The sequence below is a fragment of the Cibotium barometz genome, chromosome 35 (assembly GCF_041138505.1).
Source record: "Cibotium barometz isolate CiBa-2024 chromosome 35, ASM4113850v1, whole genome shotgun sequence".
NCBI lineage: Eukaryota > Viridiplantae > Streptophyta > Polypodiopsida > Cyatheales > Cibotiaceae > Cibotium > Cibotium barometz.
In genome coordinates this window covers 27,217,390-27,289,478 of record NC_141080.1, presented here as the reverse complement: position 1 = coordinate 27,289,478, position 72,089 = coordinate 27,217,390, and the positions used below count along the sequence as shown (strand labels likewise).

Sequence of the window (72,089 nt, the reverse complement as noted above, 5' to 3'; positions counted from 1 at the left end):
ATGCACGGTAGATGCCAATTGCACTTTCTTGTCCTACCTTTGGTAGTTTCAACCATGGTAGTTAAATACCATAAGTTCTTGGGTCAACCTTTAGAGGATGCTGACGCCCATATTATGCTATTTGATAGTGCTTTATTATCATGCTTATGTGGGTGGCTTAGGCACTGAAGAATTTCTTTCTCAGGTTCTAAGAAGATAAAACTTTAGTTTATGTCCTTGACAAGGTGTCTTGTATTAAATAGAAGAAGTTGAATGTAGAGTATTATGTGGCTAAATTTCAAAAGTTGATTGAGGCTGAATGCTGACAAATCGGCCTGCATAGTGGAGCGATGGAGGTGCTCAATTCTCATTTTGTCAAAGTGCTGAATTTGGAAATCAAGAGGTCTTTCTTGTAGCACGAACTTGGCTGCTACTCCAATGGAATAGCTACTTGCATAAGAGTCTTCCATTCATCTAATCCTTTAGGTCCTTCCATAGAATTGCGCATTGGTACTTGTAGAAAATCTTGGTGAACTGCTTCTTTCGGGTTCTTCATCATCAGACTCATATGAGGGGTCTTAAGGTGATTGTTCTTCAACGCCTGCTCCGAGTCTTGCATCCGCCCAATCCTTTAGGTCCTTCCAGATAATTGGGCTTCCTAATTTGCTATTGCTCTATAAGAGTAAGGAGCCAACAAAAAATATGGACTTGAGATGAGAGGAAGGCGGTGAGTCCTACTATGTCTCTCATGTGGTGTATCCAGCATTATCACTCACATAGCTATCAAGACCATTAATGGTATATGGAATGTGTACATGCCCACTTGAGTTTGGAACTCTTTTATCATCTCCCAGGATTTTGGAGGCAATGAATTCAACACTTTTGTCCACTTTGCCTAAGCCATGTTCCAAGTCTCCTTGTGTTGTGAAATCTTTCTTCAATCTTCTCTTGAGTAAAGTGAAATTGGCATTTGTGTCGTTGAGGTTTACCATCCAATTGTGCTTGGCATGCTCTTACCAATTCCTGAGCTACTTCTAGCCTGCTTTTCTCCTCAATTTAGTTTAGATATTTTGCCAACCTTTTAGGAAGGGTGCTAGGGTCTATGACTAGTTCTTCTTGGTTCATGGCGGGCCGAGGATTCAATACCTCCTCGGAAGAGGATGAAAAGATGTTGGAAGTAGTATCCTTGTTTGAACCCTCTTGAACTGTCACATAGTCTTCCACTTTTCCTACTTCTTGGACCTATGTCTCTTGATTCTATGGGTGACTAGCATGTTTTGAGACTTCATCGATTGGTAGAACTTGGACTCTATGCCCTTTGAGTACATGGAGTTAAAGATTTCCTAGCTTTCATCGAGCCCGAGCTAGTCTCTATACCCTTTGAGTAAGACCTAGACATTGTGGCCTTTGACCTAGGTTTTGTGCCCTTCGAGTAGTACGGAGGGTTGAAGATTTCCTAGCTTTCATTGGTTTGTAGAACCCAAGCTTAGTCCCTATGCCCTTTGAGTATGGGGAGTTAAAGATTTTCCAGCTTTGTATCCACCACACTTCTCCTACTTTGTATCTATGGCTCTCCTCCTACTTTGCATTCTTATCATAGCATTGAGAGGATAACCCAGGCTACTCTATGTGCCCTTTAAGTATGGGGAGCTGAAGGTTTTCTAGCTTCATGAGCAGCTCTCCTCCTACTTTGTATTCTTGTCATAGCATTGAGAGGAACCATATGTACCAGCCCATCTCTAATGCTTAGCAAGTTGATGCTCATAGCTCATGTACCCCGGGTGAGGTGCATTAGCAAGCATGGGCCTTGCTGGTGTAGGTAAAGCCAAGTGATGAAAGGGTGGAGCTGGTGTGTGACTAGTGGTTTCTATGGGTTGATTCTTGTAGCAATGATGTTATCATGGTTTTCTACCCTCATGTAGTATGAGAGCAATGATAGTATCATGGTTTTCTACGCTCATGCACTATGTGCACCAGATTCCTCCTTGTCTGGGTCTTAGGTGGGGGCATTCTGTGCTTGAGTGGTTAGCACGACATATTGGACACCAGTCCAACTCATGTTTAGGGTATAGATGTGGTTGTCTCGTGTTGTCTTTTCTCCATTGCTCAGTCATTTGTTTGGTGCGTGAGTGTGGCTACTCGATCTTTTACTACTAGTGCAGCCTATGGTTCTTTCCCTTTACCACCCACTGACCTTTGGAGGCACTGTACCAAACGATGCTTCATATGGAGTTCATTTAGGGACATTCCTTGAAGTAATTCTCATGAAGTTATCACATTTAAATCTATGGCACTCCTACAACATGGCTTAAAGTTCTTATGTTTTTCAGAGTACAAGGCATTATGAAAAGTTGGGTCAAGGAATCCTTCTAGCAATCTTCTAGTTAGCTGCTCATCACATAATTTTTCTATGTCAACACATTGAGAGTGGAGGTATCTCACTTTATTGATGTAGTCTCTAATTGGTTTTTTTCTCTAGTCTCGCTTGACATGGCAGAGTTGGTCAATTGGGTTCCATCGGGTTCCTTGTCGGAAATACCCGATTTTGAATGCGGTCTTTAAGGTATCAAAATCAACCTTGTCTTCTAGTTTTAATGATCAAATTACTGTCGTGCCTTCCTTTCCATGGTGAGGTTGAAGGAACTCACCCTTAACAGGTCATTGGGTTGACCACATGTATCACACATTTGCTCAAACACTTCCAAGTGTGTAATGGGATCTCCCGTCCCATTGAATTTTGGCATTAACTTTGCAATTTGCATTTAGTTTGATCCTATCTAGCTGTCTAGGGTTTGGTACCATTGGTGGTGGAGTTGCTATGAGACGAGTCATGTTGCTACCCCCTCCCTATTTGTGTGCCTATTTGTGCTGCTATCCTAAGAATATCTTTTGTGGTTAGTGCAGTTGGTGATGTTGTAGGTGGAGGTTGAGGTAATGGTTGTGAGGGATAGTATAGGTTCTGGTAGGTTGGTGGCGGTATAGCATATCGGGAATATTATGCTTGCCCTTGGGGTACTGTGGAGGGTAGTCACGTAAGGTTGGGTCATACGGATGGAGGCTCCTACTCCCTAATGTAACTACTGTAGTGTAACCAACAACTTGGGTTGTTCCTTCGTCCCTAGTAGCTTGGGTTGTTTGTTGAAGCTCCGGTGGGCAAAATTGAACCTGAAACCCCCCACGTTATTGTATAATAATGCTATAAAGCCCAAAGATGCGGTAGGCCTCTAGGCGGTTCTGAATAATCCTAGGTTCATATTTTGAGAGCTAATTGAGCCAAAAGCTGTTGATGTAGCCGCTATCACTGTGGCTATGCTAGTTGTGGTTCTAGGAAGGATTAGTCCCTCCCGTACGGGTTGGCACTTATAGTTCTTGAACTAGACTACTTAGGGTCCATATTGGGAATGGAAGGCTCTATGGTTGGTCTTTCTAGCTACCAACAGTTTTGTATTTACTGGTTGGTTTTGTGATTCTCTGACTCCCGGGAACAATAAATGGAATAAATGCTGGAGATGAACATAGAGTCCAACACTACCTCTCAGCTCCAGCACGGTGGAGCAACTCCCATATGGGTCAAGAGCTAATCAATAGAATCTCAAGGAAGAGGTTTAGTGAAGAGGTCAACTAGGTTGTCCTAAGAGAGGGACAATACTCCAGGGAAATGATGCCGTCAGCTCACAAACAAAGTGAAAATGGACCTCAATGTGTTTGGTCCTACCATGAAAAAAAGAGAGGAGTCTGAAAGAACATCAAGATTACTCAGCATGTGCATCAACCATAATAGCTCACAACAAGTATCCAAATAGGCCCATACTCAACCTTAGTAGAAGAAATTGAGACTGTATCCTACTTCTTGGATCGCCAAGAAATGAGGCCCGAACTTCAAGTGACGCAATAACCAGAAGTGGACCGCATGGTATCTTGGTCACCTGCCCAATCAGCATCAGAATATCCAACAAGCTCCGTGCCTCCTCTAAAAAAGAGACCATAGTCCAAGGTACCAAATAAGGATCGAAGAACCCTGAGAGTGCCCTGCCAATGAGAATGTTGAGGAGTGGAAGAGAATTTATTGAGAACACTGACACTGTAAGAAATGTCGAGTCTGGTATAAGTCAAGTGAATAAGTTGGGCTTGGTATAAGTCAAGTGAATAAGTTGGGCTTGGTATAAGTCAAGTAAGAAAACCCACAAGCCTCTGTACTGTGTATTGCCCCTCAGAGATGTGAGTAGAATCTTCTCAAGAAAGCCTGGAGTTAGAATCTGTCAGCAGACAGGAAAGAGGACGGCACTTTGTTGGCCCAAATGTCTCTAGGAGCTGCTATAGATATTTGTACTGGCTAAGGAAAACTCCATCAGGATTTTGATAGACATCCATACCAAGAAAGCACTAAAGAATTCCTGAATCAGCCATCTCAAAAGTGAGATAAATCTGACCATAGCTGTTCATCAATCTTGGCAAGATGAGAGCCAATAATCAACAAATCATCCCCGTATATAAGACGATCAAACAAAGCAAAGCACCTTGAGTATAGACATAGAGATTACTATCTTCAAAGCATCTCTGCAAGCTAAGGGAAAGAAAGAATGCCTTGGGTGCCTATTTCAAAATATAAAGGGCTTTGTGCAATATGTACACGTTACACTCGTGTCTAGGAACCTGAAAACTTGGAGGCTGTTCAACATAGACCTCATGCAAGTTGCCATTGAGAAAGGAAAACTTGACATCCATATGATAAATCGGCCAATGAGGTTGAGCGGAGAGAGCAAGAACTATCTGGACAGTGGCGATCTAGCTATAGGGGCAAAAGTTTCCCCATAGTCAATACCCTTAATCTGAGAATACACCTTTGCAACCAATTTGGCTTTGTGTTTTTCTAAAGAATCATCTGCATGAAAATTGTTCTTAAAGACCCACTTGACCCCAATGACCTGCCTATGCGCAAAGGCCGGCGGTCCACAAGGCTCCCATTCCTTTCAATGAAATCAATCTTCACCTCCATGGCTTTGTGCCACTTAGGAAGAGCAAGAGCCTCTTTAGCTATTGTAGATTCATATGACCACACCACTTTACTCATCAAGGCTAGGTTACAAGAATGACGAAGCTGATGTAATCTCTGTGCTTGTGTCACCAAAGTGTTAACAAGATGATGAAGATCAACATCTAAGATGAGAGGCACGAATAATGGCTTCCAGCCAATCTTGGGGGCAATCCACAGGAGCAAGAGGAGTAGGAGAACTTGTGGGTGGAGAAACTTGGGGTGGAGAAGTTGAGGGGGTGGGGGTGTCGGGGAAGAAGCAGAAGGATGAGGGACCTCTATGATAAGCTCGAGGTGAGATCGAGAATCATCGCACAAGGGTTCAACAAAGTGAACATGGCACGAAATCACTAAGGACTTCCTCTCCAAATCCCATACATGAGCATAGTCATCAGAATCCAAACCCTGGGCATGAGCATAGTCATCAGAATCCAAACCCTGGGATGTGAAACTGAAGGTTTCTGATGTGTTGTTAAGTGTTGAAGACTTCTATGATACCGCGGGGTCGGCCACCACATATTTTGGCCTAAGCACACTAGAGAATTAATATTTTTGGCCTGAGCGCACTAGAGAATTCATATCTCTCTTGTAAAGGATTTAAGTCTTAAGTCGACCAGGCATTGCTACTAGAACACTAGCCAGTATTGACACTAGCCCAAACACCACCCCGACCAAAAACTTATGCCTGGTGGGGCCGGACCAAAGAGGAATTTGAAAGAGTAGCAGCCATGTGGCGAGCTATTAATGCAATGAAAGAAGAAATTGGGATTCGTGCTAAAAAAAGGCTAGCAGTTCAACCCTCCCAAGCGGACCCCATAGCTCCCACATCACCAACACAAACTCAACCAAAGGCTAACCCTTCAACCATGTCAACCAATGCTGGCCCAACTCCTAGAGGATCCTTAAGCACCTAGACAAATAGATTGTACAAGACCCAAGACTAGAAATACAACATTAAGAAACAAGTCCTAGAGGATCCTTAAGCACCTAGACAAATAGATTGTGCAAGACCCAAGACTAGCAATACAACATTAAGAAACAAGTCCTTATGGATTTGGCTTCCCAACAACTATATAGTATTAACTGGCAAGAAATCTTATTATTTATTGGGGTCTTCGAAAAAGGTGCTGAGAACTTGCCAAAGGTTGCCAATTACCTCATGAGCATAGTACAAAGTGCACGGCAAATATTGACATGTTTTATGTCTGCTCAAGAAACTACACCAACCAACTCTACCCTATCCCTAGTGGATCTGACACCCCAATTAGTTGAACCAAGCCAAATACCATTAAACTTTACAAATAAAAAATCATAGTACACCCAATCCACACAACCCTCAAAAGTAGCACTTGAAAAACAAATGCATGTCATAATGCCAAACTCTATAATGAATCTAGAACCTCAAGAGGTACATAATGACCAAACAGAGTCGTTAGTGCCCCTTATCAACAAGTAGTTCCGATACAACCTGCCTCAGAGGATCCAAAGAACTCGACAAATGTTGCTCCATCTTCTAGAGGATATCTGAGCACATAAACGAATGGGATACTCAAAAGTGTAGATTGGGAATACAACATTGAGGCCCAACTACTCAGGGACTTGTCCATGCACCAAATCTATGAAGTCCTTTGGCAAGAAATTGTGCAAGCTATATCTGGTACCATGAAACAAGATGAGCATCTTCAAGAGGTTACCAATTGCATTGCTAAGGTAATTCAAAATGAGTGACGCTTGCTTGCAAACGCCCTACCTACAATTGTGCCCAAGCAACAAGCTCAAGAAAATAAGGGAGAAACTAGGATGCCGGAATTGGTGAGAAGATCACCTCAAAGCTCATCATGTGCTACTTCTATCATGCCACTACCAGGATTTCCAAAAAAACACACTCCAAATATGCCTCCATATGAGGGGGATGGCAACAAGATTCTCACTACCAATGTGGCTATGGAAGCCAAGAAAAGTGAATTTTCTAACTCAAGCTCACAAGATATGAAAATGAATAATATGCCTAGCTTAACTGAGAACTCCACCATGGACCCACAAGGAGGACATATTACTAGTGCTAAGTGCTCAAATCCTAGTTCTATTGGCTCTTTAAACTCTTTAGTGGACATAACAATAGCTTTCCCTAAAGATAAGCCAAATCCTCCTCAATCACCTACTTCAAGCTCTACGGTTATTCAAAAAGATACCATTGGTACCATAGAAATGAACCTTGAGAAGACATCTCAAAGACCCTTGAGCACATGGACAGAAGGAATTCTAAAGGGATGATATTGGGAGTAAAACATAGCAACAAACATACTTATGGATCTTGTCACCGAGGAACGCTATCCTTTGGTTTGGTGAGCACTTATGAAAGTAGCCATTGAGGACCGTGGAGTCGAACCGAGTCTTCATTTGATGATACTGGGACTAGATCAATTTGTGAGTGAAAGAAATGAGAGAAGAGAGAAACATTGTTACTCATACCAAGAACTCTCAAGAGTTAATAAAAGCAGATGCACCTATAGTTTCTCAAGCCTCTAAGCAAGAGGACAAGCCATTAGCCAACTCATGAATTGCCTCTAGCATGACATCCCTGGGATTTTTGAGAAAGCCATCAACCTCTCCACAAAAGTAAGAAAAGGTCGAAGAACCATATAACACAAACATGAATAGAACTCTAGATGACATACTAGTTAGTGACCCATATGTTCCTTTAGCTAGTGAAACCATGACCATGACCACATCTTTGGTGGAAAACTATTGCAATGTTGCCACATCTTGGAATTCTAATCACACGAATGAGATTATTCCAAAAGTTGCTACTTCATGTGTTGAAGCAAGTGTGGTTTCAGCTACAACAGCTCTGAAACCAAAAAGAAAATGCATTGAATCGGCTAGTCCCTATGGGAAAGTGCTATTTAGTGCTTTGATTGATGAGGAAGTCATATACAACTTGATCTCTTTTGCTGCTTGGTGCTAACTAGGATAACTCAAGCTTGAACTAGGATGACTCAAGCTTGAACCAAGTGAGGCTAGAGTGAGAAATACTTGGTTTGTTAAAATTGACACCTATTGTGATAATGAGAAGCTTTTTGGTGACTTCCTAGTCTTGTGATATAACGAGAAATACTTGGTTTGTTAAAATTGACACCTATTGTGATAATGAGAACCTTTTTGGTGACTTCCTAGTCTTGCCTAAAGGTAACTTCAAAGGGCCAATCGCCCTTGGTTACAATTGGTTGACAAGTGCAAAAGGTAAAAGTGACTCTGCAAAAAAGATTGAACATATGGTAGAACATCCTAACTGGAAAACTCTGGTCTTTATGCAACCTTCAGTGAAGTTGCCAGCTCTCAAGGATGATCATAAAGAGGGATCTTTGCCATCAAATGGATTTCAAGCTAGTTCGTTAACACCCTCTACACCATTGTCAATGGAAGATTCTTCGACCTCAACTTCTCCATCAACTACTCCAAAAAAGAACAATCGAAGAGCTCATAAACGAAAACCAAAATGTGCAGTAGAGTCCATATATGAATCTACTAGGGAGAAGACTTCCTAAGAAGTTATAATGGTTTGTCCAACCATTGACCCCTCTCCACTAAGATCAAAGCTTACAAGAAGTAGGAGAAAAAACAGCAACAAATGGATGAGGGCAAGGCTACAAACTACTCCTCGAATCGGTGGATCCAAAAAGAGTTTTTACAAGCACAAGGCTTTTATAAAGGAAATTCTTGGATTTGGGTCCCTCAACAAAAACAAATTACCATCTTACCCCAACCCAAGTACATCAAGGTTTCTTCATCAAATGACCATAACCAATGTGCCCCAATGTCCAAATCACACTTGGAAGAGGAGACCTATCCGAACAGAGACTATGACAACTCCACCACCATTAGTAATTGCTTCACTGAGAGTAGACAAGGGCAAGGCACTTATGGATGTGTCTACAACATCCCCACCTGTCCGAACTTGGCTACCTAAAAAGATTTTGAGGGTACAACATAGCTCAAGAAGGGGGGAGTCAAACCATGCTTCAACATCAAGAATCCATAGACCCCCTTGCCAAGAGGCTTCTTCACCCATCAAAGCATTGACTCATGCTACTGAAATCCAACTCTTTAGTGCAACACCCCCTCACGAGGAAATAAACATGCCAGTACATCATCAAGAGTACCTAAGCAAAATTCAGTCTTATGAAAGCACATTGCCACCTCTTCAGTTAGATGTAAGCGCTTCTCAAGCATCACATGTGTACCATCACCTAGGCCTTCTCAACATAGCATTTGGAAAGGATGGTTTCATCAAGATTACACTAAAGTGAGTAAAGAAAAAACTTGAGGTGGTGACCCAAGGAGGTAGTCTCATCTTTCTTCAAACCCTCTAATACACCTTACTCCCAGACATTTCACCTCACATCGAGAGGGAGCTTGTTGGAAAATTTAATACCATAAAATTTGGTATTAACCCATGTATAGCATTAATACTTTGTACACAGCTTCAACATTATTTCTTTCTTTCATAATCACAAAAATACAAAAAAAGTAAAAAAACAAAAAAAATAGTAAGAGAAGAGAACACTAATCAATGACAAGCAGGCATGTACTTCATATCCTTGGCTAATTAGCATCTGTAGAGATTTTCTTAAGGATTTTTACAGGTATATCATGATGCAATAACAAAGTCTTCTACAACAGCAGACACCTACACAAAACTCTTCATTCTCGATAACAAGTAGTTACACAGTCTTTCACCAAGATCAAGAGCAAAAGGAGGATAAGCAGTGACTTCACGAGCTTCAAATTAAATAAGTGTATTCGAAACTAGCTCTTCATACATCTCTCTTTTATAATTCTATACTTCAATTGTTTCCTTGGAGAGCATAATTGTATTAAACTTGAGTAGTTTTCCTTTCTCTTAGTAGCTTCCAAGATGAATATTAATGCTAGCATCTTTTCTTTTAAATTATCCTAGTCTTACGATTCTGTATCTAAAAATAAAGTATGCCAAGTACTCCATTTTACATTTATTAAACCATCTCTAGCTGTATTTTAGCTCTCTAGGTAATGTGTGAGTGAAAAAGATTTTTGTTACAATATAAAAAAAAGCACCAAAAAAAGTAAATAAAAAAACACACAAAAAACCAAAAAACATGACCAAGAAGATAGCCATCGCCATGTGGAATCCTGGTAGGTCTTTGGAAAACTAGCAATGGTACCATAAGACTGATGCCTTGATTTCTCATAGAGTGGAACCTTATGTCCTTGCTTCACTAAAAAACTATCGGCGTCGGAGGCTCTTAGCAATTCTTGATATCCTTGGCAGGAGTCCCTCGGCCATTGCTTTGGTCTCCCACACGAGGTGGTAGTTTATCACTCTTCACTTCACAAAAGAAGCAAAAAAAAGACACACACTTTTATTATGTAAGTAATCGTCTAATCACATGCAAATTTACTTCCAGAGCTAACATATAGCTCTAAATGGCTTGTATGTGTGACATTGGGTTTAAAACTATGGTCATAACCATAGGCATATTTTTTGAACTCAGTTCATGAATCGTACACTTGTACCTATTTCTAAGTTAGATCCACATTAATCTTCGTCTTTGTAGCATCTTTGGAAAGTTTAACCAGTCTTATCTCGGATTTCATAACTGCTTGTTCAGCTATTTCCTTGTTTGCTAACTTCTGCTTATTGCTCAAAGAACATCTTACGTATTATTATTGTTGCCATGCAAATCATCCCAATGATTTCCTCATGTGACCTCAAATCTTCCTCAACCACATCTTTTGAGGACGGAATCTGCTTCAGAAAGGGAGGCATGTTAAGTGCTGTCGAAGACTTCTATGACACCACAAGCCACCACATATTTTGACATTCATTGGCCTAAGCACTACAGAATTCATATTTCTCTTGTAATGGATTATTTTACTTGTGTGATCGCTTCTTCTTGTAATGGATTATTTTACTTGTGTGATCGCTTCTTGTATATGAAATGCGTGCCATGGGTTAATAAGGTTAGAGTTACTAGCTAGGATAAGGTGTTTTCAATAGTGTAGGCAGTCTTGAATGCACTAGGATCTCATTTTTAACATTGGCCGACCAAGTGTGAACACTATGAGCCAATATTAACCACTCCAGTTAACATCATTTTTCAAGTGTGGTCACACTTCTTGTAACCTATCATTTTGTAACTTTGCAAAGCACTTATTGATAAAAGATAAATGGGATGATCGAGCTTACGGACTATATAATACCAGTCGTCGTAGGAATGAGCTAGATGTACATAGAGCTAGAAAGCCAGTTTTGGGCCACCAATTGTAAATGGGTGGCGATCTATTGTAAAAAGTGAGCTGTATATAAGTCATTTTATGGGATATGAAAAGGGACAATCCCATTTGTCTCAATTGAGTCTTTCTCTCTCTCTCTCTCTCTCTCTCTCTCTCTCTCTCTCTCTCTCTCTCTCTCTCTCTCTCTCTCTCTCTCTCACGTTTATGGTTGTATACTTGTGTTGTGAATGCTTGCTTACTTGATTGTGGTGTATGCACGGAGTGGATGGTGCTAACCCAGCTTCTCTTCTCCCCTCCCTTCTTTGGTCTTTCTCTCAAGATCCCTCTTACATGCACATTGGCATTGAGTGGAGGTAGAGCTCTCCACAGCTACCTTCTTCCTTTCTCATTACCTAGCTTATGGATCTCCACTTGGATGACACAAGTGGTGGTGGAGTGAACCCCTAGCGGCCTCACATAGGGGAGTTAACCCTCATTAGGGTTGACTAAACGCTAGTCTCCGAATCGACCCTTGCATGTCTTCATTCTCTTCTTCTCTCCCTCTCTTGTGCAAGGTAGTATGTTTTGATTAACATCTTTGGTACTACTACCAGGGATAAGCATTTATCTTATGGTCTCCCATACATTTCATTTGCTAGAGCCTTCACATTGCCCGGTTGGAGTGAAAATCCACCGGTTGTTGCATGTTGTATGTGTTTGTTGCTTGTTTGTTGATTTTGTTTACTCTTACCACAAAGAAATAGAGATCAATGGAGCATTGGAGCATTGAAGTCTTCATTGGATGTGGGAGACACAAGTAGGTGCTTGATTTTGCTCTTGAGATTCATGCAAATTTTTATTTATGTTCAACATTTGTTAGGTTTGCATAATAGCTTAATCTTCTAATTAATCTTAATTAATTAGGTTTTCTTAGGCATTCTAGGCATCATTAGGTAGCTAGGGACTAGCTCCTACAAGAATAAAAACTCAAAAAAACATTCGGGAAGCACTTGCATCAGCAAAAATTTGAGGAGGAGAGTAGGCGGAATTTTCACTCTGGAAGGGTTTCTGAGAAGCGTACAGTCGTACCCTTCTTAGTGCCATGGTCGTGTGGAAACTTTGCCATGCCCGTTCTATTTTCTCTAGAGAAAATCTTTTGATATCTCTAGTATTAAATTTGGCAAAGGGCATTTAAAAAGGAATAATCTGCATTAATTGAGCATAAAGAGCATCAAACAAGGCGTACAACTACACTATCAGGGAATCTCAGTAGGTGGCTGTCAGCACCTACACCATTAAAAATCTCTATAAATTGTTCCTTTTGAAGTGTACACCCGTGTCCTCAACAAACCGTACACCTGTACCATCTTGAAAGCGTAAGGTCGTACGTTTAAAAAAACAGAAAAATAGACTATCCACACTGCTATTCCACACATTCATGCACCTATGCTCGGGAAAATTGGTGCGAAACAACCCCTTATTTGACGATATAAAATCTCATGATGCTCCCTCGCTCATAAGGTCAGACCCATCGGTTAACACAACTTGGAGTCAAACGGTGCTAGTCTTTGACATCACTAGTGAGACTGAAGATCATCCCAACATAGGACGAGTTACTCCTGACCTAGAGACATGAGGACTAGAGACTCAGTGCATGGGCAGACCACTTGTCCTGGAGCAAGACCCTACCTCCCCTACCCATTCATAAAGAAGCCTTACTTCGAGGCTCCGAAATTTTATCCTGGGAAATGCACAGTCAGATGAGCCACATCCTAGGGAGAGAGGTATGGAAAACCAACTAGAAAGAGAGCCCACGCTGCCTCTAGATCCTAGAGAGAAAATAGGGCAAAGTGAGAGTAATTAAACCTAAACTCATCCACTAGTCTGGAGGGCCATGCCCACCTGAGGGGCGGCCGATTCTTACCAAGCCCAGAGACCAATGCTAAGAACCAGCTCTCCAAGGGCCCTAGATGTCCTATCAGAAAAAGGGCCTGTTTAGCCCCATCATATCAGCCTCCTGGGGCACCAATGTAGCAACAATACCACCTCGGGGAGCATATCCAGGGTACCATATGGGGCCATATGAAGCACCACCCAATTCACCCATGAGACAAGGACCCCGGATGGTCTACTATCCACCTGGCCCAGCTCCTTCACCTATTGTTTCCCAACCTGTACCATCTCCAACCATGGCAGGGCTAACCCGTGAAATGTTAAGGATAGCCATGGAAATAGGGAGGGGGGTAGCTACCAACATCACACCCCCAACACCAGCTCAGCTTGCATAAGGGCCTAGAAAAGAGCGGAACAAACCCACTAACATCTCTAAACTGATCACTAAGTTCGATAGGGCTGGAGACCCATGCCGCACTTAAGAGATGTTTAATCAAATCTACGAAGCCTTCGGCCATGTGGATGACCAAGTCAAGGTAAGTGCCTTTGGCCTCACCCTATATGGCAAAGTCTGCCAATGGTTTAGGTCTTTGAAGAGACAGAAGATAAGGCCACCTTCGAAGCCTTGAAAGAGGCCTTCAAGGTTGGATATACCCGTCAAGGAACCAGATGGAGCATTGTTGAGCAGTTACACAATGTCAAACAAAAGGATGGTGAAACTGTCCGTGTCTTCTTTGATGAAGCAAAGGGATCAGAACAATGGATGAGTGCTATGCAATCTAAATATGATGCTTTACTAAAAAATGATACTGGATTACATCAACAAGGCAAGATATCTCCACTCACATTGTAGTGCCAGAGATAAGTTCCCTGACAAAAGGCTAAATGGGAGATTTCTGGAAGGCCTAGCTGACGTGCCCCTACATAATTCTTTGTATGCCTTGGCTAATACCTCCTTCGAGAAATGTTGCAAAAGAGTGCTATGGACTTCAAGGATAACTTCAAGGGAACACGCTCTGGAGAACTCCATGAGGGTACTTCAGAAGCCTCATTCAAAACCACCAGCACCAGATTTGAGGGAAAAATCAAGGAGTCCACGTCAGGACAACACGTCGAACAGCTAGCCGCTGCATTAATGTAGCAAATGACCCAACATTGGAGAACCAGGCAAGCTCGAGATCGAGTTGGTCAACCCCATCTCTACCCTAAGAGGGACTTGGTATGGTGCTGCTCGATTTGTCGAGCTAACCATACTAACACAGAGTGTCCACATCTGCAACCCTGTCCCACCCTCTACTGCACATATTGTCAAAGATGGGGCAATCATGAAATCACAAACTGCTATCAGAAGGGTTGCTCAAGCCCGAGCTCTGCCTCAAGCTCTGCCACACTTGCAAATCCAAGGCAACCGTTGGCCTTGCCAGCACCTATGCTTCACAACACACCTCGAAAGTGGACCAAAGAGGAATCCTTAGGGTACCGTAGATGCCCTTACCACCCCCAGTACTCCCCCTTCAGCCCCCATTACCACAAGGCACACCTGTTTGTCAGCTAACCCTCATGGAAATTTTCGAAGAAGGGGACGAGGGGGAAGTTGCTGAAGGACCCACTTACAAGCCTCTTGAGCCGAATAGTCCACCCTCCCATATTTTAAGCCATTATGTGATGGAGGGTGACCACATATTTATCTGATATATTTTACTTAGTTGTGGGTAATTTTCCCCACATTTTTAGGCACTTTTTCCCAATCGTAGGTTTTTTCACTAGTAGTGGGTTTCTTCTACTGGTCAACTTGGCTATTTGTGACATACATAAGAACATGCCTTTTTCCATTTAATTCTTTCATCATTTTGCTCAAGTGTTGGATCATTGTTGGCTACTCCAAATCTCTCCTCTGCTGCCTCCGCTTGATGCCTTCAACCATTCTCTCACTGCCTTATGTAGTTCATATTGAGTTTATGCACCGTAGTGTTAATTTCTATTGAGTTTATGCACCACTATGTTAATCGCCTTGGTCCAAAAGGTGCAACAGGGGCATTTTACCACAAAGATCAACATGTACAAGCTCTTAAGGAGACTTAGCTCTCTTGTGGGAAAGGTTGTTGATGAGCGCTCGGCTAACCCATCATACAAGCTTCACATGCATCTCACATCTCTAAAAAATCTAGTAGGTGTGCCACAATCCAAAACTTTTGCATCTATTTAAACACCACGTAGCTCAAGTTCCCAAATCTCTCGTGCCATAGGTTGCTAGAGCCCACATATAGGCCTGTGCAAAAGAAGCTAATAGCTTATACAGAATTCTATGCCTTGTACCTTCCAATGCACAAGCCTAATGAAAGTGAACCCTCAAGTCACGCGCCTTGTACCTCCCAATGCACAAGCCTAATGAAAGTGAACCCTCAAGTCACGATTTTATGGGCTGCAACAATAGACAGCAAGTTCCTCTAAATATCTGACATTTGACAACTTCTTAGTATCACCATTACTTACACAAAAGAGATAGTACATATGACTTTGCTGGACATTTGGTATCATAGGATAGACTTCTATTAGTTGTAGAGAGCTAAACCAATCCTTTTGACTCGTCATATGTCGGGTGCCCCACTATTGATAAACTATGTTTAAGGCATATTCACACTTGTCTCCATCTAATTATAGCCCTATATGGTGGTGTCCTTTTTTTTCCCAAGAGATTTTACAGAACTATAGATGCCTACACAATATAAAGCCCCACCCTTTAGGTAGGCCATCTCCACCTCTCCTAGATCTATCTTGCATTAGGAGGCCACTAGGTTTAGGCCTATATTTTGCACTCCACCATTCAATATAGTCACACCAATAAAAGATGTTTTTACCCCAACTATTGGGTATAGATGCAATACGCACTACTACCGGAGACAAAAACACTGCATTAAGCAATCCAAGCTTAATTTGGATTACCGCGTCTCAAAGATACATTATTGAGGCTGTGAACATTAACTGGATTGCAAGGTTTACCTAAAAACAATCCTATTTAACCAAAACAGGAGCTTGTTAACTCTTTCATTAATGCAAGATACCATGCATGATATTTTTTGGCATGATTTTAATAGCTTTCACAGGCACTAAGTTGCCTCTTAACAAAGTTATGTAGAGTGGAGAAAAAAGACAAAATAGGTACCGCCGTTCTCTTCATACTTGGATGTTGAGACTTAAATACTTGTAATAAACACTACTTTTACTTCTTTTTCCTAAATGCCATTCCCATGTCTTTTCAAGACTTTTGTAGAGAAAAGTTCCCACTTGTAACATGAGGTTTCAAAGCTAACCCTTCAAGGAAATTGTTCTTGACACAAGCTCGCAAATCAGCAAAAAGTAAACACTCCTTGCAAAAACATGATATATTTTTTCAACATCTTTGGAATCACATTAAAGAACATACATGTGAGAAAAATAGATCCATATGTGTGTAGACCTTGAGCATTTACTTGTTCTAAGCTGAGCACACATTCTCAACACCCTCCCATAAGCAAACACCAAGTGGCCTAAACCTCAAATTCTGAGCATCTAGCACACACTTAAGGACAATCATGACAAAAACTGTCTCACAACATCAACCTTGCCACCGGTTAAGAAGGGGGGGGGGGGGGGGGGGGGGGGGGTGTGTGTGTGTGTGTGTGTGTGTTGTCCCAACCCCTTCACGAACATGCCATGAATTTGGCCCAAATCCAAAAGCACAGACTAACCAGCGTATCTAACCTTTTGTCTTGCACCTTGGGAATTGCATTTTCACATATGTTTCTTCCCGATACAAGTTATTGTGAGGATCATTCCCAATATTTTTCGCATTCTAAGCAAGTACCTTCCTTCAGATAAGTCCTGCTTGGTTTTCCATTAAGAGCTCTGCCTTGTTGGAGATGGAGTTCTCAAACAGCTGGATTTTGAGATAACCACCACCTACACCTTCACTAGTTGGCATCATTTTGGACTACACTTACAATGAGGTGAAGTCAGCGTTAACAAGAGACAGTTTGTGGTCATCACATTGCCCATTAAATGCAAGCATGGGCTCGTTCAACAAGCTATATATAACGTTGCATTACTATCACCGTCAACAAGGTGCTAGGATATTTCGACATTGGGATGGCAGTCCTCATTATATAAAATTGGGAAAGAATGACATTAGTCTTCTACAAGGGTACGGCGAGCTGAAACATTGGATCGTGTTCCATAGCGCCGGTTGCGTCTTTGGTAAGACATCAAGGCATTTGCATAATGGGTTTCATCTACTTCGGGCCAACATGCATCCATAAAGAACAACTCAGTGTAAGCAAGCTGCCATAGCAAAAAGTTGCTGAGCCTTTGCTCCCCACTTGTCCTTATCAACAAGTCAGGGTTTTGAGCATCCTCCATCCAGCTTGTCCCAAGCTCCTTATCCACATGAGACTCTGTTATATCCTCAGGTTTCAGCTTTCCTTGCTGGACATTGGCCGCAATTCGTTGACAAGCCTGGATGATGTCATAGCGACCACTGTAACCGACTGCAACTGTGAGTTTCAAACCGCTGTTTTGGGCAGTTCTTTGCTCCACTTCCTGAATCAATGATTGCAAGGACTCCGGGAGTCGCTTGATATCTCCAATAATGTGAACTTGTATATTCTCCCTGTCACCACAAAACAGCATTGACAATTTGACACATTTTGGTTCTATTAAATATTTTTCCGTATATACTTTAGAATCAAAAGGAAAATTCAAAAGTGAAAGTAAAACACATAAAACGTAACACTCGAACCATGGAAAAGGGGGTTTCAGCTCCCACCCCATTTGTTTATTTTGTTCTCTGTAATAGTAAGCATGCACTGAGATAAAAAGATATGATATTAGTTATTCAAAACAAGACAATATGAGATCAACCCTGCTCAAGGCCATTTTCATCACTCAAGAATCCTTTGTAAATCATTCTAAATTTTTCCACTGAGCCATTAAACCTTCCTCTGATTCATACATACACTCATATGAATGCCCAGGTTGATATGGATGCAGTGTGCTTACCAAAGACTGCCTGTGGCTGCTGAAAGAAATTTTAACTATCTAGGAAGCTCACCATGAATGGGAGATGGCAGAAATATGAGAGGAGATGGCCAAGATGAAAGAACAACATGCTAGACAGGTAGATGGAATGGAGAAAGAGATTGCCAGGCTGAATGGAGAGAAATCAGTCCCTCCATCCTCTCTGAACTTGCAGACCAAGGTGCAGATTCAGGAGGACATTGTGGAGACCAAAAGGGAGATTGAATGAGGGTGGGCTGCAGTAGTCAAGACAGAAGTTGAGTGGACAGAGGTCACACGAGACACAGGACACCACACATGCCCGCTCCAACAGCCCTCCTCTCAACTTCCCATCACTAGGAGGGATGGATAGGGAGGCACCAGAGCCCATCACAGTGGATACGGGAGCAAGTGGGCAAGTGTTGTCCCAAGTTCTCTTTCCGAAGTTTCGGCCCGTTCCTTACTGTGAAGAAGTTCAATGATGTCTCCATGAAGTTCAAATTGCCCACGTCTCATGGTTAAAGCCATATGTGTGCTATGGCAGCACATCATGGTTGGAATGTGCATCAGTTGGACATTGAAACCACCTTCTTAGGAAGCCTTCACCGATACATTGAGAGTCTCCCGGGTTAGAATCTCCTCCTCCAAATGATCACAGTGAACTGGTGACAGTGACATGTGAGCTCCCTGAACCCCCGCCTCTGTCGACTGTGTCGCCCCCCATTCTTCCTCCGCCCCCCTCCTTCCTCCCCCGCTGTTCGCCCCTGCTTCTGCCCGCCCCTCTTCCTCCCGCTGCTGTCTCCAGTCTGCGCCCCTTCCCCTCCTGCTCTCCTTGTTCGCCTCCCCTCCTTCCTCTGCCTCCTCCATTCTGCGCAGCCTTTGCTGCGCTGCCCTTCCCCCGCCCTTCTTCGCCTGTGTGTCCAGCCCTCTTCCCTTCCCCTTGCTTCCCTCTGTTTTTGCCCCTTTTCCAACCTCCCTTCCTTTCCTCTGCCTCCTTGCCTGCCCCTTCCCCTTGGTTCGGATTGCTCCTCATCCGGGTTCAAATTGGCCTTTTTCTTCGATTAGCATCATGGCTAATCAATCTCCCTCAGCCGGGCGAACCATTGTTTTCTCCGAAGCCGAGCTCTCGGTCCTCTATGCCGAAATCGAGAAAGACACCAAAACAACCCTCATTGCCAGAATCTTTGGATCTCACCCTTCCCGTCTCTAGGCTCGGTTTTTGGTCCTGGCGGCTCTGCCCTCCGACCTCGCCTCACACTTTCGAGATGTCAGGTTGCTTGGAAGAGGTTTCTTCCAAGTGGATTTTGATTCTGAGGACACAGCCTTAGAGGTTTTGAAGGGCAGCCCTTTGCCATTGGGCCCGAGGAAGATATTCTTTCTTCCCTACTCCAGCTGTTTTGACCCTGTTGAGGAAGACCGGAACCGTTTCCCGATTACTCTCAGATTCCCAAGTCTTCCTCGTGCATATTGGCCTATGTTAGAGGCCATCGGGTCTGCCTTTGGGCTGGTTCTTCAAGTGCCCCCCCTCCACGCCTTTCCGACATCTTCTGCCCAGGTGGTCACTGCCTCGGCGGATGCTGTTCCCAGGGTCATGGTTCTTGCCCGTGACATTGAGCTCTTTGAGGACTATGTTTTTGTGGCCCTTTGAAGCAACGTATGGAGATTGTAGGTAAACCTGATCAATGCCAGGTTTGTCACCAATAGGATCACTTTGCTCGAGATTGCCCTCAGGCTCGGGGTCGTAGGAGGCCTCGCAAGTGTGCTTCTCAGGCGCCACCTCCCTTGGTTCCTTCAGTCTGCTAGGTGTGGCAAGCTGTCTCTCATGCCCACCCCCTGGTGCGATTGATGGGAAGGCTTCCTCGGATCATGTACAGATAGATGATGTTTTTGGTCAGAGGGATGTGTCAGCTGATGCATCTTTGCAGAGAGATGATATCTCAGATCAGGATGGTTTTGTTGAGTCCTCTCTACTTGGAGGGGGCGATATGCAGGATGTTCAGCGCAGTGGGGATCATGTATTGCAGGATTTTCAGCATGATGCCATTGCCCTTGATGCCCCGCAGGGCGAACAGGTTTCTCGTACATATGCAGGCACTGTGCAGGGCCTCGGATAAGGGCATGTCAGTGGACTTTGACCCGTGGATTTGTTAGCACTTTCATCCCCAGTTTCTGCTCTGTATGGTGCCCATTTGGTCCCCTTTTGCATGGCCCTTGCTTGTGGGCTGGCCACCCCTTTTTTAGTATTTTTCTGGGATTTTTCCTAGCCATTCTGGCATTTTTCTAGGGAGCCATGTCCAACAGCTCCAGTCGGCCTGTTTCTATGCTCCAGTCGGCCAGCTCTTCCCCACTATAAATAGTGGGTGCTGGCCTCTCATTTTTCATAGAGTCTTGTACTTATTTGCTCCCTCACTTATGAGACTATCACTGTCTCTTGCTTGGGACTGCTTTGGTTCAGTATATTCAGCATAGTTTGCTCCATATCTCTCTCTCTCTTGCACTCTCTGTTCAGCACATTCTAGTGCCACTCTGCTTCCGCTCTGTGCACTCTTTCATGGTATCATCGCTCTAGGTTTAGCAACCTTTCTGCTGCCCCAGATTCAGCCCTGTTTTCAGCACCTTCTCCTCTGCGTTTTCTTCCAGATCCATAGCTTTTTGCTGCTGCGTTTTCTGGACAGCACTCTGCTGGTCAGTTTTTTTTCAGATTGGCTTCACCGATTCAGCCGTCTGGCTCTTGGAGATCAGCGTTTCATTGCCCACTTGGAGATTGGACTGCAGGCGGCCTGTTTTCTACAGGACAGCACTTGTTCATTGCTGCGTTTTCCTCTCCAGTGGTCCTTTCCCTTTGCAGAGGGGGCTTGTGGTGTTGCAGGCTTTGGTGGCACTCTTGGTACCTGTGGAGGACACCTTTTCTTCAGAGATTGTGCATTTCTTGAGATTGAGCCCAAGCTCTTGTGATGGCTGCTCCCACTTCTCTTCATATGTTTGCTGAGTCTGCCAAGTTGGATGGTTCCAACTACACCCTATGGAAGGTGAAGGTGAAATCGGCCCTGCGTGGCGTGGATCTCTGGGATTGGCTTGTTACACCAGCCAATGCCACCCCTCCCACCCTTGCTTCCGGTGGTGTGACTCAGGCACAGATTGATATTTGGCAGTCGAATGATCGACGTGTTTTCTCCTTCCTGATATTGAACTGTCAGGATGCTGTTCTCTCTCATGTGCGTACAGCAGATGCTGCACATGAAGTTTGGAAGGCTTTTGCAGATCTCTATGAGATTAAGTCTCCGGGTCGGATTTTGGCATTGGAAAAGCAACTTATGAACTTAGTTTCTGCGTTTCCATCGTTATCTGCTTTCATCTCAAAGATGAAAGATCTCCGGGACGAGCTTGCTGTTTGTGGCAAGGACATCTCCACAGAGGATATGGCTATTCGGCTGCTCTCCAAACTTCCAGAGAGGTTTGATGCATACTTTCAGTCTCTGGTTTCTTCTCCTCGTCCTGTTCCAGTTACTTGGGAGGAAGTTCTCCCCTCCATTATGCAGATAGAGTCTCGCTTTGAGGAGCGGACTGGCACCTCCGGTGGCCCTGATGGAGCTTTGGCAGCACGAGATAAAGGGAAGTCTCAACAAAAGAAAGGTAAAGGGGGTTCTGACAAGAACTCCAAGGATTCCGATAAGGATAAAGACAACAAATCTTCAAAGAATAAGGACATTGAATGTCATTATTGTGGCAAGAAGGGTCACAAGTCACCCCAATGTCACAAGAAGAAGCGTGATGAAGCAGCAAAGAACTCTTCCTCAACGGCGGTGTCTCAACCCAAGAAGGATGATGGAATTCTTCTCTTAGCAGGTACTCGGCGTATACTTGCTCTTGTGACTTCTCAGTCACGGTCTTGGATTGTTGATAGCGGTGCTACTGCTCATATGACACCCCATCGAGATTGGTTCGAGGACTTCACTGCCAGATCAGGCGAGATCACTCTGGGTGATTCTTCTTTTGTGCCAGTGCATGGTCATGGCACTATCCCCATCTTCCGTTCTGAAGAGGACAAGAGGTACTTCTCTGACGTTCTGTATATTCCAGATTTGGCTTTTAACCTTTTGTCAGTGAGTGCTCTTACAGCTCAGGGTGCGGAGGTGATCTTTTCTCGTTATGAGATTACCATTCGTGATAAAGCGACTGGTAGCATCTTGGCTCAGGGAGTCCAAGATAGTGGTCTCTACAAACTGACCGCTCTGCTTTCTTCTGGTGCTTCTTCTGCTCTTTGGCATGCTCGGTTTGGCCATTTGAGCTATCAGCTTCTGCAGCGAGCTTCGAAGGATGGGTTGGTTGATGGATTACCAACCATCAAGGCTCCGTCTTCTCCTTGTTCCTCTTGTTTACAGGGGAAGCAGCACCGAGCCGCCTTTCCGAAGGAGGCGACACACCGATCTTCGACATCACTTGCTCTCATTCATGCAGACTTATGTGGTCCTATGAGTACCGCGTCTTTGAGTAAGGCGTTGTACATGCTCGTGATGGTGGATGATTTTACCAGATATACTTGGGTTTTCTTTCTGAAGACCAAGGATGAGACTTTTCATCACTTATGTGATTGGAAAGCCGAGGTGGAAAAAGAGACCGGTCACTCGGTCAAGGCTCTCAGGACCGATGGAGGGGGTGAGTTTACATCCCAGGAGTTTCGGCAATATTGCAAGACACATGGCATTCGGAGACAGCTTACTACAGCATATACTCCATCTCAGAATGGAGTTGCCGAGAGGAAGAATAGGACCATTATGGAGATGGCCCGTGCTATGCTTGAGCATTCTTCATTACCTCGACGTTTCTGGGCTGAGGCGGCTTCCACTGCTGTCTACATTCAGAATAGGTCTCCTACTGCTGCTCTTCCCGACAAAACTCCATATGAGGCTTTCCATGGTGAGAAGCCCTCCGTTGTTCATTTCCGGATATTTGGATGTACGGCGTATGTTCATGTGCCTAAGGAGCACCGCTCCAAGTTGGACTCGAAGTCTCAGCGCATGACTTTTCTCGGATACAGCATTGTGTCCAAGGCATATCGTCTTTATGATCCTCAAGCCGGTAAAGTTGTTGTGAGCCGTGATGTGGTGTTCGACGAGACTCCTACATCTTCAGAGGGGGGTGGTGAGCTTCTTCTTCCTGCACCTCCTTCTCCTCCTACTCCTCCTCCTGCTCCCGCTGTTACTGTTACACCTCCAGCTGAGGATTCTCAGTCAGATGATGATGACCCTGCTCCTCCTCCGGCGAGTTCGAGCAGATCTGTACCTGGTTGGTATTATCAGACAGTTCGTGACTCTGGGTTACGTGAGCTTCCTTCTGCTCCTCCGCCTGGTTCTCTTCGGCGTTCTTCCAGAGTTACAGGGAAACAAATTCATGAGGGCAACATGTTTGTTAATTATGCTCTTATGTCTACAATCATTAATGGTCCTTCTGATCCCACTTCTGTAGACGAGGCTCTTTCACATGAGTCTTGGCGTCATGCTATGCAGACAGAACTGGATGCTATCGAACGGAATGGCACTTGGACTTTGGTGCCTCGGCCTCTGCAGCGTAAGGTGATTGGTGTGCGTTGGATTTTCAAATCAAAGTTCCGAGCTGATGGCAGCTTGGACAAGCACAAGGCGAGGTTGGTTGCCAAGGGTTATGCTCAGCGCCCTGGTGTCGACTTGGATGAGACTTTCGCTCCAACGGCCCGGATGACTACCATTCGCACCGTTCTTGCACTTGCAGGACATCATAGATGGCCTGTTTTCCAGATGGACGTCAAGTCGGCTTTCTTGAATGGAGAGCTTACACAGGAGGTTTATGTTGATCAGCCGCCAGGATTTGTTGTTCCGGGCAAACAGGATCATGTGTACCGGCTGAAGAAGGCTTTATATGGTCTAAAGCAGGCTCCGCGGGCTTGGTACCAGCGGATTGATGAGTTCTTTCAGAAGCTCGGCCTGCGCCGTTCTCATGCAGATTCGAACCTTTATATCCTCCTTGAGAGGGGGTTGATTGTCATCATTGTGGTCTATGTTGATGACCTCATCTTTACAGGTTCTTATTCTGTGCGGATCCGTTCTGTTATGGATGCTTTGGAGACAGAGTTTGAGATGACGGATCTGGGCCTCTTGCACTATTTTCTTGGCTTTGAGATTTGGCAGACCACGAAGGGCATTTTCTTCTCTCAGCAGAAGTACACTCGGGAGATTCTTGACAGATTTCAGATGACTGGGTGCAAACCAGTATCTTCTCCTTTGGATATTGGTGAGAAGCTTTCTTCACTTGATGCTTCTCCAGGGACTGATCAGGGACAATATCGGGTTCTCGTCGGTTGTTTGGTATGGTTGACCTACTCCCGATTGGACATATGCTTCGCAGTCAGTTTATTGAGTTCCTTCTCATCCAAACCCCGTCAGCAGCATTGGCGGTGTGCTCTCAGAGTTCTTCGGTACTTACGTGGCACTCTGGATTTTGGCATCTTTTATGGCCAAGGTCGCACTCTTGTTGGATGGTCTGACTCAGACTGGGCTGGAGATCCAGATACACGGCGTTCGACCACTGGTTGTGTTTTTTCACTTGGGTCTGGAGCCATTTCTTGGAGCAGTACAAAGCAGCCTACTGTGGCGCTTTCCTCTACCGAGGCGGAGTACCGTGCAGTTTGTTATGCTGCATGTGAGGCGATATGGTTGCGGAGATTATTGGAGGAGCTTGGCTGTCCTCCTACCGGATCTACTCTTCTTTGGTGTGACAATCAGAGTTGCATCGCCATCGCCAAGAACCCTGTGTTTCATGCTCGTACGAAACACATTGAGATTCAGTATCACTATGTTCGTGAACGGGTTCTTGCTGGAGATTTGCATTTGGAGTATTGTCCTTCCGCAGAGAATGCTGCAGATTTGTTCACCAAGCCGGTTTCTCAGGCTTCCTTGGCTCCTCATCTTCGGATTCTCGGAGTTTGTTCAGCATCTGGTGCTGAGAGGGGGTGTTAGCACTTTCATCCCCAGTTTCTGCTCTGTATGGTGCCCATTTGGTCCCCTTTTGCATGGCCCTTGCTTGTGGGCTGGCCACCCCTTTTTTAGTATTTTTCTGGGATTTTTCCTAGCCATTCTGGCATTTTTCTAGGGAGCCATGTCCAACAGCTCCAGTCGGCCTGTTTCTATGCTCCAGTCGGCCAGCTCTTCCCCACTATAAATAGTGGGTGCTGGCCTCTCATTTTTCATAGAGTCTTGTACTTATTTGCTCCCTCACTTATGAGACTATCACTGTCTCTTGCTTGGGACTGCTTTGGTTCAGTATATTCAGCATAGTTTGCTCCATATCTCTCTCTCTCTTGCACTCTTTGTTCAGCACATTCTAGTGCCACTCTGCTTCCGCTCTGTGCACTCTTTCACGATTATCCCGTCCTCCAGCATTATGAGAGGCGTCCTCAGGCTGCCCATCGTCTTCTTAGATTGGGGGTCAAACCCTCTTCTCTTCCATGAGAATCGGCTCATGGAATGTTCAGGGCCATCCCTAACTCTCTTTATCTACATGCTGACATCTCCCTTGAGATCAAAGAGACATGGAGATCTTGTGACAGTCCTGATCCTCGTCATAATATTGCACTGGCTCTTGAGAGGACCAGCCATCATTATCCTAGCATTGCCTTGTCCAAGAAGGAGGAGGCTTTGGACAAGGAGAGAGCTATTAGGCGTACGATTGCTACTCTTCAAAGGGAACATGAAAAGCATCCACATGCGTCTTGGATTACAGACCTCTTGACCACAGCTAGAGTAGAGTTGCAGTTGGCCATGGACAGGAGGGCTAAGTTCGCGTTTCATGCAAACGAGGCTTTTTGGACTCAGATGGGTGGCAGATGCAACAAAGAGTTTTTCTCAGCACACAGGCCTTCCCATAGCAGGGATTCTGTGAGGTACTTGTAGGATTCACGAGGTGAGGTTCAGATTGAGCCTGATAAGGTCAGGGGTATTGCTTCAGATTTTTATCGGTCTTTGTTGACTGCAGAGGTGCCCTCTCCTCAGAGAGATGTGGCACGACAGAAAGTTTGGGAGTGCATGCCCAGGCTCATTACTGATGCTATGTGTTCTTCCCTGGATGCCCCTTTCTTGAAGGATGAATTCCTTCACGCACTGCATGCTCTTTCCAACGGTTCATGCCCAAGGGATGATGGTCTTTCTCCCGCCTTCTTTATTCTTTTTTGGGATCATATTGGAGATGCTATCATTGTTGCCCTTCAGGAAATGTGGTTGTCGGGTATGATGCCGCCATACCTCACGGAGGGCTGATTCACCTTATCCCCAAGAGTGGGGACAAGACTGACATCAAGCAATGGAGGCCCATCTTCCTCCTTGGATCTGCATATAAAATCTTAGCTAAAGCCTTGAGTATAAAGTTGCAGCCGATTCTCCAAAGGACTATCTATGATACACAGAATGGGTTCCTCCAAGGAAGGAGTATATTTGATAACATCTTTTCTTTCTGGGAAGCTGTTGAGTGGGCAAAGTCTAGTCAGCAACCTCTTGCCATTCTTTTGCTTGATTTTGAAAAAGCTTATGACATAGTGGATTGGGATTTTTTGGAGGGCACTATGGCACACATGGGGTTTTCCCAAAACTGGATCAGAGGGGTGTCGTGCCTATATAGGGAGGCTCATAGCACTGTTTTAGCTTGTGGGGGGCGCGGCGAGCGTTTTCAGATTTCCTGTTTAGTGAGGCAGGGCTGTCCCCTCGCCCCTTTACTGTACCTCATTGTAGCTGAGGCTATGAGCAGGTTTCTTCGGGCTGCCCCTGCTGTTGTGGATCTCATGCTGCCTTTATGCACGGAGGAAGAGTTTTTGGACTCTGAGTTAGCAGATGATACGGCGTTGTTCCTTGAGGCTTCACATGCTTGTTTATGTGCTTTCCGGACAGCCTTGGAGGCCTTTTGTTTGGCAGCAGGAGCTACTATCAATTGGCATAAGTCAGTTGGTTTTTGGATCAATGATTCTCTTCTTGCAGATTGGGGTATAGATGTTGGTTTTACTTGGATTGAGAGAGGATGCTCTGCTAGATACCTTGGTTGTTAGGTGGGCATTGACATCTCCCCTGCACAAAAGTTTGCTCCAGTGCTCTTAAGCATTAAAAGCAAACTTCAACACTAGAGTAGGAGGAAGCTCGGCTTGGCCTCTAGAGCTTTGGTGGTTAACCAAGTTTTGCTAGCCATGGCTTGGTTTATCGCTTCGTGCTGGATTTTTCATAAGGGCTGCATTGGCCAGCTTCGTCGCCTTATTTGGAACTTTCTTTGGTCAGGGCTCGATGGAAATGCACACACCAAGGCCAGAGTTGCTTGGGAAACCATTATCAAGCCTAAGCACGAAGGGGGATTAAATATCATTGACCCTGAGGTGCAATGTAAGGCTTTGTTGTGTGCCCCTGTTCGCGGAGGTGGCTGGACTCTTAGCTCACGCTTTATTTTTGCTTGGAAAACCATTATCAAGCCTAAGCAGGAAGGGGGATTAAATATCATTGACCCTGAGGTGCAATGTAAGGCTTTGCTGTGTGTCCCTGTTCGCGGAGGTGGCTGGACTCTTAGCTCATGCTTTATTTTTTCGGATGCAGTTCACCGCTCCCCTTCATCCCCCTTGGTTAGGTCCCTCCTACAGGCCTGGGACTGCCTGAGGAGTTTTTTGGTACACATCCGCCCACGTTCAGTGGAGGAAGCTAACTGGCAACCCATTCTGTGGAATGATTTGATCTTAGATGTGCATGGTAGGCCTCTTGGGGCAGCTATGCATATTCTTTGGGCTGCCTGGGAGGCCCTATGCCCCACAGTGCTGGCTTGGAAGAGGCTTCAGAGCCTCACCGCGGTGCAGAGATTGGATTTCACGCAGCATTTGAGAGGCTCTAGCCGGAGGATTGCACAGATTGATGCAACCATTCTCAACCACTGGATTACTGGATCTTTCTTGGAAGGTCATCATCATTCTTGGTTTGGGGTTTTTTCTGGGACAGGTGTTCCTCTTCAGGTTATGGGTCTCCCCTTGCCTAGGGACTATGAAACCAAAAGTGATACAATAGTGTCCATGTAATCTCATCATGGTACAAAAGAAAACAAAGACTAGAGCTATGAGCTGGCAATGTCAAATCCAAGACATATGATACAAAGTGGGACCATCATCATCATACAACCTATGGAGCTAACCCTTAGGTAGGGGGGAGGGGGCCATCAAGGATATTGAGCAGGGGATTAGCCTATATAAGGCTCTGCACATCTGCTAGGCGTGGAAGGTGGCTCTGTGCCTCTCCAAGATCTCCTCAAGCTGGGTCACACAAAAAGAGAGGTAAGCACAACAAGATGACTCCTTGTATGCAAGTGGTTCTCCTTCTAGGCTGGTCGACTACCTTGCGTGGGTTTTTCCGTCAACGTGGGTGGTAACCAACGCCCCCCCCCCCCAAAAAAAAAAAAACATGCATATCACCCGCCTGACTGGGGTTTGACCTGGTCAACCACCAAAATCTGGTCCAGATACTATTTTCCCCAACTTTTGATGCCTACACATTACAAACTGACAACATGTAATAATAAAAATAGGATTGGAAAAACCCATTTAAACATTTATGAGTGCACAGATTTGACCATTAGACCATGCCCATCCTTGGGATTTTCAAGTGTCAACAAAACCCGCCGACATTTCACATGCATACGATTCAGGCAATGTCTAGTCAATTCGTGTGCACAAGTTCATTACCCCTTGCAACAAGCAAGCACAACATGAACCATGTAAGATGAGTTATCAAGAAAATCCCCCATCTTGCAAAGCTTTGTATTGCAATTCCACACAGGAAAATCTTGGGAAGTCACAGCTAGTAACAATATGCGCTGAGGCAGCCTATTTATAGGCAAATAATCCCCTTGATTAAACATGCCGGGTGCTGGTCAGCAGCCTTATGCTGGTTGTGGGCTGGTCCGGCTGGTTTGACTGGCCTGCCTACCTGCCCATGTGCTTGATGCACTGTCCAGCCACCCGTTTAAACTAACCAGGCAGCCCCTAAGGCAATGTACCACACATACCAGATTTGTTCAATATTTTCCATACTCAGACCATTCACATACTCATGCCAGCCATGTACCATACATACTGTACGTGACATACGGTTCCACTATGCTTGTAACCTAACTTATCATACACCATGTTTTTCTACAATGCGCAAGGCTTAACGTACTGAAGGAACCAGGCTTGGCATTGTACAACTAAACAATGCCAATGGATTGTTCCTTTTGCTCAATTCCTGCTGCTTTTAACAACAAATGCAGAAACACACACAAAATAAAATACAAAGAGAAGGATAAACATATGTTCAAATACAATGCGCTTGGCAGGCGATGCCTCTCACATCGGTCATGTAATCACACGAAGAAATAAAAATTGTTCCCAAAAAGACCCCAAAATATTTTAAGCATTTAAAGAATGGAACTTCCAGTACTTACTTCATAAAACCTGCAAGCTCTTGTCTCACCACCTTTTGAAATAGCTGCATTAGAAACGAGACTTCCACCTAGCAAAGTTCCAACAGGTAAAAACATGTTACTTTCTAAACGTATAATAGCATTAATGATGAGACATCCACCTATCAATTCTTCAAAAGCCAAACAAAGAGCAGACATCAGCAAAATGTTCTAATAGCAAGCATGATTTATACTGATATCATCTAGACCACATGGTATAGCATTACTTCACAGGACCAAAATATACTCAAGCCCCTTACCATAGTTACAAGGAACAGGAATGGGGACAAAATGGCAATGGCAACCCCCCATGTCTACTCAATAAAACTGGTTTGAAACTAGGAAAAGTCTTTGAAATCATGTAGTAGGGAAGCGATTCAGCTATGGAGGCTTGAATGCAAACATGGCTTTGGTGTTTAACAATGAACAGAGAAAGAGAAGATGAATAAAAACACGACTATCAATGTGTGAGACAAAAGATGAGAAAACTTGCTTTCTTGATTATCATTGAGAAGTGTGCCATTAAATAGGCAAGTACAAGATGCTAATACGACTCGTGTGATGCTGATTAGGTGTGAGAAGATTCCTCCATGAATCTCTCCACCTTTTCCCCTAAATCAGCTCCTTGATTTATGCTGAGGTGGATGCTCTTTTGACTTTTCCTTGTGGTTACTTTACAGTTTTATCTGCTTCTCTTTTTGCTGATGTGTGCGTTTTTGTTGCTGCTGTTTACTTCTGATGTGCGGGCTCCTAAGAGCCACTTTGTGGATGTGCCTTGCTGCTGTGGGCTCCTCTGATGGGTGGCAGTTGCTGTGTAGTCTGATTGAGCTTAGGCTTAGCCTAGGCTAAGCTCGGTAAGGAGAAGTGGGCAGCATGAGAAGAATGGTGGACAGCATAGGAAGAAGGCGGGCAACAGAGAGAAGGAAAGAGAACCTCGCTCTGATACCATATTAGAACAATGGTTCAGCTATGGAGGCTTGAATGTAAGCTTTGGTGTTTAACAATAAACAGAGAAAGAGAAGATTAATAAAAACACGACTATCAACGTGTGAGACAAAATATGAGAAAAGTTGCTTGCTTGATTATCATTGAGAAGTGTGCTTGTACTTCATATTTTTCATAAATCAAATCATCATTGATTCGTGGATATCGGGTCTCTTGAGCTTATCACATCTCTCTCTCTCTCATTCTCATTATTGATTGCTTCCCTTAGCAATGGCCTTCATCTTTGAGGCTCCATAGGCCTGCACACAAACCCTAACCCTAGTAGGCTCTCACCTTCAACCATTGCCCAAAATGCAATTGTCAAAGCCAGCTTCCAAAAGCTAGCACATTCTCGAGGAGGTGGATCTCTCCAAATCCCATTTGGAGGAGGACAAGATCAACCCAACAATCCTAAGGAGGTGGATCTCTCCGAATCCCATTTGAAGGAGGAGGTAAGCTTGTTAGTTCCCGAGGATATTCCGAAGAGTCTCTCTCAATCCATAGAGGACGAGGATGAGACTACAAGTGATTCAACAATTCCCATGGTTGTCACTCCAGTAGCGTTTCTATTGGTAACCAAGCCCGTGTGTTGGGAGCAGAGCCAAAGCCTACCAGTGGACAAGACCAAAGGAGCAAAGAAGCATGGACCAAAGGTGCATCATGTGCCCCAATGCTCCAAGTTTAGCAAGAGGGGATGTCATGTGCATCACATCTATGAGTGCCACATGGACATGGATCTCAGCATCAGCCACCTCTTAGGCAAGATGAGGGACAGAATATGGTTTGATTTGGGCAGGGGTCAAATCTAATATTTAACGTTAGTTACGCTAAGGTATATCTCTAGCTTATGGTACAAAAAAAATTATGTGCATCATTGCATGGTTGCCACATGTCACCCTATGATTTAATATGGGGTAAGTTTAAGGTTTTCTAGAATTTGAGACTTAGCCTACTAAAGTTGTATTCTCAATACAAGTTTGATGAAATTTACTCTCACACTCTCATTCTTCACATTTGCTACCCTACCTACACCTATAAACCCTTGAAGCTCAAGGCAATCTTCTTGTACTAGGAGCTACCCCGCACCACTCTCCAGAGTTGACATAGAACCCCACTGCGGTGGTAGTTCCCGACACATCATTACAATTCGTGTATGGATTTTGCGGAAGTCCTAGTTGCATCTCTCTATGGATTATGTGTAGCTTAGATCTTGTGAGATCATGAGTTGTTGGAGAGATGTTGCAGCCAAGCACAAAAATCCACACACAAAGAAGTACAATCGTGAGTGTTTTAAGGAGAGGCATATAGAGTGTGATATGCAGCGGAAGTCTTTGTATTGGTTGATCCTGTCACACAATATGCTCACACCGTCTTCTGTATCCTGAGTTTCGTGAGTTTAGCAATCCATTTCATTACTTCAAACTTTAAAGAGATGAGAGAGAGAGATATGAGAACTGTACACCAGATTGGGTCCCGAATTACCCACTGAAGGGCCCCCTATCCCGATAACGAGATAGTATTTGCTTTATTACTTTAGAGAGAATGACTTTGGACTGTAGATAAGCCGAACGCAAGATCTCGGAGGATCGGAGAGCGGCTGATCTGTACACTGCTGTAGAAACACCTCAATGACTTGATCTCGAGCCTATGCACTCTTCCCAAGGGCATGAGGAAGGGCTGCACACCTGAGGCTCAAAGAAGAAGAAGGTGGACTGTTCTACACACTGTTAGAATGCTGAAAACACATATGAATGCTGTGTTACCTTCACCAGATGACTGCTGAATGTGTTGATGATGCATAGAAGGCTGGACACTGATGCAAACAACAGTTTCAGGGCTGGAAACTGCTGTAGACTGTTGCTTCAGGGCTGGTATCTGCTGTGGACAGAAACGCTGAGGTGAGGAGGATGCTGTGGACTGAAACGCATGTGAATCAGGGACTGCAGGAGCTGCTGCTGTACGGCTGGGACAGAAACGCAGCACTGCTGCTGCTGGATCAGAAAACGCAGGTGAATACAGGCTGCAAACTGGCGTTGAACTGAAGGTGAAGGGTATGCTGAATCTGGGCCTGAACTGAGTGCTGAATTCAGGGCTGAATGCAAGCACCTAGGGTTGAATGAAGCTAGGGTTTCTCAAGGGCTGGAGAAGCAAGCTTATGGGCTCTAGGGTTGGATTAGTCTTGGGCTGAAAGCAAGAGAGAGGAGAGCTCTTAGCACAATGAAGACTGAATGAGCAAAAGAGGCTCTAGGCAAGCCTATTTATACTAAATGGAGGTTGGTCATTTAATAAAGTTAATATTTATAAATGCCCAATAATGCAAATAATGATAAATAAATACTAATAAATATGGGAAAAATACCAGATAAATCCCAGTAAATTCCCTAAGGCTTTGGGGATGTTCTAAATGATGCACAGGCATATGTATGCATATTATGCCAGATGCAGAGTGCTTTCTGATGCAAACCCTAAGGCTTCTACTGACTCTACATGCATGAATGATTCTCTCCAAGTGGGTTAAGGGACTTGACTGACTGACTGACCCACTAAGGCTGAGGAATGACCTACATAGCTCGTGCCTGACTTATCCTGGACTGAGGATGTACAATGGGGTCACGGCGTACGACAATTATCATCCTATTGGGTTCTAAAACTGTACAACTGCTGCACTTCTGATGATGAGCCATCTTGTCACCATGCACTGAGTGCAGAGTGCATGTGACATTCCCTCCTGATTAGCTTGGCGGCAGGTTCATGGCTTCCAAGTAGTCCGCCAATAACTGGGGGTACTCCTGGAAGAACTCCTCGTCGAGCCATACGGCTTCGTGAGAAGGATCTGCTCAGGCTCAATAACTTCTGCCTTGTCTACCACGTCTGGCTGCTGTTCATCTGAAACATCAAACACTTCTGGACCAACATATGGTTTTAGCCAAGAAACATGGAAAACATCATGCATTGTCCAACTGGCAGGCAACTTTAACTTCATTGAGACATCACTTATCTTCTTAACTATTGGAAAAGGGCCAAAACTACGGAATGAAAGCTTGGGACAATGTTTGTCCACTTGTTTCAATCTTTGTTTCATGATGCACTGAGAGACCCAATCCCCTTCCTTGAAGTGGATATCTCGTCTAAACTTACATGCCTGTCTGTGAACTGAATGATGGCCAGGCTCAAAATTGAGGGCCAAACTGGGTTGAGTACCAAACTCTACGGAATCGACATACTGATCTTCTAAGTCTTTTCCAGAGATGTTGAGAATGGTAGACTCCTGACTGGTCGGGATGCTGGTCTTTCTACTAAGAACATCTGCTTGGGTTATGTTGACCAGGGATGTACTTGATCATTCCTCCAACCTGGTGGAAGAGCTGACCCTGTCTAGTGTGCTGAGCACTCCACTGGGCACTTGGTATCGTCGGGAGCCACTTAAGTGCTTGGTGGTCTGTGGTGACTGTGAAAATGTGTCCATAAGGAACATGTTTCAAATGTTTGAGAACTGATTGCTGTTCTAGCTTGCCCTTGAAAGTCTTGGAAAGACAAGAGGGAAACTTGCTAGGAGGTTCTGCTAACTGTGGGATACTGGGTAGAAGATCATCCTTAAAAATGTCTGAATGAGAAAGGAGATCTGCTAACTGAGGGACTGAAGATGATGAGACAGCGGTTATTGATGAGATAGAAGCTGTCTGAGCATAAATTAATGCTCCTTCTGCTCCCTTGCATATAGCTCGTCGGGCCTGGAGATGAGAAATCATAGGAATGCCAAGAATGCTCCTATCCCCCCGAATCATGACAGGCTCAAGAAAACCTTTAGAGATGATAGATAAAGGTGTCCTGCCCCCAATTGGGAATAGGTTCATACTGACGAAACCACTGGATTCCTAAGATCATGTCACACCCCAAAAGAGGAGAGACAATGAAATCTCGCTGGAATGAGGCCTTTTGAACTTGAAAAGAAAACTGTTGTGCCTTCTGAGAGATGTGGGTGCGGAGACCAGGTGTAAACCCGTCTACCTCCAAATGATAGGGCACTAAGGTACAGCTCATGTTGGTAGCCAACTGGGGAGAGATGGCGTCCTCAGAACTGCCCATGTCAAAAAGGATTATGAACTGTCGGCCCTTGGCAGAGCCATAAGCTCGGATCAGGCTTTTCTGTGTGGTTGTTGCCTCACCCTCCTGCTTAGCATCAAGTACCACGGATGGCATGGAATGCATAGAAGGTAAGATCTGAACCGCATTGGTGGTAGTAGGTAGGTCTGGAGGAGCGGGGGATACTGCGGCAACTGTGGCAGAAGGCTCTTTGGAGGCTTGCTCTGCTTGTCTTTTTGGACAATCCTTCTTACCATGCCCAATGGTATGACAGAAAAAACATCTGTTTTCTGACTGATACTGTCTTTGCTCCTCTGGAGGAAGATAGCCTCCAGTGATGCCTGCTTGAGCCTTTTTCTCAGGGGTCTTCTTAGGCTTGGATTCCTTACCCCCTGAACTAGAGCTAGGACTGTTGTCTGTCTTAGTGTCTTTAGAAGACGAATTACCCTTCCCCTGTTGGGGTTTGGTACTGGACTAAGATGACTGCTTGGGCTTGCCTCCGTTCATCTTCATTTCTTCATTCTGAGCGAGAGTCAGAGCCCGGTCATATGTACTTGGTTCAAAGTTACGAATTGTGAACCGAATGTTGGAGTCCAATCCACGAATGAATTGCTCCATCTTGGCCTGCTCAGATAGCCCTAACTGCTGTGCTAAAGTAATAACCTTACCGGAAAACTGAAGCACTGGGGAACCATTCTGTCTGAGTCCATAGAACTCATCTTTCAGACCGGTCATGTACTGGGGCGGGAGAAATCTGGTCTTCAGGTCATGGACAAAGATGTCCCAGTCAAAGGCTGTGACACCTGTGGCCTGGTCAGTATGAATACTAGACCAATGCTGCCACCAAGTGACTGCCTCACCAGTGAGATGGGGAGCCGCTAAGTGGACTTTGTCTTGTGGGTCTGTGATCTTAGCTAATGGAAAATGAGCATTAAACTGATGAATAAACTGATTAACTAAAGAATGATCACACTTACCATCATACTTGCTGAAATTCGGTTGACTGCGAATGATGGTGGTTGATGCTGCTGCGGGATGCTGGCTGGTGACACCTATGACTGGGGAGACTAAGGAGAGCTGCTGATACCTCAAGTGTATGGCCTCCTTTTCCCATTGGTGTTCGAGTAACATACGTTCTCGATCAAGCTCACGTTGGTGTTCCCGAGAGCGGCAAGTTCAGCCTGACGCCGGTCTTCGTCGATCCTGCGTTGGGCTTCCTCATAGTCCCGTCTCTCTTCTTTTTCTCTTCTCCTTCGGGCCTCGTCCTCTCTCCTTTGTTGTTCCATCTGAAAGAAGAGGGAGATGTAGTCGGGTGCTGCTGGAGGTGTAGAAGGACGTGCTGCTGCTGCCTCCAAGAGTTGGAGACGCTCCATGAGTAGTTGGTTCTGAGCTCTAAGAAGAGCTATGGTGTCTGCTCTGTAGGCGGAAGAACAAGGTCTCCTTCGGGGGAGACGTCTTCTGGCTGATGAGTACTCTCTCCTGTAGACATGATGCTGAAGTCGGTGGTCGTGCCGGAACGCAATCTAACCATCCGAGGATGCCCCCACGCTAGGATACGGTGTGTGTGGACTATCTGAATCTGATACCAATGTGATATGCAGCGGAAGTCTTTGTATTGGTTGATCCTGTCACACAATATGCTCACACCGTCTTCTGTATCCTGAGTTTCGTGAGTTTAGCAATCCATTTCATTACTTCAAACTTTAAAGAGATGAGAGAGAGAGATATGAGAACTGTACACCAGATTGGGTCCCGAATTACCCACTGAAGGGCCCCCTATCCCGATAACGAGATAGTATTTGCTTTATTACTTTAGAGAGAATGACTTTGGACTGTAGATAAGCCGAACGCAAGATCTCGGAGGATCGGAGAGCGGCTGATCTGTACACTGCTGTAGAAACACCTCAATGACTTGATCTCGAGCCTATGCACTCTTCCCAAGGGCATGAGGAAGGGCTGCACACCTGAGGCTCAAAGAAGAAGAAGGTGGACTGTTCTACACACTGTTAGAATGCTGAAAACACATATGAATGCTGTGTTACCTTCACCAGATGACTGCTGAATGTGTTGATGATGCATAGAAGGCTGGACACTGATGCAAACAACAGTTTCAGGGCTGGAAACTGCTGTAGACTGTTGCTTCAGGGCTGGTATCTGCTGTGGACAGAAACGCTGAGGTGAGGAGGATGCTGTGGACTGAAACGCATGTGAATCAGGGACTGCAGGAGCTGCTGCTGTACGGCTGGGACAGAAACGCAGCACTGCTGCTGCTGGATCAGAAAACGCAGGTGAATACAGGCTGCAAACTGGCGTTGAACTGAAGGTGAAGGGTATGCTGAATCTGGGCCTGAACTGAGTGCTGAATTCAGGGCTGAATGCAAGCACCTAGGGCTGAATGAAGCTAGGGTTTCTCAAGGGCTGGAGAAGCAAGCTTATGGGCTCTAGGGTTGGATTAGTCTTGGGCTGAAAGCAAGAGAGAGGAGAGCTCTTAGCACAATGAAGACTGAATGAGCAAAAGAGGCTCTAGGCAAGCCTATTTATACTAAATGGAGGTTGGTCATTTAATAAAGTTAATATTTATAAATGCCCAATAATGCAAATAATGATAAATAAATACTAATAAATATGGGAAAAATACCAGATAAATCCCAGTAAATTCCCTAAGGCTTTGGGGATGTTCTAAATGATGCACAGGCATATGTATGCATATTATGCAAGATGCAGAGTGCTTTCTGATGCAAACCCTAAGGCTTCTACTGACTCTACATGCATGAATGATTCTCTCCAAGTGGGTTAAGGGACTTGACTGACTGACTGACCCACTAAGGCTGAGGAATGACCTACGTAGCTCGTGCCTGACTTATCCTGGACTGAGGATGTACAATGGGGTCACGGCGTACGACAATTATCATCCTATTGGGTTCTAAAACTGTACAACTGCTGCACTTCTGATGATGAGCCATCTTGTCACCATGCACTGAGTGCAGAGTGCATGTGACATAGAGCAATGTTGTAGATTACATGATAAGTGCCAAAAGTACAATGTAAGATGAACCCTATAATGAAATAAGGGTGGGTTCACACCTAGAGTGCAAGGGGGAAAAAAACCCTCTTTATGGAGAGTAAAAAGTGCCCCGGCTGGTCCTACTAGAGTTCACCCATCACTGCCATGACATAGATGTCTACAAAACCCCCTGGAGTGATGATGTGAACATGTACAGGGAGATAGCGGATCAATCCCCAAAAGACAGTAAGCCCAAAGCTTTGTGTAAAGCTTCAACCTTTTCAGGAGGAAGTGCCTTCGTGAACAAATCTGCTAGGTTATCATGTGTAGGCACATATACCAAGTTGATCTCCCCTGCAAAGAGTCTTTCCCTTACATGATGATAATGCACCTCAATGTGCTTAGTGCGAGCATGAAACACTAGGTTCCTTGCAACAATTGCCAATACGATGTAACTGTCAGTAAAAATGGTAGTGGAGGACAGCTCTCCAACACCCAAATCAACCATAAGACGTCTGAGCCAAACACACTCAACTGTAGTTGTAAAAGCTACCTGTAATCAGCTTCATAGCTCGAAGTGGCCATTGTTAGCTCTGCTGATTGTTGAGCAATGTTATACATGAATCACCAAGATAGAAGTAAAAGCCACTAGTGGACACCCTAGTGTCATAGCATGCAACCCAATCCGAATCTAGAAAGGCATGCAACTGTGAATCACCCCACCCTGGGATAGAACAATCCGAGGTACTCAGTGCCCTGTAAGTAGCCCAAAACCTGCTTGACAGTCTGCCAATGCTTGGAGCCTGGGCTATGCATAAACCTGCTCAATTGAGAGATACCAAACTGAATGTATGGCCTTGTGTTGCATAAATAAATCGAGCAACCAAGAGCCTGCTCTGATATAATGTCTCATCAAAAGAGTCTCCAAATTCTTGAATGCAAAGCTTGGCACCTGTCTCAAGTGGTGTAGACACAAGCTTACAATTTTCAAGCGTGACTATACCATCATCACATTGTAAAAAAAATGTCCAAGTAAAAATGCAGCTAACCCAGATCTGATATCTCAAATGATGAATGTAATTCACCTTTGAAAGCTGAAATCTGTTCGTCATTAAGGCCTATGAGCAGCATGTAATCAACATACAAGACGATGATCAAGAAACTATCCCAAGTCCTCTGGACATACAGGGTACTTTCAGTAGGACTGTTGTAGAAACCATGTGCAACCAAGTATGCATGAATCTTTTCATACCAAGCCCTAGGAGCCTACTTAAAGCCATATAAGGCTTTCTTCAACCTGCATACTTTGCTTTCCTGTCCCTTTTGTACAAAACCATGAGGTTGAGATACATATACCTTCTCATGCAATTCACCATTCAAGAAACCAATTTTAATGTCCAACTGATGTACATGCCATCCATGATGTGTTGCCAATGCGATGATGGACCAAATGGTGGTCATACGAGACATGGGTGCAAAAGTCTCATCATAATCGATGCCCTTTGTTGAGTATAACCTTTGGCAACAAGCCGTGCCTTGCAGTGGTCAACGCTACTATCTGCTTTTCACTTCGACTTGTAAACCCACTTCGTACCAATGGCTTTTTTGCCATAAGGCAAATCTGCCAAATACCATGCGTCATTTTTTAGTATAGAGTATACTTGTCCTCCATAGCATGCATCCAATGACCATCTTCTTGTGCTTCCTCAAGGAAATAGGCTCCTCTTCATTGCACAAGGTGCTCGTGAGAGCATGATCTACAAAGTGCCCAGATGCATGGCGAGAACTTGCACGTATTCTCCCTGGCAAAGGAGCCTATCCCGTAAGGTTCGCAACAGCCAACGAAGTACTGCTTTAGTTTCGTGCATGGCTCTCCTTTCCTCTGCCACTACATCATCAATATTGGCTGTTACCATATTATAGTAGTGATGTGTGTGAACACACTTAGGACCGCCGGGGCACTTTTTCCCTCTCTAGGAGGTTTTTTCCCCCGTGCATTGTATATACGCCCATTATCTTCTAGGGCTAGTTATCTTTCATTTTTGGCACTCATAATACACTACTGTGTTGTGCTCAAGCTTCCTCATCTTCTTGAAGTTGTGTGTGCATTCCTGCAACCCTAATTCCAACAATTGGTATCAGAGCAGGCTTCCTCCTCCCGGGCAGCATCACCGGCACCTGCCGCTTCATCTCCTCCGATTGCAACGAGGTTTCACGAGCGTCTGCAGGTTAGTATATGCCGTTTCAGAATTTTGATCTGAAGTCATTTCGCCCTCCGTTTTTGCATTCCAAGTACTGCGCAGGCAAAATCGTCCTACTGTGCAGATTTTCTGTCAAGATTAAAATCTGCAGGACAGGTGCCCATTCGTCTGTTTTGGGCTGTGCTACATAGCACAGGTCGATTTTATACAGGTTTACCTCTTACAGACAGCATTTACATCTAGTAGTACAGTCATTGGCCATGGCTGACAACAATGATGTATTCCGCATGTTGGCTGCTGAGGATAAGTTGGATGGCACCAACTATCCATTGTGGGCATATATGATGCGACATGTATTGGTAGCAAAGGGGTTATGGAACATTGTGCAGGGTATTGATGCATGTCCTATTGTGGCTGGGAATGCTGCAAACACATCAGAAACAGGTACTGTTGATGATGGTGCAGGCACAAGTGCTGTAGCAGCTGTTCGAGAACCACCACTTTCAGCAGAGCAGATTCGTTGGGATGGTAGAGATGCGCAGGCTCATGCCTTGATTGCGCTGTCCGTCAAACGTACCATTATCCCACATATTCGCTCCTGCAGGACTTCTAAGGATGCTTGGGATGTACTTGCCACATTGTATCAGGCAAGAAATGAGGCTCGTGTTGCTTACCTCCGAAAACAGTTGGAGAGTGAGCATATGAACGAAGGTGATTCTATGGATAGCTTTTTGACAAAGATCAAGGATTTCAAAGAGCAGCTCATTTCTGCAGATGAAATCCTGTCAGACAGTTCACTTGTGCAGACTGTTTTGAATGGTCTACCAGATTCTTATCAGGGTTTTGCTTCCACTCTTCGCTTGATGATGAAAGGCAATCCCAATGCCTTATCATTTGAGGAGTTAGTTTCTGTTTTGCTGCAAGAAGACCAGTCAAGGCAAAACAGGAATATTATGCGTGTCGCAGATCAAGCTTTTGTTGCTAGTCAGAGAAGCGGGAAAGGTAAAGCTGGCTTTTCTTCTAGTAAGCAGAAATCTGCAAATGCTGCGCAACCAAAGAAGGAAGACAAAGATGAGAAGAAGGGTGACAAACAGAAGACATTTTGCAAGTACTGTAAGGGAAATGATCATGTCATCAAAGCGTGTCCTAAGCTGGCTGCGAAAGAGGCTAAGAAGAAAGAGGCTGGTATGGCTGTTGCAGATGCCTCTCCTTCTAACAATGAATCTGCTAATGTTGTGCTAGATACAGATTGGGCATTCAATGCGCAGTGCAGTTATGACCCATCTTTGCATGACACATGTATGTCTGCAGTAGATTCAGATGTATGGTACTTTGACAGTGGTGCCACTAAGCATATCACCTCGCAGCGCAGTTTATTCACTTTCCTTGAGTCTGCTCCCACAGGGAATACTGTCACTTGTGCCAATAACTCCTCTTATCCCGTTGAAGGAGTTGGACAGATTGTGCTGAATGTTGCAAATGGCAACACCTTTACACTTTTTGATGCATTGTATGTGCCAGGGATCAAAAAGAATCTGCTGTCAGTCTCCGCATTTGCCAAAACAGGTTTGGTTGTAAAATTTGTGGATGACAGATGTACTGTTCATGATCTCTCTTGTGGTGACATCATTGTAGCATCTGGTTCACTATGTCGAGGGCTGTATAAGCTCAATATGGATGGCAAATGTGTAGAGGATTCAGCATGTGCTATTATGGATACGCAGGCTATTTCAGATGCAAAACTGTGGCATGCACGTTTTGGCCATCTGAATTTTGCAAGTTTGCTGCGCCTGCAGAAATCTGAAATGGTGTCTTCTTTGCCTAAGCTTGAGGCACCTGTCAAGCATGTTTGTGAGGGCTGCATATTGGGTAAAATGCAGCGTGCTTCCTTTCCCAAAGATGGATCAGTGAGAGCTGAACGCAGATTGCAGCTTGTTCACAGTGATGTTTGTGGTCCCATGCAAACTCCATCATTTGGAAACTACCTTTACTTCGTGACTTTCATTGATGATCTTACCAGGCATGCATGGGTATATCCTTTGAAGGCAAAGTCCGAAGTGTTTTTGTGCTTCAAACAGTTTTTGGTTATGGCTGAAAATGTGTCAGAAAGTAAGATGGGCACCCTCCGTTCAGATCGAGGGGGGGAGTATATGTCTTCAGAATTTAATGCATTTCTTGATGGGGAGAAACCTGTAATTAGGGTTAGAGTTCATTCATGGGAGACATACACAGAGAAGCAAGGGAGAGAGAGAGAGAGAGTTGTGGGGATAAGTCAACTCATGAAAAGCATGAGAGTGTGACTCCCCTATCACACATGTATATTGCACTAGTACACATAGTGCACTTAGTACATTAAAAGTACTAAGTGTACTATGTACTATAACTTATGGGCTTGTACACACTATAAGGGTGGGCATAACGCCTTTACCCCAACAACCTCCCACTTAAAGGCAAAATGCCCTTAAGTAAAGGAAAAGAAAAAATCAGCATGTACATGATAATATACAAGGCCATATCAAGGCTGAAACTGGCCTCATCCAATGCCCATCAAGTGTCTGCAATGAGCAAACCGCTCCGGAGGCAAACTCTTTGTCAACAGATCAGCCGGGTTGTCATCCGTATGAATCTTAACAAGCTGAATTTGCTTGTTCTCTATCACCTCTCTGATGAAGTGATACTTCACATCCACATGCTTCGTCTTTGCATGAAAGACAGGGTTCTTTGCCAACTGGATGGCACTCTGACTGTCACAATGCAACAATGGAATATCCCCTGTATAACCCAAATCAACCACTAACCGAGATAGCCATAATGCCTCCTTGCAAGCCTCTGTGGCTGCAATATACTCGGCCTCTGTAGTAGATAAGGCAGTGCACTTCTGCATCCTGGATATCCATGACACAGCACCTCCTGTGAATGTAAATACATAACCGGTAGTAGACTTCCGGTTATCTGGATGACCGGCATAATCCGAATCCGTGTAACCATGCACTAATGCATTCTGTTTGCCAAAGCAAATGCACAAATCCTGTGTGCCCTTTAGGTATCTCATGACACCTTTCACTGCTTCCCAATGCTTCTTGCCAGGGTTGGCCATGTATCTAGAAACCACTCCCACTGCAAATGCAATGTCCGGCCTAGTAGCAACCATGGCATACATGAGACTGCCACAAGCTGAAGCATACGGAATCTTGGCCATATCAGCCCTGTCTCTATCTGACTGTGGGCTGTCCATAGCACTGAGTTTCACATATGGAGGCAAAGGAGTACTAGCTTTCTTCCCCCCGTCCATATTGAACCTCTGCAAGACTTTGCCAATGTATTCCTTCTGAGACAAATACAACACATGCTGATTTCTGTCCCGAAGTATCCGCATACCCAAAATGTGATTTGCATCACCCAAATCCTTCATATCAAAGGTTTGATGCAGCCTCTGCTTTAAGGCATCCATCTCTTTACGAGATTTTCCGGCAATCAACATATCATCAACATACAAAATGAGAATCAAGAGACTGCCATCCAAAGCTTTCTTGGTGTACAAGCAGTGATCTATGTCACTTCTCCTGAATTTCTGAGATTTCATGAATGTATCAAATTTATGATACCATTCTCTTGGTGCCTGTTTGAGCCCATAAAGACTCTTTTTCAGCTTGCATACAAGCTTCTCCTTTCCACTCACTGCATAACCCTCTGGCTGCTGCATATATATCTCCTCATGGAGATCACCGTGAAGAAAAGCAGTCTTCACATCCATCTGAATCAAGTCCAGATCATCATGTGCAACCAAAGCCAACACAGCTCTAAGTGTGGTCATTTTGACCACTGGAGAGAAGATCTCATCAAAGTCCACACCATATTCCTGCTTGAAGCCCTTAGCCACTAACCTGGCTTTGTATCTTGGCTTAGCATCTGATGCAACTTTGAGCCTGTATACCCACTTGCATGGCAAAACCTTCTTGCCTGCAGGCAAAGACACCAATTTCCATGTTCCATTTTTATGCAGAGAATCCATCTCTGACTTCATGGCACGCTCCCATAGAGCTTTGTCTGCCCTCTGTAAAGCCTCTTTGTAACATGAGGGCTCCCCACAGTCAGTAAGCATCAAATAGTCAACCCCTGGAACAAACCTGTCAGGGACTCTGGAGGGTCTAGTGGACCTCCGTACCCAATGACCATCATTTGCAGGTTGCTGTCCAGCCTGCATATCACCCATTGGTGGCTCCTGTTCCATGCCATAAGGCTGAAAAATCATGCCCGGTATATCCTCCAACTGTGGTATATCCATAGGGATATCTTCTGCCATATCTGGCTGTCCATTTGGACCATTTTCAGCACCATTTAAGGGCTGGTTTTCCTGCTGTAATGGCTGATTTACAGCCCTTTGTTGTTGTCCATGATGTCCATCATCATCAAAGATGACTCTGCCAGGCTCCTGTTGCCTTGCAGGCTCCTTATACATGCATGTTTCATCAAAAATGACATCATTGCTGCGTATGATCTTTCTATTCATGGGATCCCAAAGTCTATACCCCATTTCACCTCTGTCACCATATCCTAGGAATATGCATTTGTGAGACTTGGGATCAAGTTTGGTGCGCATTTCCCTGCGTATGTGCACGTACGCAACGCAACCAAACACTCTCAAGTGCTTGTATGACGGAGGCTTTCCTGTCCATACTTCTTCTGGCACTTTCCCACCAAGCCTCGTGTTAGGTGACCTGTTTATAAGGTGAACGGCTGTCATAACAGCTTCAGCCCAAAAACCATGAGGTAATGCAGCATGTGACAACATAGAACGGACCTTCTCCTGTATGGTCCTGTTCATCCTCTCTGCTGTCCCGTTTTGTGGAGGATCATAAGGAGTAGAGAGCTCCCTCTTGATGCCTTTAGCATCACAAAAGTCCTGAAACTGTTTGGACGTATACTCTCCACCATTGTCGGAACGCAAAGCCTTCAGTGTTTTGCCAGTTTGATTCTCAACATGAGCAACAAACTTCTGAAACACTGAGAATGTATCACTCTTCAAACGAAGAGGATAAACCCACACCTTGCGTGTGGCATCATCAATGAAAGACACAAAATATTTTGCCCCTCCCAAAGAAAGCTGAGGCATCTCACATACATCTGTATGCACAAGCTCTAACTGAGCATCTTTCTGTCCAAGAGCTTTCTTGTGGGGGCACTGTAGTTGCCTACCATATATACAATGCTCACAAAACTGAAAACTTGAAAACTTTAGAGAAGGCAAGTAACCCAAACGAGACAATTGCTCCATTCCCTTGACACTCATGTGTCCCAACCGGCTATGCCACATAGAGATTTCCGGCAGCTCGGTTGCATTTACATTTGCATGGTGACAAACACCTGCATGCATGAAATAAAGAGTGTCCACCTTAGAGCCTCTGGCAACAACCAGTGAGCCCTTACTAATCTTCCACTTTCCACTACCAAATGTGGTAACATAATCAGCATCATCAAGCTGTCCAGTAGAAAGCAGATTCTTCTTGATCTCAGGCACATGCCTGACATCATGGAGCATAAGCTGTGAGCCATCTGAAAATACAAGCCTCACATCACCTCTGCCAAGAATTTTGCATGCATGGTTATCACCCAAATAAACTACTCCTTCATTGCCAGCAGTGTACCTGACAAACAAGTCTCTGCAACCTGTGACATGAAAGGAGGCACCTGAATCAATGATCCATGAGTGCATACCATGACCACCTGTAAGAAGTGAATGGGCATCAAGTGAAGACGTAAAGAGGACCTCATCCTCACTGCCACCTGCATGTGACACATTGATTTCTTCGATCTTGACTCCACTTTTGCCCTTTGGCTTTACATCTTTGGCTTCATCCTTCTCTTTGTCTTTGCCTTTTCCCTTTTCTTTCTGATCATTTTTCCATTTGTAGCATTGCTTTTTAATGTGTCCCTTCTTGCCACAATAATGGCATTCCAAATCCTTTTTGGAGCGAGACTTGCTCCTTCCCCTTTCTTGGCTTTTCCCCCTTTGCTGGGATCTCCCACGTGCATTCATTGCATTGGACTTTCCAACAGAGTTGTTTTTCCTGTTCATCTCTTCTTGAAGAAGAGCACCCTCAACATCTGCATATGACAGCATAGCATGCGAATTGCTAGTGGCTGTCCTGAATGTGTCCCAACTCTCTGGCAAAGTGCATAACAAAAAAGTGGCTTTGAACTCATCGTCCATTGCCAACTTTTGATTTATAACCTGGCTGACAATACCATTAAACTCATTGAGATGGGCTGTCATAGAAGCCCCTTCCTTCATCTGAAGGCCTATGAGTTTCTTCAACCAATACACTTTGCTTGAGGCACTTTGTTGGGCATACAAGTCCTGCAATCTCTGCCACATTCCCCAAGCTGTCTTCTCTTCACGAATGCTGAAAAGTAATGAGTCTGACACAGACAACATGATAGTAGATCTTGCCAGCTCATCCATATCTTCCCACTCTTCAGCTGTAAGAGAAGCGGGCATCACACCCCTTTCTTTGATAGGTTTGTGCTGCTTTTTCTGAAGCAACACATTGTAGCACTGGGTTTGCCAAATGTCATAATTCTGCGAGCCTTCAAGCTTCTTGATGTGAAGCAATGAAGAGCTCTCACCTGTGGTTGCCATAGCAATATGCAACCTGTAAATGCCTGACTCCCTGCAAATGTGCAAACACTGCACCAAAAGATGTGCAAACACTGCACCCAAAGCACACAAAGTGCTTACAAATGTTCTCCCAAGCTTTATCTCCCACTGCGGAAGCAAGAATGCAACTTTTCTCCCACTTTTTGTGATGAAAAACACCAAAATCTGGTTGTTGCAGATTTTGGACAGCACCTTAAATGTGCTCTTTTGCCCTACCAAAGTACTGTACAGCAGTACTAAGCGCTCACCAATGATGTACCAAACCTGTACCGGCAATTTCAGCAGCTGAATTTGAACCTTTTGATCACTCAAAACAGTGTACAGCCATGCCAAAACATGCACAAAGCTGTGCCAAATCTGTACCAGCAGGTACAGTAGCAATAAATGCTCTCCTGGCTGTCCAAATGAGTGAAAATCAGATTTTTACAGTCACGAACACTGCATAAAACAGTCCCGAACAGAAATTGGGCAAAAGCCCCTTGACTGCAAGCTGATTTCTGAGGATTCAAGGCATAAATGTCTTGCCTGCTGCTTTGCCAAGCTCAACAAGCATACAAACTTGAAAAGCCCCTTGATTTGAGATCAATTTCTGATCATGCATGGTACATTGACGCACATGAAGGCATCCAGAGTGTTCAAGATGCTTCCCCCTGGCCACATATACATCAAATACATGAAAGCCCCTTGTTTTACAGGCACATTGAGTGCTTGTAAGGCATCAACACATTATCCACAGCATCAAATGCAATTGCCTGCGTGCAAATCAACCAAATCGGCACAAAAGCCCCTTGATTTGCACTGCAATTTGCTGCAATTTGCTGCAATTTTGCCCAAATGTGCGATTTCTCACATCATACAGCATGTATGAGTGCTTAATTGCACAATTACATCAAAAGCCCCAAATTCCGACATCCAATTTCCTGCAAATTGATCCTGATTTGACCAATTTCCTGCAAATTTATCCTGATTGTGACCAATGTCACCCAATTTTGCCAATTTTGCTCAAAAATTGAGCAATTGGGCACCTGTACCTGCTCAATTGCTTGAATTGATAAGAAATTTCCAAAATTGAAGCAAAATACCTTTGATTTAATCCAATTTGCAGGCTGAATTTTTTGTTGCAGGAATCTGCTTCTGTTTTGTGCAGGTGAGAAGGGGGGCACTTTTGCTGCAGATTTGATGGCTGCTCCAATCAAGATGAAGTTTGTGCAGGTACGGCTGATGCTGGGCGCTGGCTGCTGCTGAGGTTGCTGCTGCGTTGGAACTCCCGTTGGAAAGGGGGAAATGAGCTACGTCTGCCCACGCAATGAAGATGCTGCTGTTTGCTTTGCAGCCGCCTTCGCCTGCTGTGCGCTTCGCTCGCCTATAGCGCAAGTTTACATGACGGGCTCCGCCCAACGCTAATATGCTCTGTAGCCAGCCGAATCGCGATTAAACGCCTCAACGCCCACTGCCTACGTGTCTGCCTGGCTGCCTTCGTCGTCTCCTCCTCTTCGTTCGCCTAGTAGCCTTCGCTTCTTCACTCGTGTTTGCCTTCTACACGCCTGCGTTCGCTGCTGAGCCGACTCGCTTCTTTGGCCACCAGCGCCTTGCTGCTTATATGCCTACGCCGATGCTTCTTGTAGGTGCGCTGGCTGCTGCTGCGATGACTGGATGGCTACGCCTCTTCACACACAGGCAGTATCTGGCCAGCCCCTGCGACCAAGGAATCAAAAGGCCCAAGAGCAGGCGACCAGCAGAGTAGAAGAGGGAGGAGAACCAGAAGAAGAATCTGGAGACCAAAGCTCTGATACCAGTTGATGGGGAGAAACCTGTAATTAGGGTTAGAGTTCATTCATGGGAGACATACACAGAGAAGCAAGGGAGAGAGAGAGAGAGAGTTGTGGGGATAAGTCAACTCATGAAAAGCATGAGAGTGTGACTCCCCTATCACACATGTATATTGCACTAGTACACATAGTGCACTTAGTACATTAAAAGTACTAAGTGTACTATGTACTATAACTTATGGGCTTGTACACACTATAAGGGTGGGCATAACGCCTTTACCCCAACATTTCTGGCTGAGCGTGGGATAAAACACCAATGTACAGTGCCGTATACACCACAGCAAAATGGTGTGGCTGAGAGAAAAAACAGGTCTCTCATGGAAATGGCAAGATGTATGGTTAAGAGTCAAAGTCTACCACATGGTTTTTGGCTTGAGGCTGTCATGTGTGCCACTTATGTACTAAACAGGTGTCCCACCAAAGCATTACAAGTTGTCACTCCATATGAGGCTTGGCATAGCCGCAAGCCATCTGTTGGCCATTTACGTGTTTTTGGTTGCCTGGCATATGCATTAGTGCCTGTGCAACATCGCAGAAAATTGGATGACAAAGCTGTCAAATGTATTTTTGTTGGATATAGTGCTGAGAGCAAAGGCTATCGTTTGTATCATCCACAGACAAAGCGCATTTTGGTTAGCCGTGATGTTGTATTTGTGGAAGATGCAGTTCAGCCCTTGGTTTCATGTACTAAGGAGACAAATATCAGCTCACGTGATGTCTATGATACATTGTTGCCTCTTTTCAGTGGTGCACAGTCAAGTGCAATACCTCATGAGGCAGTTTCTCAGCCTATGCAGGTTTTGAATGATGGCACAGATCAGCCTATATCTGATGCAGATGTGCATGATGCACTTGAGGATGAGAGACAAGAGATTGAGGGCTCTAGGAATATGCCTAGATGGCTGGTGCAGACTTTGCGTGACAGCAAGTTGGATGCCCCTTTGTCTAGTCGCACTCGTTCTGGCTCTCATGGTGCCTCTTATGCGTCAGATTGTTATGCATTGGCTGTTTCTAGTATGTGCGATGAAAGTGAGCCTGTTTCATTTGATGAGGCACAAAGTTCAGAAAATTGGATGGCTGCTATGCAAGCAGAATACGATGCTATTATGAAGAATAGTACATGGTCTTTATGTGACTTGCCCCCTGGCAAGAAGGCCATTGGCACTAAGTGGGTATACAAATTGAAGCGTAAGCCTGATGGCACAGTGGATCGCCATAAGGCTAGGCTTGTTGCAAAAGGTTATGCTCAAGAGAAGGGCATTGATTTTGATGAGACCTTTGCTCCCACATGTCGTATGACCACTGTTCGTAGCATCTGTGCATTAGCAGCTCATAATGGTTGGAATGTACATCAGCTGGACATAAAGACTGCGTTCTTAAATGGAGATTTGCATGAGGAGGTGTATGTATCGCAGCCTCGTGGTTTTGTTCAAAGAGGGCAGGAAAACAAAGTGTGCAGGTTAAAAAAGGCTTTATATGGTTTAAAGCAAGCTCCACGAGCTTGGTATGAAAAAATACATGCATATTTGACTGCACATGGGTTTCAGAATAGTCCAACAGAAAGCACTTTGTATGTTAAACGTGTGGATGGTGTACATCTAATCATTGCTCTCTATGTCGATGACATGCTGCTCACAGGACCAAATGAGAGTCATATTGCTGATTTTAAGGCTGATTTGAATGCCTCTTTTGAGATGTCAGATTTGGGGCATTTGCATCATTATTTGGGGATACAATTTAAGCAGTGTGATGGAGGTATTGCTTTGTGTCAGACAAAGTATATTGAAACATTGTTGCGGAGATTTGGCCTTGAAGACTGCAAGCCTATTGCTACTCCAATGGAGACAGGTTTGAAGTTGAGTCTTCATGATGCTGGAGATCACTTTGATGTCACACTCTATCAGACAGCTGTTGGTTGCCTCATTTATGTATGCATTACGAGGCCAGACATTCAGTTTGCAGTCTCACAGGTGAGCAGATTTATGCATAGCCCAGGCATTAAGCATTGGCAGGCAGTGAAGCGTATCTTTCGCTATTTGAGTGGTACTCGGCATCTTGGGTTGTTTTATCCCAAGGGGGGATCATTGCCGCCAGATTTACATGTTTTTTCAGATTCTGACTGGGCTGGTTGTTATGACACACGCGTGTCCACGAGTGGTTTTTGCTTCATGCTTGGAAGCTCATGCATATCATGGTTGAGCAAGAAGCAGCCTACTGTGGCCACTTCTAGTTGTGAAGCTGAGTACAGGGCAGCTTTCACAGCTACGGTTGAGTGTGTGTGGCTCAGACGCCTTATGGCTGATTTGGGTGTTGGGCAGCCATCTGCCACCACCATCTTCACTGACAGTCAGAGCGCATTGGCAGTTGCGCGGAACCCAGTGTTCCATGCTCGTACGAAGCACATTGAGGTGCACTACCATTATGTCAGGGAGAGACTCTCTGCAGGAGAGATCAGTTTGGCTTATGTGCCAACACAGGATAACCTTGCAGACCTTTTCACAAAGGCTCTGCCTCGTGAGAAGTTCGAAGCTTTTCGCAAAGCTTTGGGCTTACTCCCTTTTGTGGATTCGTCCACATAGCTAGACACTTCCCTATACATGAGTGCTAGCTCTTGTTCACCGCATCACTCCAGGGGGGATTTGTTACCATATTATAGTAGTGATGTGTGTGAACACACTTAGGACCGCCGGGGCACTTTTTCCCTCTCTAGGAGGTTTTTTCCCCCGTGCATTGTATATACGCCCATTATCTTCTAGGGCTAGTTATCTTTCATTTTTGGCACTCATAATACACTACTGTGTTGTGCTCAAGCTTCCTCATCTTCTTGAAGTTGTGTGTGCATTCCTGCAACCCTAATTCCAACATTGGCTTGACCAATGGGCTCAGCGTCAAGGATGTCAGACTGCTGATTTTCAGCTATAGGCTGAGTACTCAAATGCCCAACACCTGGTAAATGTGTACCATACAAAGGAAGAAGAGTCATGTGAGCCTACATGTGGCTGTTTTTTGCAATCAAGCAAGGGTTGTGATGAATTCTCCCCAAAAAAAAATCTCCTAACCATAATCCTCTGAGGTAGGATGGTAGAGAGGTACCCTTTGCTCTCTGTTCTATAGCTCACAAAAATGCATTTCACTACCTTATCATCAAGCTTCATGCGATGCTACTCAGGCACAAGAGCATACACCAGGCATCCAAAGACACGCATATGATCCACTGATGGCTTCCTATCATGCCAAGCTTCGTAAGGAGAGATGATCTGCAAAGCCTTTGTTGGACACCTATAGAGCACATATCTTGCACACATAACAGCGTCCATTCAAAACCTGTGAGGCAAATTTTGGACCTTCACCATACATTGTGCCATCTCCATGAGAGACCTATTTTTTATCTCAAAAACACCATTTTGTTGAGGCATATAAGGCACGGTACACCGATGTTGAATGCCTCTTTCCAACAATTATGCATTAAACTCTTTGGACATGTACTCTCCCCATCTATCCGTACGCAGAGTTTGAATCTTACATCCCAGCCATGAGATGAAAGCGCTTAAAGCACGTAAATACCTCTGACTTCTGCTTCATAGCATAGACCCAGCCAAATCTGTAAAGGTCATCAATGAACATAACGAAGTAGAGTTAACCTCCAATGGATGATATCCTCATGGAACCACATACATCACTATGTATAAGCTGCAATTTTCGGGCCACCCTCACTGTACCACCCTTTGGAAATGGTGCCAGATGCATCTTGCCTAAAATGCAACCCTCACAGACATGCTTGACAGGTGCATCAAGTGGCGGCAATGCGGAAACCATATCATGCCTTTGCAGGAGTAGCAGACAAGTAAAGTTGAGGTGATCAAACCGAGCATGCCATAGCTCTGCATCTGTCACACTGGATGTACTAGACATTGCATGTGCATCACATGCAACTCTCTTGCATGCATCAAGTCTGTAAAGACCATGACATAAAGTACCGGATGCAACAGTAATATCTCCATCACTGCAATCATGTACAATGCATCTGTCATCCATAAAACGGACCGGACCACTAGGCCAAGCCCAACAATGGCTGAAGCTAACAAGAGATTCTTCTTGATACTTTACACAAGAGAGAGTGATCATCCCACCATTTGCAACCGTGAGCTTAATCTTTCCAAATCCTTTAACGACATAACTGGAGTTGTTTGCACATGTAACTGTGCCCCCCTCGAGAGCATTTTCCAAGGAAGAGAAGAGATCACACTATAATGCGATGTGCTTGCTAGCGCCGCTATCAAAGTATCATACATCAACATTTATAATTGCCACGCATACATCATGTAAGGAAGGATGATAGCTGCAATGTACTTGGAATACCCATTCTTCTTGAGTATAGCTAGCTGAATCTTTTTTGTCGGCACTAGGTGCTAATGCATCGGCCACACACATGCCAGAGTCTTTCTTCTCCTTCTCTTTTGCAAGCCTTTTCCTACACTCATTTATGTAGTGCCCTGACTTCTCACTTCCATGTACACAATCATCATAGGGAGAGGATGGCACAAGACAAGTCCAAACATGTGAGGTTTTTCTACCAACTCCATTGTATACACAAGGCCTGCGCAGTATGTTGCCCCTAATTCTCTTTTGGTAGCTTGGATCATATGTAACAAGACCCTTTGGGTCTTATGTAGATGTTAATGTTAGCATATATCATCTCCTGTTGGTGGCTTATTTGGTGTTTACAGGGGGCATTTCTATGCTCAGGCATTTCCCATATTTTCCTCCATTATTTTTTCCTTATTTTATGGGCCTTTGATGTGGGTTGCCCACCCTTTTTATGGAGCCTTTACCTATTTTCAGGTCGTGTAGGAGACTAGGAAGCAATCGGCCAGCTCATGTAGGAGTATATATACATGCTGCCCTCTTCTTCATTCATCATCATTCCTTGATCATTCTTGATCATCATTGGTGAGCACCTTCAGCCCTCTGCCTACGAAGTCCACTCCTAGCCTATGGGCTGGTTGTATCCACTCTTTTCTTGAGGATTAGTGCATCAGCGTTTTGCTATTTTATCTCATCTCTCTCTTGGAGCTTCAGCATTTTTGTCATTCATCTACATCTTTCCTGTCACGTGCATCCCGCACTTGGATGCCACGTAGACATTTCTGCACAGAAGGTGCAGGGCCTGGGATGGTGAACTGGTCCCATGTGAGCCCAGTCCGGGACGAGTCAGCCAGGGATCCATCTCAATCGTCCGAGGTCAGGTGTGCATTGTCCTGCACATGAGTCCAAGGTCAGATGTGCACTGTCCTGCACATGAAACAGTGCCAGTTCGCGCTGTGAGTCTCCCTCTAGAATGATGACAGTGGTTCTATGTATCTGGTATGCCAGATCACTGAGTAGATAGTGGTTAGGACAAGGGGCCAGCCCATAGGGCTACCCCGGGTCTGAGTGGGGGCATGGGAATGGTGTAGAACCACCCCCATGAGGGCCAAGAAGGCCCAAGCTGAACCCACCAGCCATGGAGGGGCTGTAGGACAGCCCTAGGGCACAGATAAGGCAAATTCCAGGAGTTTACAGCCTTTAGATGGCTGTAGGGCATGTATGGGGCAGCCCATACAGGCTGCCCAGCCCTAGGATTGTGGACAAAAGCTGTGTCCAGTCAATCAGAAGCAGGCGCATCACTTTCAGCCTGTTAGGAAAAAAAGGCAGCATTTTTTGGGATTTAATTCAGCATTTATTACTGAATTTTCACCAGTCGTGGGACATTGGTGCTGGCTGCCTGTTTATCAGCTGGCCGACTGCTCCTAAAGAGAAGTATAAATAGTGGAGGCCATAATCCCAATGATTCTTCTCATTATTCACCAAGTGCTCAAGCAAATCAAGGGCTAGACAAGCCAAGGGACTTGCTAAGGAAAGGGGTGGAGAACTGAAGGTCAAGGGCAGGATTTTCCAGCCAAGAAAAGGTCCAAGATTGCTGTATTTTCTTTCAGTTTTTCTCATCATTCTAATAAAGCAAATACACCATCCGTGGTGGGGGCCCTACAGAGGGTAATTGGGACCCAATACTGTGTCCTCTCCATCTCTCCCTCTCTCTCTCTAATTCCTGCACTTCTCCTTTCAAGTTTGCGCGTTAATTTCCGTCGCGAAAAGAGTGCTGAATTCTGAGTTTTGAAGTTACCGATCTTTCTCCGAAGCTTCCGCATATTACATTTCCACTGCCCTTTGACATGATATCAAAGCCCAGAGGTGTCTAGACTTGGAATCGCTGATTGGAGGCTGATTTTCTACGTTTTCACACAAACCCGGTGGCTGTACGCAGTGTTTCAAATCTGCGTTTTCTTCTACGGAGGGGAAAATCTGCATTTTCCGTGTTTTTTTCTCCTCTCTACTCTCTTTCTATCCCACTCACCCTCCCTACAAGTGTAGAGAGCAGCTCTTGGGCTGTTTTGGTGGCTGCGTTTTTCAGAGGAGGTACATCATGGCACTCATCCAACCTCGGGCGGTTCAGATATCCACTCTTCCGACTTTTCCTTCAAATGCCAAGTTGGATGGCACAAACTATGACATCTAGAAAGTCATGGTGGAAGCACTCGTGGAGACTTATGATCTTTTGGAGTTCATCACTCGACCGGTCCTCCGGCCCAACCCAAACACCACAGCGGATGAGGATTCGCCGGATGCCCTTAGGTACAAAGCTGCTCTATGGGATCGGCTTAATGCCCATGCTCGATCATTCATTCTTCCAAACTCTCAACCCTCAATCATCGCTCATTACCCATGCAGACGTTGCTTGTAAGAGACATCTACGACCAGAAGACACCTGCAGAGAGTTTCCCTAGAGTTGAAGCTTTCACCCACTGATTCTACTTCCATGCGGGATCGCATCAACAAACTGGAGTCATTGCGATCTAAGATTTCTAGATGCGGGAAGGAGATTTCCACTGAGGATATGGCCATCCAGCTACTTGCTCAATTGCCCCCAAAATATGGGAGTTTCTATTCTTCACTTATTACCTCAAGACGGACAAAAACCATTACCTAGGATGAGCTAGTGCTTATGGTCCTTGATTAGGAGAGCAAATTCAGGGATGCTTCTTCAACGAAAGGTAACCATGCTTTCATTGGACGAGAGGAGAGCAACCTAACAAAGGCAAAGGCAGGGCACCTCCTTCTAAGGATTCTAAGGATTCTGAGGACTCCAAGGATGCAAAGCAAAAGGGGTCTTCAACTTCTAATTCTTATGGCAACCATAAGGTTTGTGGTTATTGCTCCAAACAGGGACACTTATGGCGACAATGCTGGAGTCGCATGCGGGATTTAGAATGGAAGTCAAAGGACAAAAGGGCAAGCTCTCAATTATGTTTGGTGTTTTATAAGCTTCCATTGAAGCTTCTTTTGTAGCTTTGAAACTTTGCTCCGATCATTGACTTCTAGGACCAGCGTTGCTTGGGCCTCTTCCTGCTTGAGCTCCGAAGACACAGGGACACCTTCTTGAGACACGGGCCCCAGCCACCCCGCCCCCTCCCTCGGCAACCAACCATCACCAATTTCTTCAGGACCCAGGAGGTGGAGGATACCGACATAGTGGATCTTGTGGACCATCCACGAGCTGCTCTGGACCTACCTCGCCCGAGAGGAGTTACCTCGAACTGAGCCTCTGCACTCCAACGTGCCCGACGTCCTCGACCCCCCCGTCGGCCACGATCACCTCATCAGCTCCAGATCCAGGACATGCTCCGCCGCCATCGAGCTACCTTTCCACGTGGCATAGCTGAGGGAGACCTTTCAGCCATACTCGTCAGCCCCATGCTTGACATTTTGGAGAGTGGTATACCATCTACTCGTAGTTGATGTTGCTCCCATGTTTCTATGTTCTTAGTATTCCATGACGAGTTTCCATGGACAGTTTTGTATCACCCCAGTGAGATAGCTATATTTATGTTTTCTTTCTGTTTTATTTTCCATTCCATGATGAGATATGCCATGGACATCATTGTATCACTTTGGTCTCATAGGCCCATTGGGTCTTTAGTAGACGCTTAATATATCTTTCTTTCTCTCTCTCTCTCTCTCTCTCTCTCTCTCTCTCTCTCTCTCATATGGCTTTTCCTTTCTTCAAACCTTTTTAAATCCAATTTATTGATAGACTACATGTATCACTTTTTGGTCTCATTGGGTCTTTCATAGATGTTAACACGGTCTTTCTTTCTTTATTTGTACCCCCACCCATACACACATACATAAGCAAAAATGTGCCAATGGGAACATAGTCGTGCATGCAATGGACACCCTATTCACTTCTTCTTTGATGATAATATAGGAATACCGTGTATTCAAACATTTGGTGTTATAGAGGGGTCTCAGGCCAAAAATATGTATGTATGTATGTGAGTAGTGAGAAAGAAAGATAGATTGTAAAAGACCCAAAGGGCTTATTTGAAAAAGAAAATAAAAGGCACAGATGATTCTTAATGCAGGATAGTATGCATTTCTAACGAAGTGAGAAGATAGTAAAGACAAAATGACATAGCATACCAACCTTTGGGCGATGCCAATTCTCAGTTGAGAATGCAAACACTGTGAGAGCTTGTATGCCCCATTCACTTGAAAGCCGGACAACTTCTTTCAATGCCCTGACACCTGCCTCGTGCCCTGCATACTGTGACAGCCCCCTTCTCTCAGCCCACCTTGAATTCCCATCCATGATGATTGCCACGTGCCTTGGCAGAAGTCCAGCATCAAGTCCATGTGGCAGCTCCCTTTGCTTAGGGCTGACCTGGCAGGTAATCTCCAGCGGCTCTCTCTGCTCAGGGCTGATGTGGCAGATGGGTTCTGGCACGTCCCTCTGATTGGGGCTAACGCGTGGCGACTCTGCCTGGTTAGGGCTGACGTAGCAGACAGATTCTGCAGAAGCATGGAACAGTAGTCTGTCAGAATCTACCGGTGAGATCGTACCAAGAGTGACAGATTTTGGTTGTGCAATATTGCCGCAATTTGCAATCGTCGATGTACACACAACACTGCAATGGCGAAGGCATCCGTGACTTGCGACGGTAGATGAGTGAAATACGTAGCAATGGGGGCCGTCTGGAGAGGTCGCTGCGCTGCAGAGATGGCTAGGATGAGATCTGAAAGGAATGAAAGCGCAGAAAGCTGCCATTGCTTGGTTAGTGTGCAACGACCAGGCCATATCAAGGGGCCCCTAGAAGGGGCTATGTTAAAACTACTCTGGTTAGCATTGTCTCCCTATCTTAAGGTTAGCATGGTCTCCCTATGTTAAAACTACTCTTGGTTAGCATGGTCTCCCTATCTTAAGGTGCTTACCATCTTATTTTTTCTATGATGGAAACATATCTTCTTTTGTGAGACTATGTTGGAACATATATCTTTTGTGAGACGGTGTTGGAACATATATCGTGTCACGAATGTCACGTAGGCTGTAATGCCTGTGACCGACGGCAGACCGGATGGCCATATCCGGGGTTCAGTGGGAGAGGACGCCCATGCGGAGTCATGGACGGCCAGGCTAGTGTGGACGGCAGGCCACACACTATATAGCCTGGGGGATGAGGGGCAATCCTCATTCTTCCTCTATGGCTGGGTGGTGAGTCCCCTCTCGTGGTAACGCCCGTAGCGGCGTTACGGATATCTAACACTGGTATCAGAGCATGGTTCGAAGGGATCGTGAGAGTCCGCGCGCGAACGGGGGACCGGAGCCCACTCGATGGTTTTCATCCACAATCTCCTCACCCTTATCTCCACAAGGGAATGTGTGGAGGAAGGAGGGCCAAGTCTTTTGAAGGGAAGAACTCTTTCTCTCTCTCTCTCATTCTCTCTCCCCGTCACACACAGCATCGAGGTAAGCAAAATTTGTTTGTTTTCATTTTTTTTTCTGCGTTGAATCGCTTTGAAAAACTCTGCGTTGAAGGTTTTCAAAAGAAAAAGCCTGTGTGTCGAGGTTGGGGGGGCGCAGACCAACCCCACGAAACCTGTGTGTGGGGGTGGGGCGGCGAAAACCAGCCCGGCCAGTCCCACGTATACGTTAATGAAACTGGTGTAGAGCAAATAGCATTGCGGCTGGCCTACGTTGTGCAAAGGGGGGGGGGTGAAATGCTGCTGTAGGCGCTGGCCTACGTTGTGCAGCACAGTAGCGAGAGAATGGCTGTAGAGGAGAGGCGGCTGAGCTTGTCAAAGTGTTTGGCCAAGTAGTAAAAAGCGGCGCTGTCTGGAGCTATGGCTGAAGGTCGCTGTCGGGGGCCGTAATGTGCTGCACCGGCGGTGGACAGCCCCGACGGCCAGACACGACCGGGCGGCCGGCCCATGAAGAGCTGAGACGTCTTTTACGGAGGTGTGCATGGGTGCGAAGACCAGCCACAGGACGTTGCTGTCCACTTGTGAAAGGGGCGTAGACGGCTGTTGTGCAGAGGGGGGGCGACGACCTCACGTAGCAGGCGGGCGCTAACCACTACCAGCAGGCGACGCAGCCAGGCTACGCAGCTGCTGCGGCCAACCAGGCCACGCAGCTCAGCGGGCGGGCTGCCTGGCCACAGCGGGCGGTTGCCCAGCGAGCAGCCTGCCCAGCCCACAAACAACGGGCGGCCAGCCCTGACGGGCGGGCGACCAGCCTGCCCAGCGCACAACGGGCGACCAGCCCCGACGGGCGGGCGGCCAGCCTGCCCAGCCCACAGGTGGCGGCGGCCAGCCGTCCTCTTTTGCATTACAACGGGCGACCAACCCACAGCTAGCCGACCAAAAAATAATAATAATTTTTTATTTTTGTTTTTTTTGTTAATCAAACGGACCCTCTCTCTCAGCTGTGGAGGGATAATCCCGGCAAGGGATAAGTGTTTCCGGAGATTAATTTTTGTTATGAGTTGCAGGCATATTTTCTCGTGGATCGAAGCATCCCGGAAGCGTCCTTGTAGGGGCTCGCAACGTAAAAAATCGACAGGCGACCGTAAAGGGGGGTGACTATTATTCTCTCTCCACCATTGCTCATTTTTATTAGCGTTTTTTTTAGTAATTTCTGAGTTCTCGCATTATTTTTTGCAAGAATTAAAAATGTCTGCTAGGCGTAGTGTGTCCCCACCGCCTTCTACTTCTCTAGGTTTTTCCAGTCTCTTGTCCTCGGTCGCGGGTTTGACCCCGACCGAATTGTCAGGCCGTACACGCCCGACCGTTGTTCGGTCCGGAGCGCGCTTATCGATCACTCGTGATCCGCCAGCGCCCTCCTCGTCTATTGACCCCGTCTTAGGACCCAGCGAGCCCGCAGCGGTCGCATTGGCTGATGACCCCTTTCTGGCTGATGAGCCAGAGGACATGAACACTGACGTCGTCGAGGGGACCGAGGAGGACCTCTTGGATTATGACGACGATGACTATGACCTATTGGACCCTGCTGATGTCCTGACAGAGAGACGGAGCTCTCTAGTGGACTGTTTAAATATCTTAATGCCAAATTGAATACTATGGGTAAAGTCCAGGCTGATTTAGTCACGATGCTACAGAGCATCTCCACACGGTTAGATGCACTGACAGCCGCCTCGGCTAGTACTCCGACTCCTTGTGGTAGCCGAGCTCCTGTGGCACGGGTGAGCGTAGCCTCGCCAGTGGTTGCGGGAGTACAGGCCGCCGATGTGCCTGCGGGGCCGTCTGTAGCGACAGCTTCGTCGTTGTTAAAAGACTTAAAGCCGCCTAGTTTTGGTGGCGAGGAAAAGGAGAGAAACAAGGACTCAGTCAATATGTTTCTAGCGAAGTGGTCAGATTTGCACGCGCTGCGACAGCAGCCTAGCCGTATACAGCCCGTAGAGAGGCTAGCCTCTCATTAACCGGCAAAGCGTACAAGTGGTGGATGAGTTTGACAACTCGCCTTGCCACTTGGACGGAATTTGAAACAATGTTTCGAAAAGAATTTTTGCCTGTTAATGAGGCAGAGAGAAGCTGGGAGTTATGGGACAAGTGCTCGATGGAGAACAAATCCCTAACTCAGTACATCTCAAATTACAGGGAGATAGTACTCAAGCTAAAGGGAATCGATGCATTCCAGACATTGCGAGGCTTTAAGAGAGGCCTCAAAGATGATTACCTTGAGTACGTAGAACCCCTACAGCCTAAGGACTTAGCAGAGGCAATTCAATATGCACAGATATTCGATGACATCAAGCGTCGTAGTGCGCGTGTGGTGGTTCTAGCAGGGCCGAGGATAGTGAAAAGAGGAGGTCAGGCCTCAAAAGAAAAGGGTTCCGCAGTGACAAACAAGGGGATAGGACGGACCAGGAAGGACAGGGTGGTCATTGGTCTAAAAAACCGCGACCATCCAGAAAAAAAAGAGACACCGAAAACCAAAAGAAAGAGCAATATATTAAAGCGCGAAAGGAAAATCGCTGCTTTAATTGCAATGAAGTAGGACACACGAAGGCTGAGTGTCCAAAGCCTAAAGCCAGCACGAGTGGCAACGAGCCCCAAAAAAGATGGTAAATCTTCTAGGCAGTTGCATATAGTGCAGAGACTCCCTCTCAGTTCCGCAGAGTTTAGGAGGTGACAGTGTGTCATTGTGATGAGCATCACGCTTGTTCAGTGACACCAGCGATGTGGCAGCCTACTGTAGGTCCGCATGACATGGTGCGCATGTATGGCACCATAGGTGGCCGTAGAGTCACAGTTTTTATTGATGATGGAGCTAGTCACAACTTCTTGAACTACTCGTTAGTCAAGAAGTTGGGATTGACTGAGACCCAGAGTGATCATGAGTATACTGTTGGCCTAGCCAACGGATATGACAAAACGGTATGGAATACCGTAGTATTGGGGGTCCCATTATCTATGCAGGACTACAAGGCTCCGCTTGACTTTCAGGTCATGCACTTAGCCAGAGCAGACGTATATCTAGGCAGGGAGTGGCTGTATGGCTTGGGCCCTAGTCTAGCTCGGAATTACTTACATAATACGCTATGTTTTGAGCATGGAGGTAGAGTCATCACCCTGCAGGGCGACCGTACTGTCCCTGCCACACCACTTATTTCCTCCATGGAGTTGTGTACAGCGGTCCGCAGAGACCAAATAGCAGAGGTAAATGCTTGTTACCCTCTTTTGAATTCTGTTTCCGTAGATGAAACGATAAATGATGTTTACGTAGACAAACAAGAAAAACAAAATAACCTTGGACGAGACCCACTGTTTGAAAACCCTGTTTGGCATGCATGTGATTCAAACAAGAAAAAATCCAAGGTGAATGAGACATTAAAGAAAAAGTACGTAGATACTTTAACGAATTTATTAGAGGAATTTCAAGATGTTTTTCTTGATGATTTACCAGATGGTTTACCACCATCTAGGGAAGTAGACCATGGCATCGAAGTTATGCCAGGATCAAAACCTATAAGCAAACCTGCTTATAGATTAAGCCACTCCGAGGCACAGGAGGTGGAAAAACAATTAACGGAATATTTGAACAAAGGCTTTATTCAGCCTAGTTCAAGTCCGTGGGCATCGCCTATTCTTCTGGTAAAGAAGAAAGACGGATCTATGCGGATGTGCATAGACTATAGGGCTCTTAATCAGATAACGATTAAGAACAAGTATCCGATGCCACGAATGGATGAGTTGTTTGATCAACTCTATGGATCGAGATACTTCACAAAAATAGACCTGAGATCTGGGTATCATCAGGTTAGAATAAAAGCAGATGTTGCGAGACAGCATTTAGGACCCGTTTTCGGGCATTTTGAGTTTTTGGTTATGCCATTTGGGCTAACCAATGCTCCAGCGACGTTTATGACGCTGATGGACAGTATTTTACGTCCATATCTGGGAAAATTCGTAGTAGTTTTCCTAGATGATATTCTTGTGTACAGTAAGACACAGAAAGAACACATAGAGCATTTGCGTCTAGTGTTCAAGTTGTTGCGAGAGCACAAATTATTTGCAAAGAAAAGCAAATGTGAATTTTTTGAAACAAAAATTCACTACCTTGGCCATATTATATCCGCCGATGGTACGCGGATGGAGCGAGAAAAAGTAGAGGCTATTCTTAAATGGCTAGCGCCGAAGAATCTCGAGGAACTGTAAATTTTTCTTGGCATGTCGGGGTTCTACCGACAGTATGTGAAGGACTACGCGAAGATCGCAGTCCCGTTGACTGACCAGTTACGGTCAAAAACAAACAACATTAGTTGGGGGGACGCCCAACAGAAGAGCTTTGACAAGCTTAAGGTGACCGTATAGCAGCTGCACCTGTTTTGACAATTGTCGATCCAAATGAGCCGTTTGTTTTGGAAACAGACGCTAGTAATGAGGCCATTGGGGCCGTACTTATGCAAAAGGGACGCCCAATTGCATTTGAGAGTAAAAAGTTAGATCGTGCGCAGCGTAACTACTCGGCTTACGAGCGAGAGTTACTAGCGATAGTTCACGCACTGAAAAAGTGGAGACACTATTTATATGGTGCTACTTTTGAGGTCCGGACGGACCATGAAAGTCTGAAATGGCTTTCAAGTCAAAATGAACTGAAGGGTAGAAAAGCTCGGTGGGCAGAGATTCTATAGGAGTTTGATCTTCAAATACGTTACCAGAAAGGTAAGTATAACGTGGTGGCAGATGCACTTAGTCGCATGCCACAAATTAATGAACTTAGTTTCACAGTCTTCAAGAATGATTTCTTGGAGTCCCTACGTGGTTTATGTGAGCACGATCCATCTTTTACAGAGGTCTGGCGCGCTGTACGCGTACGCACTTCTTCACAGACGCGACCACCTCCCTCGTTGTCACGTATTGCTAGTCCGGAGAGACTGGCCGAAGGTGCAACGAGAAGGGAAGCGAGAGTTAGTCCGGAGAGACTAGCCGTGTCTTCTGGGTATAGTTTGGAACCGGAGAGTTCTGACGTAGGCCCTTCATCACCTTTGACTGCCACGGCTTCAAAGGGGAGTGATAAACTTTGTCGGGGGGAGAAATATGCTAATTACTCCATTGACGACGGGTACTTACTCTATAAGGGTAGAATATGTGTACCAACTATTGGTGACTTTCGGGCCCAAATTCTTAAAGAAAGTCATGATAGTCCAAGTGCAGGTCATCCCGGGATTCAGAAGACCTATGCACTAGTAAAAAGAGTACTACTGGAGTTTGCCTATAACAGCTCCAAACACTCAGCAACTGGATTTACACCATTCATGTTAATGTATGGATTCCAGCCGAGATCTCCAATGGCTGTAGGCCTAGAAAAGGAGAAGATTCAATCTGTCAAGGATTTCCTTGAAGATATGAATGATATGCTCAGAGCCGCACGTGAGAGCATTCGTAGCGCTCAGGATCGCGCTAAAACTTATGCGGATAAAGGACGAAGAAAGGTGACCTTTGCAGAAGGTGACTTTGTATTCCTCAAGGTTCCTGCGCAGTCAGAAACCATGAAAACGGGAAAGTGTGATAAACTTTCTCCGAGATATTGTGGTCCTTTTAAAATCCTTAAGAAGATTGGGGACGTAGCATATAAACTTGAGTTACCGGAGAGTTCTCAAGTCCATCCTGTCTTCCATGTCAGTAAACTGAAGAAATCAGTTCACGGGTTAGAGAACGCAGTTTCTCCAGAGATTTTGGTGGACTTGATAGAGCCACCAAAGATACCACATGAACCTGAAAAGATTCTACAGTATCGTAATAGACAGACCCGACATAAAGTGTACCAGGAGGTACTTGTTAAATGGACAGATAGGGATGAGGAGGTAGCTACCTGGGAACGCCGTAGTGCAATTTCCAAAAGGTTTCCCCAGTTTGTTTTCGAGGACGAAAACTCTTCTTAAGGGGGGGGTAATGTCACGTAGGCTGTAATGCATGTGACCGACGCCAGACCGGATGGCCATATCCGGGGTTCAGTGGGAGAGAATGCCCATGCGGAGTCATGGGCGGCCAGGCTAGTGTGGACGGCAAGCCACACACTATATAGCCTGGGGGATGAGGGGCAATCCTCATTCTTCCTCTATGGCTGGGTGGTGAGCCAGAGGCCGTCCCCTCTCGTGGTAACGCCCGTAGCGGCGTTACGGATAGGGATGAGGAGGTAGCTACCTGGGAACGCCGTAGTGCAATTTCCAAAAGGTTTCCCCAGTTTGTTTTCGAGGACGAAAACTCTTCTTAAGGGGGGGTAATGTCACGTAGGCTGTAATGCCTGTGTGACCGACGGTAGACCGGATGGCCATATCCAGGGTTCAGTGGGAGACATGGGCGGCCAGGCTAGTGTGGACGGCAGGCCACACACTATATAGCCTGGGGGATGAGGGGCAATCCTCATTCTTCCTCTATGGCTGGGTGGTGAGCCAGAGGCCGTCCCCTCTCGTGGTAACGCCCGTAGAGCGGCGTTACGGATATCTAACATATCGTTTGTGGCATGGTGCTGAAACATATAAAATGGCTTTACTTTGTGCTTGATGCCAAATAGGAAAAGTCTCCAACTTCATGTATATGTTGTTTTTAAGTTATGGTCGGCCAAGTGTGAACACTAGAAGCTACTTGCTATGGCCAAGTGTGAACATTAGAACACTAGTAGCCACTTGTATATGGTCAACCAAGTGTGAACACTAGTAGCCACTTGTATATGGTCAACCAAGTGTGAACACTAGTAGCCACTTATATATGGTCAACCAAGTGTGGACACTAGTAGCCACTTGTATATAGGATACTTTTTACATTAAGCAATGGATAATCATCCCCCTTTGCAATAGAGTTCATGTGAGATCTCTTTCCTCTTCTCCCTTCTCTTATATGAATTCTCTTGGACCTTTTCATTGTTTAATGGATGCATGTTTAGGTAGGATTGATTATAGGCTCCCTTGCATGAGTTTGCCCTCTTATACTGCCACTTGTGGGTAAGAACCACCGTGAAGGAAGCCCTCTTCTTGCCTCCATCAAGGCGGCTGGCTGAAGCTCTTTCTCTATACCTCATAGCTATGGAGACCTTTGGTGGAGTGAGGATTTCATGAAGAATCCACAATTCAGAGGACCGTTGGTGGCTTAAAATTTTACCACAATTGGTGAATCCACAATTTAGAGGACTGTTGATGGCTTAAAATTTTACAGTTGGTGAATCCACAGTTCAAAGGACCGTTGGTGGCTCTCCTGTTTCTTCATAAAATTTAAGGCACTTTTTAGAGAGCCAGTGGTGAATCTAAAGTTCAAAGGGCAATTATGGTGGCTCCTGTTTCCAAGTGTTCCACTGTTCCTCCACTCACATCTGTGTTTCGTTGGCTCATTTCTTCCCAAAGCTCCTGGCTTCAAGTGGATCAAAAGGAGTCTAGCCTTCTTAACACGGGAGTACTGGTGTCATTTGCTAGGATCAAAGTCTTGGTGGGTTTCAGGAAGTGTGGTTTGATGCGTTGTAATTAGCTGTATTGTTGTTTTCAACAATTAGTCCAGATTGAGTTCACATTAAGGTCCTTAATGTCTCTGAATCAAGTCTGAGAATGGTTTCATACAAGTTTTTTTTAAGATTTATGTGTTTTTTTTGTTGCTACTAGGCTCCATGTCCAGGTTCATGTCTCCACACTCATACCTCTAGACTCACGTTTACAAGATCATGTTAGCAAGTTCACATGCCTAGGCTCACATATCTAGATTCACGTCTCTTGGCTCACATCTCTAGGCTCATGTATGCAGGTTCATGTATATAGGTTCATGCCTCTAGACTCATGTCCATAGGTTCACATCTTTTTTATAAGAACTCGACTCACTTACTTCCCTCACATAAAAGAGCCTACTTGGGGCGGCAAGAGCTGGACCTATGACATGGTTGGTGATTAATAAGTGTACTTAATTCTCCAATAATTGTAAAGAACAATACAAATTGTATGATAAGAAAATCTTCCAAGGACATAGGTAGGTGTGTCCGTCCAATTCTTTATGGCCGTAATAATTGGTCTATACTATATTATCCAGACTCACCGTTCACGTCTCTAGGCTCACGTCTATAGACTCACGTGTCCAGGTTCACGTCTTTTTAGCGAGACTATGGGCTCACGTCCCCTATTTTGGCCTAGTTTTTGTGATTTTGGACTTGATGGGGTTTGGCCTAGTTTTTGTTATTTTAGACTTGGTGGTTTTTGTGATTTTAGACTTGATTTACTTACTAGATCATAGATAAGATGAATGATTTGGACTAGCCACTACCTGCAAGCCCTTAGAAGAGATCTTTACTACTAGATAAGTAGTACGATCTGGATGGAGTATTGAAAGACTAGAGTGGGTTACTCTAAATGATCTGCACTGACCACCACCTACAACGCTTAATAAGTATGCGAGAAGCCATTTGGCGAGGCTGATAAGTATGCATCCAAACCGATAAGTATATAGTCAGGACCGATAGGTAGTCTTGAACCCCACCCCCGATAAGCAATTGCTTACGATCTTGTTCCGTCTCATCGGACTAGTTTTTGTGATTTTAGACGGTTGTTTTTGTGATTTTGTACTTGATGGGGTTTAGCCTAGTTTTTTTGATTTTGTAATTGGTGGTTTTTGTGATTTTGGACTTGATGGGTTTTAGCTTGGGTTTTGTGATTTTGGACTTAATGGGGTTTTTGGCCTAGTTTTTGTGATTTTAGACTTGGTGGTTTTTTTTGTGATTTTGGACTTGGTGGTTTTGTGATTTTAGACTTGATGGGGTGTTAATGTTTTTAATCTTAATTAATGGTTATGATGTAACTAATTAATTGTTTTTTAATTATTTTTACCTGGTTTTGCTCGTTTCTACTCTACCAATTCAACAATGCATGAACAAATTATGAAAAAATATAAAATGCATGAATAAAAATTGATAATTTCCTAGGATTTTACTCTACCAATAGACGAACATAGAATGCCCTAATGCAAAATAAACTTTTAATTAAAATCTAAATAAATAAGCAAACACATCCAATGCTCCAAAACCGTATGTTTTCAATAGTGTAACCTCCTGTTTAACACCATCCAATACTGGATAATGCCAATAGCTTGGAATGGATAGAAAAATGGACCTAAAGCCCTGGGCTAGTCCCCGGAATGGCCTCAAATATGTTCAAGTCAAGAGCTTATCTTAGCCTTGTTGAAGCATGTGTTGTTGTTGGGTCTTGGCTTTAAGCCACAACAATGTAACTTCCCATTGTGGGTGTGCTAGCTCATTCGTTATCCTCACTCCACCAGAATGCTCCTTTGCCAAAGGGGGAAGGGAGGACTCTCAATGCCTAGATGGAGGCAAGAAGAGATTATCCTTCACATTGGTTCTCTCTCACAAAAAGTAGGGAAAGAAGAAGAGAATCGAAGAGGGAAACCTACAATCAAACCTATTTAAGCATGCTTGGTTCTCTCTCACAAAAAGTAAGGGAAGTAGAAGCTAATTGAAGAGGGAAACCTATAATTAAACCTATTTAAGCATGCATCCTAACAAGCATGAATTCAAAAGCATACAAGCAAGAAGAGGGAAGAAGGATAGCTCATAAGAAAACTATTGCAAGGAAATGATTGTGTATTGCTTACTATAAGAGAATGACTTATATACAAGTGACTAGTTTTCACACTAGGCCGGCCAAACTTTAAAATGGTACAGGCTCTATTACTAGTCTTAAGCAACTATGTACACTAAATCCGTAGACTTTTCCAATTTGACATTAAGCACAAGGGTTAACGTGCTCCAATGTCGTCTTACAAAAGTTAAGTGCCTATTTGCATGGGTAGAATGGAAAAGTGCCTTACGGGGTCGAGTAGACAAAACTATATTAACCAGTGGAGTGGTTTAATACTAAGTGCTTACCACAGAGGCTGCCCATAACTCCTTTGTAACTGTGACCATGCCTCAAACGATGTAATAATCTTGACTCCCCAAGAAAAGGGATGTCAAGTAAATGTTGAAGAAAGTAGCAAATAGAGTCAAAGAAAGCAGGGTGCACCTTTTACCCCAGTGCCCATGCACAACCGCATAAATGTTGAAGAAATTAGCAAACAGAGTAAAAGAAAGTAGGGTGCACCTTTTACCAAGTGCCCATACACAACAGCTGCATAAAAATTATTATTATTTTTTTTGAGTTCTTTCATCTCATGACACACATAAACACATGCACCTATAATTAACCTTGTTAACAACACAACCCTCCAAGTACATCTTTGGATGGGGGGGACCATGGTGGGCATAAGCCTGCCCAGGTTATGACCCATCGCTTGGGGAACCCTCGACCTTGCAGGTACCTCCAAAGAGCTTCAATGCATATAACCTCTTCTTTAACTCCACTTTAACACCAATAAAAACTCACCCTAGCCAATGCATTCACCACTAAGAAAAAGCATCATCTCTGAGTTTCATGTTGTGAGATTGAGACATACTCTCATGTCATTGCACGGTGATTTGGACTGCCATCTACCCATGCAAATCATTCCACAATGGTCTGGGCCCGCCAATCCTAGGGTGTGAACTACTTCTACCAACTGCCTAATATTGAAGGGTCCACACCACTTCCACAACCAATGGAGGCCTCTCATGAAGAACCTCTACATTACCTATCATTCTTCATGCTACCTCATCGAGCTACCTACTATCATGGCTACCCAAAGCTTCCCACCACTTTGCCCTACATCTAGCTGTGGATTGGTCCCAAACTATACCACTTAACCTCGACCGCGATCTTCATGGCGTATCTAGGACCGTCCATGCCTTTCCACCCTGGCAGCAGCTTTGGATTAGTCTCGAACTATACCAATCTAGTTGTGGATTGGTCCCGAACTATACCACTTAACCTTGACTGCCATGATGTATCCTAGACCATCCATGCCTTTCCACCCTAGCATCATTTTCACCCCCGACTTGGGTGAGATCGTGAGGTGAGATCATGAGGTGATCAGAGATCATGAGGTGGGAGGCATGGGATTGCGAAGTGATTAGAGATTGTGAGATCAATCGTGAGGTGAGATTGTGAGATCAATCGTGAGGTGAGATTGTGAGATCGGATTATGATGTGGGGTCATGAGGTCAGGTTGTGAGGTTGGAGCGATCATGAGGTGAAGTCGTGAGGTGGGTCGCCTTTTGGAAGAGTGATTAAATCGTGAGGTGGGATCATGAGGTCATGAGGTGATCAAAGATCATGAGGGGTATGTTAGAAGTACTAACCCTTGGGTATGTTAGAAGAAGTACCACTCAGAATGGTAGAACCCTTTGGTATGTTAGAAGAAGTACCACCACTAAGCATTGAAGGCATGGAGTTTAACATAACTTTCATAGTGTTAGATGTGGGTATCTCCTATCTGATGCTACTGGGAAGGCCATGGCTAAGAACATCAAAAGTGTTGCATGACTAAGATAAGAATCATGATCCCACTAGCAAATATACAGTAGTAAGAGGAATAACAAAAAATGTACCCCGAGATATTTTAGAAGTCAATTAAAGGAGAAAGTGAGGTAAAGGAAGGAGGCCTGAGAACAAAAAGCATGGGCTTACCACGTGAGAACAAAAAGCATGGGCTTACCAAGTGATCAAGAAACTTAGGAACAAAATTTGGGTTCTTAAAGAAGAGCCAAAAATTGTAATCGTGATTCGACAGCTTTGTTTCATGAGTTCAAAAATATCTTTGCTTGGGAACACACAGACCTCAAGGGTGTAGAGCCCGAGGTACGCAAACATTGGATTCCTTTAAAAATAGATTCTAGACCTATGAGAATGTAATGCTAACAAAAACGAATACTAACTATGCTAAGTGGGTGAAAGAAGAGATAGATATTCTCCTCAAAGTAGGCTCTATTTTTGAGGTATCAAGTAGTGAATGCAGTTGATAGATAATCTCCTCAAAATAGGGTTCATTTCAGAGGTATGGATGTTTCCCATAGTAGTAGTGCCCAAGAAAAATGGAAAACCAAACAAGTGCATTATTTAAAGAAGGCAACAAATACATTTGTATTGCATTTATGAGTGGAATTAGGGATAAAATGAGTCAAAAATGCATTGTGAGCAAAGCCCTTAGACCCCATGTTACCTCCATAGACAATTAACATACCCTCCTTCCTGAAGGTGATCCTATCCTTGGGCCACTAGTGAGCAATGCCGTATGACTTGAAGTTGTTCATAATAAAGCCTTGACGAGTGAGGAAGTTGCCAGTTTTCATCATCCAAGGGTTATGCCAAAATCTTGTTTCTGCCGTGTCCTTAAAGGTAACCAATCTTAAAGGTAACCAATCTATGACCATGGAAGTGTATGACTTTATCATGTAAGTGATCTTGTTGATGAAATGTAGGGCCTTTGTTGATGTCAAAGAAGAGCTCTTCCTTGTTTGACAAAAAATGACATGGTACCATGTTGAGGGAGAGGATGCGTAAATCAAAGAATCAGCAAGTGGCAAGACACTATAGCAGGGTTTGGGAATTTGCCTTTGAACTTGTTGATGAAATCTTTCACAATTTGTATCATCTCCTTAACTGTTGTTGGCCACGGCCATGGAAAGTATGGAAAATTATATGTATCCACAACCGTACCTTCATCCTTCATTTATAGGCACACTTTCCATGTCATCAAATGATTGGGGATCAATCCTCTTTACCATTGGAGATTGGTAATAAATTTTTCAATACTCTAGATACTTTAAAAAGGGAACTCTCAAAGCCCCACATCCTACCTCAATGGTGATGACCTACAATGTAAAGTCAAGTGGTTAGAAGCCTCCTCTTGTATGAGGTAGGTGGTCAGCTTTCTAGTTTATGAACATTTTTCTAACCTTCTTTGCTAAAGCTTCCAAAAGGGTACAATATCATCGTTTGTGAGGCTTTTTGAGAGATAATTACCTTGGATTTCTAATTCTTGCTTAGAAGGTAAGTGCATCTCTATAATCTTTGACTCTGTAAATGTTTGAAACTTAACCCTGTGTGATCTTCTATGGTATTTATATCCATGGCTTCATCACAGCATGTAGAGATGGTGAATGAACACAAGTAATTTGAGGATCACCAATGCGTGTGGATTCTTGAAATTTACACCATAAGGTGGAGAAGAAGTTGGTGAAATAGACAAATGAGCTGGAGGTGAAGTGTTTGTGAGAGATTTGTTAGTAGATATGGATGGATGTGTGTGAAGGGTTTTTGAGTTGCCAAATTCTTGAAGTAAAGTAGAGATATTATACATTGAGAGCTTAACCAGGTAGGCAATATGTAGGACGTTAGAGGACCGTAGTAGCATTTGACCTTGCTACCATTTATATGGCCTTCCCCATCTCTACTCTATCAAGGGTAGCAAGTTTTATTGTACCTTGATGCATGATATTAATGACACAGAAAGGTCCTAGTCCTTTGTACTTCAATTCTTGTTTCCTATTTTTCATAATGTACAAAAGGACTAGATCCCCTACGTTGATATCCTTGTCCTTGAGGGTGTTATCAAGCCATTGTTTTCTCTATAATTTCTCAACCATCATGCCATAAGTGGCATGGAGTCATTTCTCTTCCAATTTTTCTAGATCTATCACTCTTTCTACAATGTTTACTAGAGGATGTCCTTGCATTGTTATGTTTAGTTAGGACCAAATACTCCATGGGCATTAGTATTTTTGAGATAATGTTCCCTAGGATAATTCCATGTTTTACCCAAAATTAGCATTTCAGTGGGTAATCACCCACACAAAGTCTTCCCCTTACTATCCCCATGTCAATGGCCAAGCCAAGAGCACAAATAAAGTCCTTTG

General features: G+C 44.8%; 1 protein-coding gene across 1 annotated transcript; it reads right to left on the bottom strand.

The window, feature by feature from the left end:
- Positions 1-17,141: 17,141 nt before the first annotated feature.
- On the bottom strand, positions 17,142-57,675 carry LOC147618284 (uncharacterized). The gene is made up of 3 exons (XM_086774739.1): positions 56,961-57,675; positions 29,660-29,727; positions 17,142-17,804 (listed from the first exon to the last, which is right to left on the bottom strand). Exons 1-3 carry the CDS (start codon positions 57,609-57,611, stop codon positions 17,324-17,326), a joined length of 1,200 nt encoding a protein of 399 aa, XP_086630865.1. The 5' UTR covers positions 57,612-57,675; the 3' UTR covers positions 17,142-17,323.
- Between the last annotated feature and the right edge of the window lie 14,414 nt (positions 57,676-72,089).

What these genes read in the sequence shown, in the direction of transcription:
- LOC147618284 (XM_086774739.1), bottom strand. Translation starts at nt 57,611, where the DNA reads ATGGCCTGGTCGTTGCACACTAACCAAGCAATGGCAGCTTTCTGCGCT. An exon ending in AGAATTGGCATCGCCCAAAG is followed by an intron (nt 29,728 to 56,960) that starts GTTGGTATGCTA and finishes GAACTTTGCTAG; the next exon opens with GTGGAAGTCTCGTTTCTAAT. An exon ending in GAGCTTGCAGGTTTTATGAA is followed by an intron (nt 17,805 to 29,659) that starts GTAAGTACTGGA and finishes TTGTGGTGACAG; the next exon opens with GGAGAATATACAAGTTCACA.